General features: G+C 32.3%; 4 protein-coding genes and 2 pseudogenes across 6 annotated transcripts; 4 read left to right on the forward strand and 2 right to left on the reverse strand.

The window, feature by feature from the left end:
- Positions 1 to 3,205: 3,205 nt before the first annotated feature.
- LOC143579541 (ubiquitin-conjugating enzyme E2 20-like) lies at positions 3,206 to 5,091 on the reverse strand (annotated as a pseudogene). The gene is made up of 5 exons (XR_013143484.1): positions 4,981 to 5,091; positions 3,717 to 3,965; positions 3,563 to 3,626; positions 3,426 to 3,485; positions 3,206 to 3,321 (listed from the first exon to the last, which is right to left on the reverse strand). The product of XR_013143484.1 is annotated as a ubiquitin-conjugating enzyme E2 20-like (transcript).
- Positions 5,092 to 19,780: 14,689 nt separating this feature from the next.
- On the forward strand, positions 19,781 to 21,970 carry LOC143579535 (uncharacterized). The gene is made up of 2 exons (XM_077062812.1): positions 19,781 to 20,832; positions 20,953 to 21,970. Exons 1-2 carry the CDS (start codon positions 19,781 to 19,783, stop codon positions 21,758 to 21,760), a joined length of 1,860 nt encoding a protein of 619 aa, XP_076918927.1. The 3' UTR covers positions 21,761 to 21,970.
- A 5,000-nt stretch (positions 21,971 to 26,970) lies between these two features.
- On the forward strand, positions 26,971 to 29,912 carry LOC143579542 (uncharacterized). The gene is made up of 8 exons (XM_077062815.1): positions 26,971 to 26,985; positions 27,235 to 27,912; positions 27,998 to 28,100; positions 28,447 to 28,547; positions 28,627 to 28,801; positions 28,878 to 29,048; positions 29,527 to 29,627; positions 29,723 to 29,912. The coding sequence occupies exons 2-8, from the start codon at positions 27,253 to 27,255 to the stop codon at positions 29,780 to 29,782; spliced, it is 1,371 nt and encodes a 456-aa protein (XP_076918930.1). The 5' UTR covers positions 26,971 to 26,985; positions 27,235 to 27,252; the 3' UTR covers positions 29,783 to 29,912.
- A 1,622-nt stretch (positions 29,913 to 31,534) lies between these two features.
- LOC143579543 (putative protein phosphatase 2C 15) lies at positions 31,535 to 37,783 on the forward strand. Its single transcript, XM_077062817.1, has 8 exons — positions 31,535 to 32,119; positions 33,466 to 33,637; positions 33,721 to 33,874; positions 34,460 to 34,523; positions 34,607 to 34,714; positions 35,332 to 35,457; positions 36,066 to 36,307; positions 37,064 to 37,783. The coding sequence occupies exons 1-8, from the start codon at positions 31,916 to 31,918 to the stop codon at positions 37,281 to 37,283; spliced, it is 1,290 nt and encodes a 429-aa protein (XP_076918932.1). The 5' UTR covers positions 31,535 to 31,915; the 3' UTR covers positions 37,284 to 37,783.
- Positions 37,784 to 40,688: 2,905 nt separating this feature from the next.
- LOC143579534 (putative leucine-rich repeat receptor-like protein kinase At1g68400) lies at positions 40,689 to 44,522 on the forward strand (annotated as a pseudogene). The gene is made up of 2 exons (XR_013143483.1): positions 40,689 to 42,120; positions 43,766 to 44,522. The product of XR_013143483.1 is annotated as a putative leucine-rich repeat receptor-like protein kinase At1g68400 (transcript).
- A 2,917-nt stretch (positions 44,523 to 47,439) lies between these two features.
- Positions 47,440 to 49,941, reverse strand: LOC143579544 (glycosyltransferase BC10-like). Its single transcript, XM_077062818.1, has 2 exons — positions 49,271 to 49,941; positions 47,440 to 48,198 (listed from the first exon to the last, which is right to left on the reverse strand). The coding sequence occupies exons 1-2, from the start codon at positions 49,850 to 49,852 to the stop codon at positions 47,554 to 47,556; spliced, it is 1,227 nt and encodes a 408-aa protein (XP_076918933.1). The 5' UTR covers positions 49,853 to 49,941; the 3' UTR covers positions 47,440 to 47,553.
- Positions 49,942 to 65,731: the final 15,790 nt, after the last annotated feature.

Raw genomic sequence — 65,731 nt, forward strand, 5'->3', positions numbered from 1 at the left:
TTTGTCTGTGTCAGCCTTCTGTGTGTGCCTTCGCGCTCACGCACTCAGCTTTCTCGCGCTAAGTCTTGTGTCTTTTATCTTGATTTATCCAGCCGTTTACCTTTGGTGATATCTTATCTTTTGTGCTGTTGACCTAACTCGCTTTGTGTCTGAAAAGTTACTTTCGGCGCAGCATGCGCGTCAATCCTATTGGTTGACAGAAAAAGGTGACTGACAATATCTTTTGAGATCTTCTTTTCCTTATCTTGAACAGTGTTTGCCTGACATATCCCATGTGCTGTGAACAGTAACCTGACAGCTTTTTCCCCTTTTCCTGCTGCCATATCTTTTACTTAGATTTGGTGAGATATTTTCCCCTTTTTCCAGGATTGTGTTCCCTAGGGTTTGCCTATTTATACCCAGCCATTTTCTTTAACATTTCACACACCGACACTTAATCTCTTCTCCTTCTCCCTGCTGAAGATCCTCGCAGCGCAGCCGTCAACATAACTCCAGCTCTCCTTGCCTCTGTTTTCTTTCTCTTCTTCTCTGCCCAGATCTCGGTTAGTAAATGTTTATAATTTGTTTAAGTAAATCGATGCATATTACCTATGGTTAGTTATAATCAAGACACTAAAACCAATCGTTAAACCGATAATCTTATTTATAGGTTAACTTTGCTTGTTTGGTTCTTGCTTTATTTATCTTCATCGCACCGTTTATCATGTGAGTTATCTCGTACCTAATCCCTTTTTATTTTTAATGTTTTGGGATGTTCATGTGTTCATACAAACTTAGAGTCTTAAACTGTTTATGAACTTTAGTCGCGCAGTGTCCCATGTGTTGAGGATGTTTACTTGGCTGTTATTTGTATGTGTGTATCATTAACCGCTTTGTTCGGCCTATTCCGAAGTTTTCATGGATCCATTGGATGAACACGGGAGACCAATCGTTTACGGTTTTCTTTGTTTACACTTGCACAGTATGTTTTCTCGTTTTTGTGCTCAATTGGGAGCACGGATTGAACTATGAGCTATGATCTATCTTAGGCTTGGTCACAATCTGATTACACCCTTGCTAAACTCTAGACATACACGTGTTGCGCGCAGATTTACTGTATTGCATTAAACTTGATTTCTCACCAACACGCAAGTGTTTGACGTTTATTTTAACACATGTTCAGGTTTGCAGTAGCTGCTTCGAAGCTTGAGGACACATAGGATGTTTACTTTTGTTTTGGACCTAGATTTAAAATGTAACAAGACAAGTTTATGTTATTTGAATACTTTGCTTTATTATATAATGATTTTTTGTTGATTTATGTTATCTTGTGTTGCGCTGCGCGCGCGCGATAAATGTGTATTAATAAATATTGACACCCAATAGTGTCACGGGTAATGAAACAATATGTGGCACCCCGATGTATAATCCGCCTTTGGTCGGGGTGTGACATAGACCAAATTTACGATCCAGTGGTTCGACCCATCCTCAGTTTTTCCTCCGACTCGTGTACTTCCCCTTTTGGCAATACTGGCAAAATTTGGAACGGGCCACGAGATGGCATTATTATTGCTCCGATTCTTTCTTAGGGTCATAAAATATTGTATGGGAGTCTCCACGACCGAATTTATGATCTGATTCAATGGTTCGTCTCATACTCAGTTTTTCTTCCGGCTCGTGTCTACCCCCTTTGGCAATACTGGAAAAATTTCCACGGGCCACGGGGTGGCGTGAGGGCCTAATTATTGATCCGATTCTTTCTTTTGGTCATAAAATATTGTATGGCAGTCTCCTAGACCGAATTTATGATCCGATTCAGTGGTTCGTCCCATCCTCAGTTTTTCCTCCGGCTCGTGTACTACCCCTTTGGCAATACGACCAAAATTTTGATCGGGCCACGTGGTGGCGTGAGGGCATAATTATTGATCCGATTATTTCTTAGGGTCATAAAATATTGTATGGGAGTCTTCGTGACCGAATTTATGATCTGATTTTGTGGTTCGTGTAATACTCAGTTTTTCCTCCGGCACAGGGTGGCCTGAGGGCTTAATTATTGATCCGATTCTTTCTTAGGGTCATAAAATATTGTATGGCAGTCTCATAGACCGAATTTATGATCCGATTCCGTGGTTCGTCCCATCCCTTTTGGCAATACGACCAAAATTTCGAACGGCCACGGGGTGACGTGAGGGCATAATTAATGATCCGATTCTTTCTTAGGATTATAAAATATTGTATGGCAGTCTTTTAGACCGAATTTATGATCCGATTTAGTGGTTCGACTCATACGACAAGACTCAAGAGCGACTTTGATGCAGCGGTATAAACAAAACGAAGATCGAATCACGTTGATTCAGTGAATACCCGTGATGAACTTCAAAACTCCCAAATCCCACCCAAAGGTTTAGGGAAAATGAAGAGAAAAACGAAATTTATTAATATTCAAGTATGATTGTTCATCTTACATCACCAACATATAAATAAGAGTTCTAATACGAAATGGGCCTAAAACGGGCCATGGGCCAAACACAAACCCAAAAATAAAAACATAAAAAGTGCTGAAAAAACAATAAAAGACCCATAACTTTATTTAGGAGTCGTTTTTGGGCTTCAGACAGGGGCCAAACCGCCGTCGGCCGTTTGCCACAATGTGCTCCTCGTCTCAAGCTTCGATTCGACTAGTAATGGGCCTGAAACAGAGCTTCGTGGGCCAAGTTATGGCCGTTTTCGTGGGCCACCCTTTGTTGCGCGATCTTGGGCCTCCAGAAACATAATAGCTTCAATACTTGGGCCCACATCAGGCTCGCTAAGTAAATATGCGCATAGAGCTAACATGTTTTTGTTTTATAACAGAAAACTGAGAAGCAAATTATCTTTCGACTGTTATATCTTTGGATCGAAAACAATGTCTTTTAAACAGGGATTCAAAGGATTAAAAACATGGAACACAAACAAGAACTCGTGAGTTTATTCGAGCATAGACAAGTTTTTCTTCCAAACTAGTTATGATACAATAAAAACTGAACAATACATGACACATTTAATATAAATTTAGATTTACCATTTTAACAATGGAACATCTGAACTTTATATATGCAGACAAATCTTTCCACATCAATAATCTCTTTAAAAGAACTTTAAACCAGATATTCAGAAACAATGATTAACAAATTACTTTAATCATTTAAACCAACCACATAAAAAAGATAGATTTTTTATATTAAAGTTTAATGCAGACTTTTACACAAAAGAATAACAAAAAAAAGCAATAGAATTCTCAATGTCACACATTCATGTTTTATTCAACTGGTTTGTACAGCTTCTCCACCATCTTCCTGTACTCTGCAAAACATCATAATAATAATGTATTCAATAATAACACAAATGCAATAATAATAATAATAAAACTTTCAATCAATGATGTTATATAATATTAATACACCGACCTTCTTGATTACTCCAAAGCGCTGCTGCTTGCGTGTTCAGTGGCGAACTTGTGTTCGGTTCTGCAATTACAAAATAATTAATAAATAACAAATTTAATATCAACTTTCAATTCGGTTTGTTTAATTATTAATCATACCTCCAAGAAGACTTTGAATAGAAATCAAAACACTTCTCACATCATAAGCAGATGACCATTTGTCCTGTAATTTAACGTCATCGGTTTAAAATACATTTTCAAAATGAAAAAAAAAAAAGAAAACTATCACAAGCGTGTGAAAACCGATGCATACCTGAAGAATATCCAAGCATATGTTTCCGAAAACATCGACATTAGGATGGAAGCAACCCGTCTCGAACTTGATCTTTGGAGGCTTGAAGGGGTAATCGTTTGGGAATACGAGTGAGAGTTTGTATTCGGTTCCTTCAAAGACGGTGTCTTTGCTCCCGGAAATCGTTCCTCTCCACGAAAAGATGTTGTCGTCTACGCAGATATCCCTGATTCACCACTCATCATTAGATCCATCAGTTCAGACTGCAATCTGTTGAATGAAACATAACAACAAATAATAAATATTAATACCAAGAACCAACTTGCATGGTGCGGTTTTTGGCTAAAACTGAACCAAACACCAGATTTTCAGTTTTTTGATTTTTCAAAACCGATCGGTTTCAGTTTTTTTCGGGTTTCGGTTTTCGGGTTTGATTCGGGTTTTTCGCTTTTGCATAGGTAGGGTCAGTTTTAATAGTTAAGGTCTAATTAGATTCAGTTATCATGTTTTGCAGTTCGTTCTGTTTTTTCGGTTCTTCAAAACCGAACCAAAACCACCGAACCATCGGTTTCTAATTCAGTTTGGTTTTTCGATTTTGGTTCGGTTTTTCGGTTTCGTGCACACCCTTAAAACTCACACAGTATTTTCATTTTGAAATTAGTTCAGGCTGATTTCAACAAGAACAATCAATTAAGATTATACACAATTTGAAGCAACTAAACAGAAAAACCTAAATATTAGAAACCCTAAATTCAAATACTCCAAAATCAATCATCTTTCGGCGAATCAAATTGATCAAATTAAAACATAAATTAGAAACAAAAACCCCAAATTCAAACACCCAATTCAACAAAAACAATCAAAAGCTTATACAATTTGAAGCAATTTAACAGAAAAACCCAAAAATAAAAAACCCTAAATTTTATTTATATACCCTAAATTCAGAACCCCCAAAATCAATGAAATTGATCAAATTAAAACAAACTTTAAAAACAAAAACCACAAATTCAGACACCCAACTCCATAAAATAATCAGACGTATATACAATTTGAATAAAATTAAACATAAACCCTAAATTCAATAAACCCTAAATTTTATAAACCCTAAATTCAGATCCCCAAAATCAATGAAATTGATCGAATTAAAACAAAAAAAACCAAATTCAGACACCCAATTAAACAAAAACAATCAAAAGTATAACAATTTGAGGTAATTAAACAAAAAAAACCCTAAAATCAATCAATTCAGATCGAACTAAAACAGAAAGTAGGAAGAAAAACGAACCTTTTAAGGACCCTGAGTATCGACAGTCTTCGCAATGGGAACCGGTTGTTTAGATGCGTTAGCGGATGCGGTTTGTCGGGTATTGGTACTGTGATTGTTCATCGTTGCCATTAGAAGAAGAGAGTTTGTTTGATTGATTGATTATTGTAATCTTCTTCTTCTAATAATAATAATATTGAGTTGTTTGTTAGGGTTTTGAGTTTTGAGTTTAAATAGTAAAAATGGTTATGAGAATTTGAACGTTGAGATTTGTAGTTGGCTCTAACGGCTACTTTTTTATTATTAATTACGTAACTCGTCTGACCTATATGACCCGTATAGGGTCTATATGACTCGTATATGCAGCATGTCAGCATGTACTTTGACCAGATATTTTTAACTCGTCTGACCTATATGACCCGCATAGGGTCTATACGACTCGTATATGCAGCATGTCAGCATGTACTTTGACCAGATATTTTTAACTACTTTTCTGGTCTACACGACTCGTATAGGTGGATAGACCAGGTATCAGATTTTTTTTTTTCAAACCATGTAAGATTTGTGTGTTGCTTTGTAAGATAATACCAACATCTACACCAACAAATGAAACTAAAAAGTCGTTACCCCGAAACGCTTATGTTGTACGTAGGTTGTTATGTATATTTTTATTTTGTAACCAACTCGGGTGTTATTTTTAATATTTTGTAATTTTAAAATTGAAAAAAAAAACTATACGAGTCAAATAGACCCAATACGAGTCATATAGCCCTATACGAGCCGTATAGGGGCTATACGATATAAAAGAATAAAACCTGACACTTCTGCTTGAAAATGACTTGACTATGCACCTATACCGCTATACGAGCTGTATAGAGCCTATATGACTCGTATAGGCTACCCTGGTGTGTGAATAACCAACATGGTGTATGGATAACCCAAGCCTTTGAGTTTATGGTTAGGGAGCTCGGGAAGGTAATGGTACTGACCGGCACTAGAATCTCGATCTCGAAATTTGAAAATATTTAGTATCGGGGCGACCGGACGGCACTGATTCTGAAAATCTTGATCCTGAAATTTGGAAATATTTGGTATCGGTACGGTATTGTTATTTCGTGTAAAATTCTGAAAATACCGGTACCATAACGAATTGTACATGTACTCATACGTTATTTCGTGTAAAATTCTGAAAATACCGGTACCATAACGAATTGTACATGTACTCATACGCTCATCCCTAGGTGGTAACTCATATAATCATGCGTGCTTGAAACACGTACGAAGAGAACATAATGAGTTAATGACAACCTTGTGTACTCTATACGAGTCGTATGTGGCTTAACAGCTCATGTAAAACCTGGACATGAGACCTATAAGATTTGTATAGTCCATAATTCAAGGACTTGGCAAAATTTCAATACCAAGGCATCAAAATTATTAGACGGCATATATGGTTGCATATATTATTATTTACGTAGTATTATTGATGTGTATCTTTAATCTTTTTATAATATTTTGTTTCCTGATAAAAAGTTGTTCAGAATTCTATTTTAATATGTTATTTCGTTGATTTCGGTTAGCATCATTGCTAATTATAACCTTAAGGACAAGGGTAACCTCACCCACACCATGATCACACTCAAAATTAAACAATCATGCGAACTTATATTTTTAATTATGCACCCACATAAAACATAATTATACAACTTATATATATAATTACAAATGAGAGCAACATGGTCTGATTTAACGTATAAAAATAATACATGTATTTTCCAAATTGTCCTCATATGAGAGGCACATGGTCAAAGTCAGTCAAAAATTAACAGAGTTATAGCTAATAGATATAACATGTCATAAAATGGTAACGTAGACTCGTAAAGGATACTGACACTAACAGTAATTTCTTTAGAGGTGTTTTTGAGAAGACAGGGAATGACGTGGATGAAAGGAAGTGAAATGAAATAGAGATGGTGTGGATTAGTTTTTCCACAAAAACACCTAAAAACTACTTTGTGAATGTGATTAGTCGAGATGAGAGAATTTGTGTTTTTAGAAGGTTATGAGTACTTGAGTAGGTTATGAGAGAGAAAGATGATGATTGATTGGGCATATGCCAACTTGGCACATAAAAACACCTTATAAAAATGTCTTATTATAGATGCTCTTAGTTAAAAAAACACGGTATGCGATTTGGTATAAACATAAAAAACAAAAGGTACAATTTCCTCATGTTAGAATATCATATTTGAAAGTAATAAGTAATGGGTTATTGTATTAGAGCATTCACTTCCCATCTCCTATAATTATGTGTGGGGAGTTTACAAATTATAAGGTGGGGTTGTGAGTGATTGTGAGTGTAAATTATAGTGTGGAGAGATAAATGTAGTGATTTTTTGTAAATTTAGGGAAACATTTGAAGAACATTGTTTGCCCCTATTTATTTTTTAATATTTGTTGGATTGGTTGTGAGTAGAGAGAAAAAAAACTGTAATAATAAATGTATAAAAAATATTATTTAATTAAACAAGCATGTTTTTGTTGATCGGTAGTGCTGCTTACCGACATTTTCTTGTGGGCCCTTAGCTGGAAAAAAAAAGGTCTCCATTTAACTCCACCGTGTTCCTAGGTTTTATATATTTTAGAAGCATCTGGCCAGGTGATATCTAAATATTCAAATTTTAATGGCGAAGTTGACTGCTTTCCAAGATATTATACTTATGTTATCCATTCTACTATTTATCATATCCAAAAAGTTGTTTGAATCATTGTTGTTTAGTATCCATCAAAGGTGAAAAATCTGGATATAAAAAAAGAATAAGAATATTTGGGTTTAGTACGGTGTTGTAAAAATCGTTAGTTGCTAGTCGGGCAGTAAGGTGGAGACTAACGATTAATCGAGATTAATCGGATCGGACTTTAATGAATAATTTTGTAGTTTTGCTTACCCATATTTTTATATGTAATTTTTAGTTTTATACATACACACACACATTTTGGCCGGAAATTGGTTGGAATCTCGCTGGAAACTGCTGATTTTTGTTTGGAATCTCGTCGGAACCCGCTAATTTTGGTCGGAATCTCGCCGCGACGCGTCGATTTTGGCCAAAAACTCGTCAGAAAATGCCAATCATGTCCGATTAATCCTGATTTTGGCCGGATTTGACCGTTAACCAATTAAATTGGCCGACTAGCCCAAAATAATCAGTGAAGTGGGGACTAGCGATTAATCGGGGATTAATCGGCGCCTAGTCGGGATTTTTGCAACACTAACTTGAGACTGATATAATTTATATTGAACTAGGTTGACACGGCTAACTTTTTAAATTTTGGGTTGCGACTGATTGAAATGTTATCTCATTTTTGCATTTGGAGGACGTAATCTAGAATTCACTTATGATTAAGTTAAGTATGAATATTCGAGAGGTACACAGGGTGAATTGATTAAAGAGTTTGAAAACTGAAGAAGGTAACGCTTTGAGATTAAATTAATTAATTTAGTGTTAATAGATAATTGTTAGAGTTAAAAATAGAATATAAAGTTTATTTTGTTGTGTTTGAATATAATTAGGAATTAGAGCCGTACTAAAATGCAAGTCATAGTTAGTAAAATAAAGATAAGAGTATTGTATTTTTTGTGGCTTTGATTTTGAATGATAACAACAAAAAACTCAAATAAGTTTTTTCATATTGCGCGTATGTACGTGTTTGATTACTGAGGCTGATTTCCAAAACCAACTTATTGGACATAAAAAACACAGTTATTAATCGTGTAGATGGTGATAAAAAAATGTTGATATTCCGTACCAAGTTTTTAGTTTTCGGTATCGGTATCTGTATTAGTATGGTACCGGTATCAGAACGGTACCGGTACCAACCCGAGCTCATCCCTATATTTAATTACCAAAAAGATAATTTGTAAAGTGCTCAAATTTTATTATTTTTATTTATTTATTTATATTTTTAAGGGAAATAAAGAGACATAGAGAGGGGCCGACCCTAGAAGAAAGACCCCACTAAAACTTAACCCATTAACTGAAAACTAAAACCCATCCCATCACAATCCGTAATGGGCCCTTGACCCATCATATTGTAGAGTTGTTGAAATTGTTGAATGCTTGCATTGATGATTGATTCATCAACTGGCCATGCACCAAATCGACTTCGATCCATACTTACATCACTAATTTAGCCTATATTTTTCTAGACATTTTCTTTCTAGTTCGTTTAGAGCGCGCCATGTTAGACAAGTAGGTTAAGCCGTAGCCTACGGATTTTGGCACTGACAAACATAAAATGTATTGTGTGACCCACAACATGTGTCACTCGCAGCCTAAATTTAGTGTGCCAAATAACATGCAGGCTTAGCCTACTGGTTAAATTTAGCCTATGTTTTCAAATTCTAGCCTAAACTTTGAAATTTAGCCGACGTTTTCAAAATTTAGAAAGACGTACTTAAATTTAGATGTCTATTTTGAAAACAAAAAAAAAAGTTTTAACCTTACATATGCACGATTTTCAATAATACACAAAATAAAATTGAATGATAAGTTTTGTTAATGTGGTTTTTTTTTCTTCGGGAACCACACATCTTGTAAACTTGTGAAGCTTGGCGTAATATCCAATTCCTCGTGATGCTTGGTAATTAAGTTCGTCATAGCCTATGTGCAAGTAATGTGACGCTTTAACTAATAAAACTACAACACAGTCTTATTACATTTATGAATGGCTTGTGGTATTATTCAGAATTAGATATTTGTAGGTTCATAATAATATATGGATGGATTTAGGTTGCAAAGTTTTCAAATATGGATGATTAAGGTTGGGTATTGTTGATTTGTTTGTTTTATTTGTCATCTACTTGTCAATATGGCTGATTTATTATTGTATTGTTATAATCTAAATCCTAAGCAACTAGGGACAAATATGTGGGGATGCTTCAAAGTTATCGGTCGAGTATAGTAGAAGTTCAACTTATTTTATGAAAATAAAAAAGTCCATTTTATACTTCTATCACATTAAATATACTTTGAATAGTTGTATTGTTATTGACATTTGAAATATCCATTACTATAATATCAAATTTGAATTTGTCTTGTTATCACTTATCATTGTGTAATAATTGATATACTTCATTTGAATTTATTTTCGTTCCATCAAGATAATGATATTTTAGGCATTTGATAAAAGTATTAAAAAATTAGCCAAAGTAAGTTATATCAAGCTTAAAAGGTTAAAATATAACATGTTTATTTCATAGATTTTACTTGATAAGTCTTTCTAAAACTCTGATTTTTGGGTCGTGAAATAACAACACATTATCTCTTGATCTAGTGCTAAAGTGCGATATATATATGCATAGAAAATGTCGTGGCAACTGGCAAAGGCTAGTTGGCTACGATATTTGCTATTGGAGTTATACGTTCCCATTTGCAAATACATGATTGTCTATTGAGCATACATGATATAAAATCCCTTTCAGCAACAACGAACAAAACATGCAAAGACTGATAGTTCGCAAAGAAGGTCCAAACCGGATACATTATGGTCCTTCACATACTAGTTGCTCATTAGTCGATACTTTCACAAAAAGGCTTCCACAACTGTTATTTCAAGAGTTCAGATACAATTTCAGATACAATTTAATCGTTTGTTTTACCACCACTCTAACTGATGAGGACTATTTGCATATATATATTAGGCGCATATTCTTTATGTATAAATGTTTATTGCATGCCTTGATCATTGGCTCGTTCATCATATTTCCCCCTATACTTAGGTCCCTTGTTTAATGATAGATCAAAACATTGAAACCATATACACCATTACCTCTCTTTATTAAGATCTATAGTGAATCGTACCAAAATAACCATTATTATTATTATTATTATTATAACTACCCGTTTTGACATAAACCCATTCTAACTCGTGATCCTGTTTGTTTTTACATGTTTTACTCAAATACGCAAATTATCTTATTTTTAAAAAAAGTTTGAAGTGGTTCAATACTTTGATATTAAGCATTGTGATAGTCGTGACCATTGTAGAAGTGCTAGGCCGGTTTGGTGATTAAAAAGCAACATAATATTTCACATTTGCTAGTAAATTAAATTATTATACACACTAAATCCCTTGCCACTATATGCATTTGAATCATTTCAATTTGAACAAGATCACAATCTCCTATTAATTATTATGCATGCTAATTCTACATTCAACTAATTTGTTAAACTACAGTTAGATAATCATGATTGAAAATTTGAAATTAATAGTAAATACATCCACTAAGCAAAGATTTTCTGCTCATATAAGGTTAAAAAAATCATCATTATATCTCACAAAGTTTCTTACTTTATTACTTAGAAGTCATAATAGTAAAAAGAAAATAAATTTTGTTTGGTTCAAGGCATATACCTTGAATTCATTAATGGAATCTTAAACTTATTCAGAAAAACATATTACAAAAATAAAACCTTTATAATAAAATAATAACAAATTGATTTTAATAAATTAAACTAAGAGCACGACACATGGGCGAAGCTTCTTTAGGGCCCGCCCGCTCTATTTTTTGCGCAGTAGTATAAATTGACCATTTTTCGACCGAAAATTTTGTATACATAGTCTAAATTTACCCGTTTTCCCTATAATTTGAGCCCAACCCCGCTCGTTTATGGTTTTTTTAAATACATTTTGAGTCCCCCATCCCGACGAACTCGTCCAAGCTCGACCACTGGTAAGAGATATCATAACTGTATTTTCTTTAATATAACTTTGTTTTTCTCTAATAAACAATTGATTTTTTTTTTCTAATGAAAATATTGTAAGTTATTTTGAAACATGTAAAAGTATAAAACTTAGAAGATGGTTACTATTATTATTTTTATGGATGGGATATTTACCTTAATAACCCATATTACCCAAATTAGTTTTAACTTTTGTCAATCTTTTAGTGCAAGGTTTCATAATATTAAAAGTAACTATCACCAAACAAATTAAACAATAATTTCTCTTATACTATTAAACTTACAATATTCTCAATTATTATTTGAAATTTTGAATACATACCTATCTTATCCTTATGATAACATATTATCTCCAAGAACACATTATTATTTTTATCTAAGCAAACAACAATGCTATCATAAGAACCTTCGTGTTGAACAAATTATATACTAATATACTAATATGATAATTTTATAAGAATCTACCTTTAATTGCTACATGCATGACTATTGAAAACATGAACCAAACAAGAAGCAACACATACCGAATATGAAAAAGATGAATAAAATCACATACATGCATATTATGAATAAAAAGAATAAATGTTAAGAAGATACTAATTCGACTATATTAAATCTCTTTCTAGCAAATCCAATCCATAGTATTTTAATTTTTTAAGGATAATATATCAAACACTATCCTATGACCTATATTGTCAAATGACATCAATTATAAGTTTGGCAACATATTTTGGCATCGTATGCCTTTTTTTTATTTTGGTGATATCACATCATATATTATTTACAAGTCATTAATTAGTCGGTATATATTCCATCCTTGTGTTTAGGGATCACAATAAACAACCTTTAATTTGCTAAACTCGTGTCTAAATAAAATCAAATTGAAACGAATCGAATTACATGTTCATTTTAGTGTTCTGTTCAGTTTTTAATCGGGTAGTTTTAAGAAATTCAATTCATTTAAACTGATGAAGCCGAATCGCTATACATTTGGCGCCGAACCAAGGATCTTGAATAACCTGAACCTTGAACCGATGAATAACGATCATGTTAAAAAATCATTTGCCGGTTTGGAATCTGCTTGATGACGTTAATTTTTATTCACTACTTTTATTTTATTTAGTTAATTGCATTTTAATTATTTGATAATAATAATAATATATATATATATATATATATATATATATATATATATATATATATAAACGAAAACATAAAAATCCTACGTTTCGCGATGTGGTCGCTCCCTCCTTTCTTGGAGTCACCAGATTTGCTTAATTTTTAAATGAAAGCTTCTCATGCATTTGACCTGAATTCATGGATACGGGTCTAACCAAACCCAGATATTCCTTAAACGGGTTATAACATCTCATTAAATAAAAAATTATTCTCACCAAATTATTGATGTAAAAATCCTATAAAATAGGATATATTAACAATTAATATCTTATTTATTTTAAAAAAGATATATATATATTATTTAAATTAAAAAACCAATTTTATAGTAAAAAAAATAAAATAAACGGGTCTTGGGTCTCATCAAACCATAAGTATATTATTAACTTTCATAAATATTATTTATAATTAAAAAACCAATTTTATAGTAAAAAGATAAACGAGTCTTGGTTCTCATCAAAACCATATAGCTTTTAAACCGGGTTTTAACATCTCATTTATTTGTAAAATAATTTATCATCAAACCATAAGTTTATAATTAACTTTCATACAATAAAAAAATATAAATTCAAAAAATAAATAAATATTAGAACAAACAATATAAACAACCCCCGTAATACGGGGGATAAAAACTAGTAATATATATAAATGAAAACATAAAAATTCTACGTGTCGCGATGTGGTCTTGTAACATCCTAATTTCGGTTTTATAAATAGAATAAATATCGTCTATTTTATAGTGGGTCGTTATCGGTTTAGATAAATAGAATACGAGTTGGGCTAGTGTTGGGTTAAATGGATATGGATTATGGACTTGGATTATGAAAGAAAGAGGAAAGGACCATGGGCTTAAGCCCATGATCCAAAATTATATAAACCATTAATCCCTCATTTAATTCATTCTCACCCATTCCATACACCACCCAAAACACACACTTAAGATTTCTCTCTAGTTCTTCCCTATCTACACCGAAACCAAGAAGGAAACCGAGCACCGACCCGAGGTAATATAGTATGATGTTTTATTAGCTTAAACCCGTTAGATATAGTCACGAAACGACGAGCCGACACCGTTAAACCGTTTAAGTCACGAGATCCGGATGGAATCGGGTATAAACCGAACCTATGATGAGCTTAGGGGTCACCCTAGCTCAGATCTGGATCGAACGGGACGAAAAACGGTGAAAAACGAGCTAAAACCCGTTTTTCCGGCGAAATCGCGTTTTTCCGGCGGCTTTCCGGCAATGACGGCGCCGGAAAGTGGTACGAGGTTAAGGGGGGAATGTCAGGGAATGTTCTGACATTCCTGACCTAACCCTAGTTCGCTACAGGAATATAGCGAATTAAAGGTGATTCGCTAGCTAGTTCGTCCATGGGAACATAGCGAACCGATTACAGTTCGTGTTCAATTCGTTAAGGGAAAGGGATGACGAATCACTTTGATTCGTTATAGCCAGTTCGTTAGAAGAGAGAACGAATTAGATGGACTAATTCGTTATATGGACTAATTCGTTATGTGGACTGATTCGCTAAGAGTTCAATTCGTCATAGGGTTCAATTCGCTAACCAGATCAAACAAATAAGGTCTGATTCGTAATAAGGTAACGAATTGGTTCATTCGTTATAAACCCCATTCGTTAAAGGACTGGGACGAATTATAAGTTTAACATAATGACAGAATGGTCCCTGGAGTTAGAAAAGAATGATTTAATTACAAATAAGCCCTTGAACTTTTAAGTAACATATTATTCAATGATTCAAAATGCTAATGGAAAATGTGTTAAGACAGTTAATGGAAATGAAATTTTTCCAAGCTGACCTAGCAGCTCGACCCCAGCCAGGGGCTCTGCCCCTTGGACCCTGCTAGGGGCTGCCGCCCTTAGACCCCGTTGCCAGGGGCGCTGCCCCCGGACCCCCGTTCGTTGTGGGTAGTAGCTAAGACTAGAAAGATGATAAGAGTAGTGATAGTTAATTGATACATGTAAATATTATACAGTTAGCTGTGCGCAGCTCAAGAAGGGAATAACGATTAACGGAGAGCGTAACAGGATCCAGGTGAGTTTCTAGCCCCATTTGTGTGTTATGTTTTCGGGGCTGTGTGCATACTCAATATGTTTGTTAATACGCTTATCCTAAGAGATAAGTGTATGCCTTACGTGAATAATGTGAAATGTATGAATGATTGCTTGAAGGTACGTGAACGATCTTCGGATATTGCACGTACTGTCAGGTTGTAACGCTATATATAAGGTATGTATGATATGTATGCTTATGTGTATGAACGTGATAAAGTTAATAAAAGAAGGAAAAGATGGTTGTATGGTTACGAAAAGGGTACCGAGCCCTAATAATACCCAAGGTATGATGTATGGTTGTATGGTAACGAAGAGGGAATCGAACCCTACTAATATTCGAGAACTAGGGAACCGAACCCTACTAATATTCGAGGAAAGAGAGTACCGAGCCCTAATAATACTCGAGGAAAGAGGGTACCGAGCCCTAATAATACTCGAGGAAGGAGGGTACCGAGCCCTAATAATACTCGAGGAATGTAGGGCGTAATGCTCTTTATAACGTAAGATATGAAAGCAAGTTAGCACAAAAGAAAGTACGAAAGTATGAAAGTATGATTGAAAGAATATAAGTTTATGTGTATTGTATAATGTATGATTAACTAGAACTCACTCAGCGTAGCTGACTTTTAGTATGTACGCAGGTGAGTAGGATGAGGCAGCTCGCTTGAGGAGACACGTGGCATTGAATAAGAGGCTGGCATCAGAAGGCTCAAGACGTGATATGTTTTAATCACTTTGTTTTTGAAAGACAAGTTGTTTGTTTAAGACAAGTTTTGGATTGTTAAGAAATGTTTTATGAAAGTTTTTAATGTTCCGCGAATGTTTTAATTAACTCTGATATTTAGAACTGCGTTTATGAGTAATCCAACACGAAAGTAGGGCTACCGGTAACGGGGCCTTACAGGTCGATCCCCCTTTTTTTGAGTCAATAGATTTGCTTGATTTTTAAATGAAGGTTTCTCATGCATTTGACCCGAATTCATGGTATGGGTCTTACCAAACCCAGATATTCCTTAAACGGGTTATAACATCTCCTTAAGTTAAAAATTATTCTCACCAAATTATTGATGTAAAAATCATATAAAATAGAATATATTAAAAATTAATATCTTATTTATTTAAAAAAAGATATATATATTATTTAAATTAAAAAACCAATTTTATAGTAAAAAAAATAAATGGGTCTTGGTTCTCATCAAACCATAAATATATTATTAACTTTCATAAATATTATTTATAATTAAAAAACCAATTGTATAGTAAAAAAATAAACGGGTCTTGGGTCTTATCAAAACCATATAGCTTTTAAACCGGGTTATAACATCTCATTTATTTGTGAAACAATTTATCATCAAACTATAGGTTTATAATTAACTTTAATACAATAAAAAATATAAATTAAAAAAATAAATAAATATTAGAACAAACAATATAAAACAACCTCGTAATACGGGGGATAAAAGCTAGTAATAAATAAATAAATAAGTACCTAAATATTGTAGGCCGTGTATTTAAATAAATAACGAAATAGATCATCTACGTGTTTTTGTTACACAGATATATATTTTTGTTAATAATTATAAAGCATTCTACTCGGACATGAGTCACATGACTAATGTGTCGAGTTTTAAAACAAACTAATAATATACATATACTCGATTATGTATAAAAATTTAAAGATTTAACTTTTCTATTTTAAAAGTTATGAGGATTAGTTTTTTTTAATCTCATAACACAATTAGTTTTTAGTTTTCTTTTTTTATAATTTGTTTGAGTCTTACACAATTAGTTTTTTATATATATCTGAATCTTATAGTACAAGTTGTCTTGTGCTTAGATCTTTCAAATGATCATGTGCCCTACGGGGGTATATTCGTACCAAATTTTTTTATACACTCTGATTAAAAAAATCCCTTTATAATTATAATTTTATTTATTATATGTGTGCTTGTATAGGTAATTTTGTTCACATTCAAGTAGTTTCATTATTAGTTTATTTATATGTATGAGTAGAACATCACTTTATAAATATTTGATTCTTCATATTTCATTCTATTTATAGATTAACATTTAATATATCTATAAACAAGTTTTTAAGTTTTGCAAGTTTCTTTTATAATTATATTGTGTTTGTTTGGTATAAACTAAGAGCGGTAAAAAAGTCATTTTCATTTATTGTAATAATAATAAATTCATACGCAAACGATAGAAGGATTGATGTTACACAATTAGAGTGAATGGAATGCAAGCGGGAACGGAGGTGGGATTGTCATTCCACGTAGTCAAAGGACTCAAGAACGCGGGGAGTACTTCATGATAAGAGATAAAAATCAAGAAAGGTTGAGGTGAAGATCTAAAGTCATATGACCTGCCCCATCGGGTAGTAACTTATAATAATACGATTTGCAAAAAGATGTTTAGATTTAGTCACACGTTTAGTCCCTGTTGTTATTCATATCACGTATTTGATGTAAAAAAAGTTGTTCTAAAAATTACTTTTTAGTTTTGTGGTTTTCAAGCGAGCAACATCAATGGTTCTCGACTTCCCACCATTGGATGAAGTTATATTTTCTGTTAGGTGATGTTAAATAACCAAACTACCCTGTAAAATCACAAAGTTTGTTTAAGCATCCAACTTTGAGAATTTGGCTGCAATACTGCAATGCTAGACATACCGTTAAAAGTTAACAATTTAGATGTACTGTGTAATTGAGCAACTCAGATATATTGTTGTAATTCGTTTAGACCACATAATTACAATCAATTTGTTTTTTTTTTATTTTCGATAAAAAGTAACGTTTTTGAAAATAATAATATAAAAAAAAAAACAATACTTGAGTTAAGTGGAATCAATTATGTTTTATCCTATAATTTTAATATAAAATGTATAATAGTTATTTGAGTGGTGCAAAATCGATGAGACTTGATTTAAAAGAACATCTATAATGAAGTCTCGTTCATTTTTTTTTACCATTCATTGTAAACTTTGAAAGAGAAATATCAACGACTCTATTTGTAACATGACCTGTATTTTTTTAGGTTAACTATTTCATGAAAATCCGTATTTCCTAAATTAGTTGAAGTTTTCTTTTTCCTCCAATATCTTATATATTTGTGTACGTGATAAAATTTGTAACTTACTAATTTTGTGGTTTGCTATAAGTTTAATAATAGCTAAATTTAGTAATCAATCATAACGAATATATCATTTAACAAACATATAATATCTTTGTTAAATGTCAATGAATTATTGAGACAGGTTATATGCCTATAAATATATAGCATCTTTGGTTTTAGATTAAACCTTTTGTTTACCGTAATATTTAATTAGTGGTCCAAAAAGTTTATGTTTAATTAACTCCACAAGCTTTTAGTACGAGCTTAACGACCAACGGTATTTGTTTTCTGATTATTATATGATTAAATAGCACTTTAGATTTGTAATTATCTTATTATCTATAGTTTTGTGTTGTTCTTTGGCTCTATTTCTTATCATCCTGCCGTTTTTCATTAGAGTTGCCACTCTAAAGAAAAAAGAAAATTAAAAGAATATTTAATGCTATACGTTCACTGTCACATCATATACTAAACTTCCTTAAAAAATACTTATTTCTTCCACCACCAAATATTTACAAACCTCATTAAAATAATATATACAAATACATGTATGTGAAAGTGATGTGAGAGTGGTGGTCCGCCCCCTCTATCCACCTGACCGAACTTGAGCTCCCCAACATCGCCTCGTCCTTGACCTCCAAAACGTCTATCAGACCATGGATGTAGACAAGCCGAGCCCGAGCAAGACTTGTGAGTTGCTTATTCAGGCTCGAGCACAACTCGTTTTTTTATTCATTAACTGATTTATAGACGTTTTTAATAATATTTATATACTTTAAGAAAAAACCATAAACGAACCTAAGCTCAGTTCGACATCGTGTACTACCTTAAACGAGTCAAAGCTCCTCTCGAGCTCGAGTGCTAAACCAATCAATAGGAAATCCGAAACATGTAAGTTTTTAAAAATACGCAAAGCACGTTAAAGCTTGACAAACGTCCAAAACAAGGTTCGATCCTAGGCTCGTTAACTAAACCAGCTTTATCTAAGGATCAGACTTGACTACTTTCAAACCTTTCATCAACCCACACTCAAGCAACTTAGATCATGTATAGTGGATGAAGCCTCTTTAAATCATTATCTTATTATTATTATATATTATATAAAACAAAACAAATAAACCAACAACCAATCAACTTCCACCATTCTCACCTTCTAGCGCTATGTGGTAAGCGCCAACTAATGCCGAGCCGAAGGCAGTTTTCCCAGCACTATAGGGACTCCATGAAATAGGGTAACGCCCTACCGCGCATGACCATAGGGTGCCCATAGTGGGCGAGAAAACAGGCCAAAATGGGGTGAAATTTTTTTTGAACACCGCCCCCCGACGATAAAGGGGTGAAATGTGGGGGGTGGGGGGGTTGACGATTTCTTGTCACCTATATATGTGTGTATGTTTATTATTATTATAAATGTGTGTATGTATAGAGAGAGTTACAACACCATTATATCTCTAAAACAAAAACCTATAATTTACTGACTAGACACTACATGAGGTAAGTCCAATTTTATAGCACCTTTAATACACATGGTCTTAGAAGCTACTTGACTCATTTACACCTTTTAACGTATGATATGTTGTATAAGTTTTAATAAATATATTTCACACATAAAGTTAAAGTAAAGGTGTTGTATCCAGCTGGAAGGCTATAAGAGCCTCCACCTTCCAACTAGACCCACTCCCCCACTCTTCCCTTCAAATCCTCCACCTCATGGACCCATCCACCACCCCTCCTCCGCCGCCAGATTCCGACGACACCACCACCTCTCCGTCATCCAAACTCCGCCTTATGTGCAGCCACGGCGGCCACATCGTCCCACGCCCACACGACAAGTGCTTATGCTACGTCGGCGGTGACACTCGCATCGTTGTCGTCGACCGCCACGTCACGTTGTTGGACCTCACTAAACGCCTCATCAAAACACTTAATAATAATAATATTATTAATAATAATATTATTATTAAGTATCAGTTACCGTCTGAAGATCTTGACTCTTTAATATCAATAGCAACTGATGAAGACTTGGAGAACATGATTGACGAATACGACCGGCTGAATAACAACTGCTCATCCTCATCCGCTCGGCTCCGGCTTTTTTTGTTCCCGGTTAAACCGGAGTCCGTTACATCGATCGGATCGCTTCTTGAAAGCTCGCTTAAGTCAGAAGACTGGTTTTTAAACGCGTTTAACGGAACGACGTCGTCAGGGTTTTCTGACACGTCTTCTGTTAATTGTTTGTTAGGACTTGAAGATGACGTGGCGGCGGTTGTTAGAGAGGAGAATAAGAAGAGTTTGGTTACGGTTACGGCTTCGGCTGCGGTTAGCGAATTTAGATCGTGTTTGGTGAATAATCCGATTGTGCAGGATGTGCAGTCAGTTCCGGATAGTCCGATGCTGGAGACGAGTTCGTCGTTTGGGTCGGCTTCGTCTTCGCCGCCTGTTAGAGGTGGTGGTAATAGTAGTAATGGTAATAATGTTAATAATGGTGATGATCAATTGAAAATTGAAGAGCGGTTTAATCAGATGAGTGTTAAGCATTCGGAGGATGTGAATTATGTGGCTGCACCGGTTGTGGCCACCTCGGTTGTGAATAAAGTTGTGGAGATAAATTCGAATCCGAATGGATTGAATCGTGTGGTATCGGAAGACGAGAGATTGGAGACGGTACAAATTGCTCATCTTAAACAACAGCAGCAACTACAACCACATCATCAGCAGAAGACATCTGGTTTTGATATGATTTCGCCTGATTCGGTCTCGAGGTACTTAAAACTTAAAAGTTAAAATTGTCTAGTTATTTTTAGTTATGTTTAATGCATACCAAATGTTTGATAAAATGCCTAAGTGAATTGTTACGAATTATGAATTGTTATGAATTGCAGTGATGGTAGTGTAATGAATCCGTTATCTAGACGAAAACCGCCGGTGATTTATCAAGATCCGAATACTTTCAATGATCAAAACACTAGGATTCAGATACAACAACCGGGGCAACAAGTTGATCTACAACATACTCAACTTAACTCTCAGCCTCAACCTCAGTTTATTCACACTGCAGTTCTACCGCCACAATACCTCCACCATCAACACCACCCGTCAGGGGCGGTACCGATGGCGGCGGCTTATTACCAAAAGTACCCGTCCCAATCCCACCAAACCCATATTCGTGCTCCACACGCGCCAACAGATCAACATAATTTCGTTTACTATATGCCTGCTAGACAACCGCCACAAGGTTATAATTTACAACCAATACAGACCGATCCTGCTGCTTCCGTGCCACCTAGCAGCCAAGTCCCACCGCCTTCCGGTTTGTTCACCGCACCCCGAGCAGTCCAAACCGCTACTAAAACCGACCCGCCAGCGGGTATGTATAGAACCACCGCGACTTCTGGTGCACTCCTGCCTCAACTGGTTCAAGTTCCGTCTAGTCAACATCCGATTCAGCCTCAGTTCGTGGGATACTCTCATATCCAACCGCCTTCACATCCCGTTTCGTCTGGCGGGAGTGGTGGTAATTATGTATATGAATTCGCTGATCCATCACAACAAGGACAACATATATACTACGCGGCTCAACCTCTGCCGCCTCAATCCGTTGCGCAGTGTCAAACCATGACATCAACTTTGCCTGTTGAATCTCAAGCAGATAATAATATGAAACAACAAGTGAGAACATCACAGCCTTAACAGGGGAGTTTCAATTGAAAATTTTGCAGGGAAGTGTGTCATTTTCCATTATTATTATCATTATTATTATTATTTGGTCTTTATTTGGTATTGGTTTGTGGTATGTGTTTGTGCTTGAAAATAAGAACATGGGTTTGATTTTTATTATATTCTAGTATATGTGTATGCTATATAATTTACAGTTGTTCAAAGATTCTGGTTCAAAACTAATGGAAGTCATAGAAGATATAAAGGGTTTTAGTTTGGTGTCATGATACTTTTTACCTACATAATTGTACTTGGTGCCCATGTGATGAATGAAACATTCATGTAATGAGTTCTTAAATTGTACCCATGATTTAGGCGGCCGGCAATGGCAATGGCAATTGCAATTCCTAACCTGTTTAAAACACGATCAAACTTGTTTAATACGGTACAATGTGAAATTTTAACTTGTATAAAACACGATCAAACTTGTTTAATACTGTACAACATGTAATTTTATATACATTTTTTAAGCAGTTAAAATTAGTAGGAATTGTGTTATAGACATGAGGCATAAACTATAAAGTAGTTAATTGCGACTTCTCTCTAACCTGTTTGACATGATAAGACCTGGTTTGCCGGCAATTAGGTTGTTAGGGTAGTTTGTAAAGTTCACACTGATGAATCTTGGAGATATGATGAATGGAACATACATGCAAATGAGTTCTTAAATGGTACCCATGATTTAGGCGGTTGGCAACGGCAATTCGTAACCTGTCTAAAACATGATCAAACCTGTTTATTATAGTACACCGTGTAATTTTATATATTTTATTAAATTGTTAAACTTAGTATAACCTGCGTTACAGACATGAGGTATAAAGTAGCTGATTGTTTCGTCTCTATGACCTGTTTAATACGATAAAACATGGTTTGCCAGCGAATTAGGCAATCGAACGTAAAGTGCATTTTGGATCTTGCCAATGCTTTATTACATGTGTGTCTGGTTGCGAGATTAGTTTGTAAAGTTGAGACGAGAATCACACTGATGAATCTTGGAGATAAGATGAATGGAGCATACATGCAAATGAGTTCTTAAATGTTACCCATGATTTAGGAGGTTGGCAATGGCAATTCCTAACCTGTCTAAAACACGATCAAACATGTTTAATATAGTACATCGTGTAATTTTATATATTTTATTAAATAGTTAAACTTAGTATGAACTGTGTTATAGACATGAGGTATAAGTAGTTAATCGCGTCGTCTCTCTGACCTGTTTAACACGATAAGACCTGGCTTGCCAGCAAATTAGGCAATCGAACGTAAAGTACATTTTGGATCTAGCCAATGCTTTATTACATGTGTGTCTAGTTGTGAGGTTAGTTTGTAAAGTTGAGATGAAAATCACACTGATGAATCTTGTAGATATGATGGTGGCATGTGCTGGAAATAATTGGAAATCCAAAGGGATGAAACATGGTACATGACCCCACAAAAGAGTGGTATCTACAATACCCACTCTTGTAACTTTCTTTTTAAGATTCTAAGAGAGTGCAAACAAGCTGAAGATGATTTGGGATAGTTGATGATGTTCAAACAAAAATGTCACTTTACATGGTTGCATTACATGTGTATATGATTCTAAGAGAGTGTAAGAAGATGACTTGGGATGGTTGATCTTCAAACAAAAACGTCGCTTTACATGTACATTACATGTGTATACATACGTTTAACGCTATGTAGTTTGCATACAAACATAAACATGCATACGAAACGATATGAGGAAAAGCACAACCAATTTCTATGTAAATTTCAAATAAGAACTAGTAAAGAGATTAATGTATACAAATGAGAATGTTTATAGATGTTAAGAAAACACCAATTTGAAATACACAACTAAAGCTAGCCTCTTGACTTTACACTTGCACCTATTGAAATACAAGTTACTTAAACCGTCTTTTGATTTTGATCTAACCACTTTATGGTTATACAGCCATATAGTTTTAAAATAGAAGTCAAAAGTTCATTTATTAGATTATTGTACCATATTGGTTTATATAAAAAATTGGGAAATTTATTAGTGGACGCAAGTGTGAAGTGAAAGGCTAGCTCTAAATTTGTGTTTTTTTAATAGCTTTTGGAATTACCCCTAGTACTCGAGTGAATGTGACATTACTGAGACGTGATGTTAACTATCTAAACTGATTTTGACCTCTCAGACATGACTCACCTAGAAACATCATCAAGAAGGAAATCCACCGTTATAAGAAAACCTTTTGAGTCTGGTTTTAAATAGAGACCATGAATGTCCTAAATCTCAACCATCACTCCATGCCAGTGGATCAAAAGACCCATAAACACCATCAATGAAGAAACTAATCATTATGAAAAACCATATTAAGTCAGGTTTTGAACTTTGACCTTGAATATCCTAAGCCTAAGCCATCATCCCATCTCATTGGACCGGAAGATCAACCGACTAAATTGTATTTCAATTGGTGTTTTTCTTTGGTAAGTTGTAGACATGTTTGGGGTAACCCACTTGAAAATATCTTTAGAAACCTGCCGTGTTTTGTGACTTGTAGCATAGTAGAACCTTAAAAAGTCCAAAGACAAAAAGGACATGTCACTTAATAATTTTCCTATAATTGAACCAACGATAAGACTTAATTTCAGAACATTATTGCGTATAAGTGAGTGGGTCAAGTTGCAACTCACCGTCTATTTTATGTCATTTTCGTTCCAAACCATTTACACAATACAATGCACAATCATGTAAACGGTATATAGTGATCTTTCATGTAGGAGTGTGCACGGTTTAGTTCGGTTATTAGTCTCAACCGAATTAATCAATTGGTTTTTGGTTTATTGGTTCGGTTTATTTTGTAGTGTTTTGGTTCCCGGCTTGGTTAACTTCGGTTAATAACAAAAATCAATTTTGGGACAAAATTTTTGCTTAGAAATACATGAAACGAAGGCTCAAAAGCTAGAAATATGCATGAATATATGAATGGTTTGGTTGTTTGGTGAATTTCATTTAATTTTCATTCGGTTTCGTCGGTTTTCAGTTTAGTTTTGACTACAATTCGGTTATTGCTCACCACCTAGTTTCAAGCCTGGATCTTCATTTGAATGACAACTTTACCCTTCATAAAAGTGTGTGCCAATTTCTTATGAGCCATAAACTGAGCATAAAAGTTTTGTATTTTTAGGAACTTATCGTTGGTTTCGGTTAACACAGTTTTCATTAAACCAGACTAACAACCATACAAGATTATGATCTAGTTGAGCTTCGATTAACTTTGGTTAGTGATTGAATATTTAGGTGTTTTTAAGTACCCAATTGCAATTGGCATTTCGGTCCAATGACATGGAGGAGATAGACTAATGGTTAATACTTGAGATCTCAAGTCTGAAACTTAAGTTAATGGCAATGCTTTAAAAACCGGTATTTTACTTGTATCGGATTGGACTAAGAAACGGTACAACTGGTTGAACCGGGAGGTTCAAGTAGTTTACCTTATAATTGCCTATAGATGTAACTTTAATCCAAAATTAACCAAAAACTAAATGATTTCTATAACAAATAATAATTCAAAAGTTAATCCATATTAAAAAATAATGCAAAAGCACTCAATATTAAAAAAATAGTCCTAAAGTTTACACTTTTGAATGTTAATTGTTAGGTTAAAAGTAATTTTGAAAGATTATGGACCACAAATATCACAAATTTCTCGGGTTCCGGTTTGCCGGTAAAAACTGGTATTTTAGACAAAAACCGCCGGTACGATTTTTTAGCAAACCGGTCAAAAATACTGGACTCAAAATACCGGCCTACTGTGCGAAATCAGGTTTAACTGGTTCAACTTACCGGTTTGAACCAGCTTTTAAAACACTGGTTAATGGTTTCTTGTTGGTGTTCTTGGTTTAGTCAAGCTTGAAACGTCAAAGTCAATATGTACGGTTGATATTCCGTCTTAGAAAAACTCACTCGATTGTTAGCGTTGGTTCCAAACGGTTTTAAAAAATAATAAACAATATCCAATTCTATGTCAATTAAAAAAAATAATTAACTAAAAAACCAAAATACTAGTCAAACTCTGGTTCTACCGCCACAACAACCCCTTGTCTTAACGCCACGTAATCCTTAAACTCTTTCATCTTCAACACATGTTGATGACGATGAAAATCCAACATATCAAATGGCATCTTTAACTTTAACTTACACCACCATCCGCCGCCTCAGCCGGCTTCCAACGTTGTTGTTGTTTCCAACACGGTTAACATCCGTTAAGGCTTTCTCAACCGAAAAGACACCAATCAATGGCGAAAAAGTTATTAATAAACCATCAATATGTACAGCGGATGAGTTACACTACGTGTTTGTTAAAAATTCTGACTGGAAACTTGCCTTATGGCGGTACCATCCGTCTCCACAGGCGAGTTGTTAATTGATATGATTTATTAGGGCCGGCTCCGAGAATTTAAATACCTCGGACGAGCCAAAATAAAAATTAGCCTGCATGCCTTAACGAAAAATTTTTATTCGCTAAGTTACATGAATATAACTTTTATCGACAGAGTTATTATAAGCAGAAACCATTCTGAGCATGTAATTATCTCATAAATTATTGTAAATAACCTTATTTTTTACAACAAAAAAGTGAAAAACACACACACACATATATATATATGTAATATGTATAAAAAGTTTGTGCCCCCGAAACTTATGTGCACCGGTCGATGGTGCATCTCGCACACCCTCCGAGCCACCCTGTGATTTATTACAAGGCTGTAAGCGAACTGAACCGGACCGGGCAAACGGACGGTTCACGAACACCCCACCGAACGAAAATTCGTATACTTGTCCGTTCATTAAGGATTTGAATTTTTTCGTGTCCGTTTGTGTCTTTTCGTTATATTGTAAATAGACACTCATGGACAACCGGACACTAACGGACTTGTCCGGACACCGATGAACATTAATGTACGTTGATGGGCAAACAAACGTAAGCATATCAAAATACTTAACATAAACACGAATGAACATTTGATATATAAATGATATCTAAGAATACATAAAAGTTAGTACAGCATAGTAACCAAACACAAATTATATCAAAATAATGTTTTTGTTTTCAAAATCCACAAACTTCTTCTAGTGTTTCACGAGAAACAAGCTTCAAATTTTTCATGGAATTTCAACATACACAACACTATTAAATGGATGTTACCAGGCGTACGATCTCTCACCGGAGGTTAGTAAGTTCATGTGTATCTTCTTCTTCCGAGCATTTACAGAACGATCAGTTTATATTATTTTTAGCTTAAACGAGTATTATGTGCGTTGGTTTGTATAGAATTCATGTCGTGTCCACATTCAGCAAATTCGTTAAAGAACTTAAATCAAAGCAAAGACAAATACATTATTGTAAATCAAGTAATAGTAGCATTATGTGAAATAATGAGTCTTTGATAATTTATATAGAATAAATTGTTTGTTTCAGTCTTCATTTGCTCGTTACATGAGCGAACACGGATTCGACACGTGGATTCTCGAGGTTCGAGGATCTGGCTTAAGCATGGAAGCCAAAAATTCTAAACATATTGAGAAATCAGCTCACGAAATATCTGATCAAATGGAAGCTTCATCCGCATCAGGAGCACAAAATGCGCAATTCACCGAACAACCTTCTAACAGTAACGTAACCGCCCCAACAGAATCAGTTACGGTTATAACTAACCACCAACCGCCTGCATTACCAACTGTATTTCCAGAATCGGTTACCGTCACCAAGTTAACCGAAATCTTAACAACCTTATCACATAAAGCATCTGACTTTGTTAGTCAAAGTCAACCAAGACTAGTTTCTAGTCAACTGTTTGACCAAATGTCGAAATTGGTACAACATTCTTCTCTAGCCGAGCGGTTCAATGAGATAACAAAAGGGCTTTCGAGTTTACTGCAAGTGAAACATGATTCTAGTGTTGCGAGTCAAATAACGGATTTGAGTCAAAAGGTGGTTGATATTGTCGATGAAGGTCAACGGTCGGTTTCATCGCCATTGTTTGACCTGCAAGAACATTTGACCATGATCATGGAAGATATACAAAAACAAATCGACATGGCTGGGAAATTCGATTGGGATTTTGATCATCACCTTGAAGAAGACGTTCCTGCTGCGGTGATGTAACATGAATTTATATATTAGAATATATAGAATATATGTTGATAATACTAAAATTACCATACTGGCATACTAAACGCAGATAGCATATATAAAGGCGTATACTCAACCCGAAGATGGCAAACTGGTTGCAGTTGGACACTCCATGGGTGGCGTTTTACTATATTCGATGTTATCACGATACGGTAAAATTATATATTCATCTTATTATTATTATTATTATATAATTAAAAAAGGCTTAGGATCTTATACGCCATCATGGATCTTGAAACACCACTTTTCGCCTATACGGGCCGTATAGAACCTGAGTTGTGTCAGTTTGTATCAGGCTCTACACGAGTAGTTGAAGACCTATACGGCTTGTATAGGGCTATACTGGCCGTATAGGCTGAAAAAGCTGTTTTTTTTGTCCCCCCTCTGTACACTTGTCAGTCATGCATGCCTATATGGCCTGTACATTCAGCATGGGGGTGGTGTATGAAGATCATGTCCCTTAAAAAAGTTGATTTTTTTTCCGGTTATGTGATAAAGGTTATGAAGGAAAGGATCCGGGGTTGGCTGCAATTGTTACTTTGGCGTCTTCACTCGACTACGCGTCCTCTAACTCAAAACTGAAATTATTACTACCACTTGTAAGAAAATATTTTTATGCTGTGAATAAAATAAAATTTGATTATTATTTATTTATTGTTTTATTTATATCATACACAGGTTGATCCTGCACAAGCTTTAAATTTGCCAATTATTCCTTTAGGGACAATGCTAACAGCTTCTTATCCTCTTACAACATACCCTCCTTATGTTTTATCATGGCTTAATTATATGATATCCGCTCGAGACATGATGCATCCGGATTTATTAAAGAAACTCATTTTAAATAGCTTTTGTAAGTGCATAATTTCTTTATTTGATAAAAATTTAAATCCATCTATTTATGATTTTTTTGTTTAAATTTGTTGTAGGTACCATACCTACTAAATTATTGTTACAACTTGCATCCGCGCTTAGAGAACACGGTTTATCAGACAGAAGTGGGACATTCTTTTACAAAGACCATATTCACAAAATTAATGTACCGGTTCTAGCGGTTGCAGGTGATCGGGATGCAATTTGTCCTCCTGAAGCTGTGCGCGGTACATATCGTGTTAATATCATCTTAGACCGTATATTCTTCAGTATAGAAGTATTAGTTTTTATGAATTCAGTGTTGCAGAAATCCTGACTGGGCGTCGATTAATCGCTAGTCTCCACTTCACTGATTAATTTTGGCTAATCAGCTAATTAATCGGTCAATGGTAAAATCCGGCCAAAATCAGAATTAATCGGCTCTTTTGATGAGGTTTTGGCCAATATCGGCGGTTTATGGCGAGATTCTAGCAAAAATAACGGTTTCCAGCAATATTCCAGCCAATTTCTGGCCAAAATGTGTTTGTATATGTATAAAACTGAAAATTACATATAAAAATGTGTGTGTATATAAAACTGAAAATTATACATTAAAGTCCGATCCGATTAATCCCAATTAATCGCTAGTCCTCACTTCACTATCAGACTAGTGATTTTTACAACACTGCTTTTTGATAATATGTTTATGTTTGATTGAATGAACAGAAACAGTGAAAGTGATTCCTGAGAAGTTGGTTACCTATAAACTTTTTGGTGAAGCAGATGGCCCACATTATGCACATTATGATTTGGTTGGGGGTAGATTGGTATTTCCTCTTGAACTCATCTTTCATAGTTTCATACTATAAGTAATTTGTTTTTTTTTTTTAAATAATCTGAATAGTCAAGTGTGACAATGCAGGCGGTGGAGGAAGTGTATCCATGTGTGGTACAGTTTTTAAGTGGTCATGACCAAAAGTAATTGTTAACTGATAATGTAGAAATCATGTGAAAATGTTATTGTAATGTTTGTTGTAGTAAATATTTTCTGGTGAATCGTGTAAATATAAATAGATGAGGGATGGATTTCAGTATTTATAGAATTTTGTAACTAGTTAGTTAAATAATGTACTCAGTAAATCCCACATATAACAATGTTGTAGTAGGGTCTGAGGACAGTAAGATGTAGACAACCTTAACTCTACCCGTAGGATTAAAGTTGTTGCTTCCGACGAGACCTTCAGCTTGATAACTTTGTCGTTAAATATGAAGTTAAATGGGATTTGTAAAGAGGGGTGTTATCTGTAATTGAATGGACTTGATTACCGTTATTTAATCAGTCACGTCATTTCTCTAATTTCGCTTGTTTCATTGATAGACATGTTTATTGTATACGAGGTATGTTTAGCCTCACATTTAGTTAAATAAAATAAGGATGTAATACTGACAAAAATGAGTAAGAAACTGGACGAAAATGAGATCTTATATTTTCAGTGGGAAAGACCGTCGCATTCTGAATCCGCCAAATGATCCACCACGCAAAAAGGATGGTGACGTGAATTAATTTCCTCTTATTACAAGTAACCGATACCGTGTTTAGCCATATTTATCAAGATACCCAAAATAGAAAAAACTTGCATATGAGGCAAGTCTAGCATCCCACGCGCTAAAAAATAAACGATCAAAAGTTCCCTTGAATTCTAACAAGAACGACAAGATACCAAAGAGACATCAATACTCCTATTCACTCAATCGGTACGTAAAGAAAGCCGGTTATGAGAAACTCACCAACCCAAAGTGTTTTCTATTACAGAAACCAAATTATTCAAATGAGTGGCATAACCCCAATAAGGCATCATCGATATGCTTCCAAATAGATTTAACTAGAAAACGAGCCATCAATATCAAAATCTCAAACCCAGGAATCCCAATTATCGTTTAGCACGGTTTGAGAAATTATCCGTCAACAAAAAAAAATGAGAAAATAAAAGTAAATTAATGAGAGATAAAAAATTTAATAAATTTTTAAAATAAATTGTAATCTTTTTATTATGGTATATTGGTTTTATTAATCCTAACTATCCTCTTGGTTGTTGTCGGTCTCAACTAACGAATTGACTGCTGACGATCCCAACTTTTAACGTACTTTTTCCCAACGGTCCGCATTAACAGAATCATAACGCCGTTAATTGCAGGTAGTTAGAAAAACGTTTATTTGTTGGAAAAATCACATTTTTTTTCTAAAGAAACACCATCTGAACACCCCGACCACCACCAACTGTCTCACCACTTGAGCACCACCACCCGATTCCGACGATGGTTCTAGGGTTCCGACGACTTAAAAAAATGGGGCTTTTACTAGAAAAATGTTTCTAAAGGTCCAATACAAAGTTAGAAAGATGCTTGGGACGAAAATGTTGAGTTTCCCGGCCAAAAACGTTTTTCCGGCGACCTGCTATTAACGGCGTTAGAATTCTGTTAGTTGCGGACTGTTGGAAACAAATACGTTAAAAGTTGGGACCGTCAGAAGCTAATTCATAGCTAAGACCGACAACTACTAAAATAATAGTTTGAATTAATAAAAATTGATACACCTTTTTTTATTATTATTATTATTATTATTATTATTATTATAGACTTTTTCTTTTTCTTTTTAGTTATTTAAATTGGAAAGAAATTTACTTCCTCATATAACGAGATTCTTCCTTTATTTATCCAATCATTATCACCTCACATAAAAATAAATAAACAAACAAATAAATATTAATAAAGAAAGAATATCTTAGCAATCTCTTAAATATATCTTTCCATTGTTGGCTTATGGGTCTCAAATTCTATCTGTCTCCAATACAAATACAGCTTATATATTACATATACATACATAAAAATATATATTTTCAACAATAATTATAGCCATTGATTCCGGTATTCATAGCTGTCACTTGTCACTCAATCCGCGTTAACTTTAACTTAACTCCGCGTTGTTATACTTTCTTCTGTTCATATTCATATATACATATATATTGTCAATATAACCATATTAACAACTTTCCTGCATCATATATACATTATACATGAAACCCAGTTCTTGATTATTATTATTCTTATTATTAAGATGGAGAAGCATTCACATCATGATCCTGGTTATGTGTCATTAGCTGCATTAATGAGTAGGGAGTTGAGGAATGAGAATACGGAGAACCCGAATGTGAAATACGGGTCTGCGGCTCAGTCGAGGAAAGGCGAAGATTGTTTCATGGTGAAGACGGATTGTTATAGAGTGCATGGGGATGGATCTTCATGTTTTTCGGTTTTTGGGGTGAGTTGTTCTTTATTGGAGTGTGCATGACTGCATGGATTGGTTTGTGTTGGTTTTGGGCTAAAACTGAACCAAAAACCAAAACTTCTGTTTTTTTTAAATATTGAAAACTGTCCGGTTTTGGTTTTCTTGGGTTGTGCTTTTCTGTTTGGTTCCGGTTTAAAAATTTTGGGCCGAAAAATAAAAGTTTGGCACAAATAGTTATTCATTATTATTTGACTGCATTAGTGTTTTGTAGATTACATAAAACAAAAAAACAATCAATTAGAAACTGAAAAAAATAGAAAAACCAAACAGAAATAGGCGACGGTTTGGTTGTATGTTTTTGTAAATGTAAAAATTAAAAACCGAACCGTACTTGCATGATTTCATTTTTTACATAAAGTAAATTGCGTAACCAAATATTTTAGTCTAAATGTATAATAATGAAATAGTTATTAATTAACAAAAAGATAATGAAATTTTTATTAGTTAACAAAAAGATTTAGGCTAAAATCCATTATATTTTGACAAACTTTTACACGCCACCAAATTGTATGCTTTAATGGCAAAACTGTGAAAACCGAAACAAAAATTGACAAATGGTTTTCAAAAACTCGGAAACCGAATTTCGGTTTTGTTTTAGCAAAAAACCGACTCATGTATCCCCAATTTCCATGTTTCATTATTATGGTTTAGGATTGTGTTTAGGTATATGTAAACGAACCGAATGACCATAAACATGAACATGAACACCACTTGATCGTGCTCTTTCATTTCATTATAGCCGAACAGACGAATGACATGAATGTTTAAATGAATGGATTTTTGTGTTCATTCGTTAATTTCCAAAACGAAACGAACACGAATTCTAATAAATATAGAAAAATGAATACAAATGAACATAAATGAACAGACATAAACCAACACAAGTTGAAAGTTTACGTGAATATCCAAATTAAAGTCTAAACTAACATTATCGTTACATCTAACATTTTAAATGAATGAACACGACATTAATTAAATAAAATATTGTGTACATGTTCGTTTGTTTATCAAATGTATGAACATGAACAAAGTTTTTGGCAAACGGCTCAATGAACGTTTTGTTCGTTTACATTTGTCTGATTATTTTGTTTACAAAGAATACATAATTGGTCTTGAGTGTTTTTATATAGGAAAAGATGATTACTTTGCCCATTGATCATTACATAAAACACTGCTATTAATGAATCAACTAGATCACTTAAGGGTAGTTTGGTCATTTAATTAACACTTAATCAAAACTTTAATAAACTGAAGAAATTATCTTTATATCAGCTAGAATATGTGATATCTTTAATCTTTACATGACAATAAAATTTCAGATTTTTGATGGTCACAATGGCGATGCAGCAGCAATATATTCGCGCGACAATCTTTTAAACCATGTTTTGGATGCGATACCTCACGGTCTTAACCATGGCGAGTGGCTTCAAGCGTTACCTAGAGCTTTAGTGTCTGGTTTTGTCAAGACTGATAAACAGTTCCAAAACAAAGGTATTATTATTATTACACAAAATAAATAAATTTGTCTAATGACTAAAATCTATAGACTAAACTTTTGTTTGACTTTTGACCAGGATTAACTTCAGGAACAACTGCAACATTTGTAATTGTCGATAAATGGACCGTGACAGTTGCTTCAGTTGGGGACTCTCGCTGCATTCTCGATACACCAGAAGGAGTTGTGTCCGTGTTGACCGTTGACCATCGGCTTGAAGAAAACACCGAAGAGTGAGTACAAATTTGTCTTTTTTAAATTTCCCGGGTTTTGAAACTGTTCCAATCAGGTCACTTATAAAAAGTTTTGTTCCAATCAAATCACTAAAGTTTTATTTTTGTTATAATCCTAGATATTTTACCTGGATATCAGGTTATGTTGTTTTTTTTTTAATTTCTAAATAGTTTGACATTGCAAAATATTTTTTTAAAAATTGAATTTTTAAATTGAGAAAATCTGCAAAAAAATGGGAAAAAGAAAACTGAAATATTGCAAAAAAAAACTTATATTTTTTTACAATTTTTTAAATTTTATTTTTTTACTTTTTTTTTGCAATTTTTCGCAATTAATTTTTTTCCCTCAACTTTTACTAATTTTGTAAATTTAAAAAAAAAATATTTTGCAATGTCAAACTATTTAGAAATAAAAAAAACTTACATAACCTGCTATCCATGTAAAATATCTAGGATTAGAACAAAAATGAAACTTTAGTGACCTGATTGGAACAGTTTCAAAACTTGGTTACTATTCTACAGGGTAACCCCTTTTATTTATTTAAAATGTGGGTTTGATTTTAAAATTTAAAATGATGTTTTTAGGCGGGAACGAGTAACGGCTAGTGGAGGTGAAGTTGGGAGGCTTAGTGTTGTTGGTGGCCCTGAGGTTTGACTTTTTTAAAGTCAAAGTAAGATTGTTTTGTGAATGATTAGTTTGATTTGTGATGGATTTTGTTGAAAATGCGACAGATTGGACCGCTTCGATGTTGGCCTGGTGGATTATGTCTTTCTAGATCCATTGGTGACATGGACGTCGGCGAATTTATTGTTCCAATACCGTACGTGAAGCAAGTGAAGGTAAGACGACTTGTTGAATGAGTCGATTTGAGTTGTTATTTGGATCTCATACGGGCCTATAAAGCCGTTTTATCCAAAGATTTAGATTATTATTTATTATTTAAAAAGTGGACAAAAGTGTTTACGAGTCAACCCAACCTGACCTCACGCATTTTTTACACATACTAATATTAATTATTTCTATAATGGACAAAAGCGTTTATAATGGAGGAAACGTTCGTTCATTCATTTAAGTTCGTTTATGTTTGTTTGTTTACATTCATTTATGTTCATTAGTTTACATTTGTTTTAAGTTCGTCACTTCACGTTCTTTAATATATTCATTAAAAAATTTTGGCTTACAATTTAATCTTTTTTTTTCCATTTTTTTTTTGCCTTTTAGTCCAAACACATTATTTTAACTTGTTTTAGCTCAGTTATATTCGTTCATTTACATCCATGAACCCTTCTTTTTTATTGTTAACGAATGAACATAAACAAACACAAACATCTGCATTTTATTACGAACAAACACATACAAGAGAACCCCGTTCGTTTGTTTGTCTAAATGTTAAACACAACTAAACCTTAATAACAACTGGTAAATAATTATAATTAACATTTTGTGACATTTTTAGCTTTCAAATGGTGGTGGAAGGCTTATAATTGCTTCTGATGGCATTTGGGATTCTTTATCAACTGAAACCGCTGCTCAATGTTGTCGCGGTTTGCCTTCCGAACTTGCAGCTAGACAAGTAGTCAAGGTAACTAAATTTCGTCCCTGTGGGTTGTCCATATATGCAGTTATAGTCCAATAATTTTAAATTTACGATTTTCGTCATTGTGATTTTATTTCACTTGCAATTAAACCCGACCCCACTAACCCCGTTAAGTCTAGTCGTTAAACCCATCAGCGTGTGTCGTTAAACCCATCAGCGTGTCCCTCACGTGAATGGCAGTTTTGTCCTTTTTCTCCCCAAATAAACCCAACAATAATTCACGTGAGGGGGCAGTTTTGTCCTTTTTTTCCCACATACACAACATCACCTCACTTGAGGGGGCTTGTGAATTATTGTTGGGTTTATTTGGGGAGAAAAAGGACAAAACTGCCATTCACGTGAGGGACACGCTGATGGGTTTAACGACACACGCTGATAGGTTTAACGACCAGACTTAACGGGGTTAGTGGGCATGGTTTAATTGCAAGTGAAATGAAACCAAAGGGACGAAAATCGCAAATTTTAAACTATTGGACTAAAACTGCAGATTTGGACAAACCATTGGGACGAAAACCGCAGTTCACTCTAGTTTTATTAATAAAAATGTTATGTGCACAATGCAACAATTTCTAATAATATTATTATTACTTCAGGAAGCCTTAAGAACAAGGGGACTGAAAGATGATACAACATGCATAGTTGTGGATATTGTCCCGTCCGAAAACTCATTGCCGCCACCATCTCCTCCCCGAAAAACGCAGAGCAAGCTCCGGTCATTGTTGTTGTTGAGAACCAAGTTCCGTGGTGGTTCGGCTAGTAAACTGTCAAAGAAACTGTCAGTTGTATGTAATGTTGAGGAACTGTTTGAAGAAGGTTCAGCAATGCTTGCTGAAAGGTTAGTTTAGTCTTTTTTTTTTTTTATTTAATACATTTCACATATGGGTTATACAATGTCACACGGTCCCTTACGATAGGGTGAAAAATATCCATACGGTCCACATGACTTTGTCAGGGGTCGTATCAGTCAATGTATGCGTCAATCAAACATGTTATATGGGCCGTATGATTTGCATAAAATAAGACCATTTTTCGGCTTTCATGAGACCCATATAACCTACTTGCATGTCATACAGGCTGTATGACATGTCGAGTTTAGCGTGTTGATACAAGTATTCTGTTTTTGATTCATTTTTTACAGCATGTAACAATATATTTTTTTTCACGTCTTTAATATATTTATTTTATATTAAATATTCATTTACATCAAAATAGAAGACAAACGTGCAACAAGCATGCTAGCCTTTTGGATAAAAAACCAGGTTTTTTATTAAACTATATTGATTGGAATAAAGGGTATCTTTTAACATGATTAAATCCTTAAATAGTCATTTTTCTATAATAAACTCCCCATCTTTATTTAACAAGTTTTTTTTAAAAAAAAAATTATAAATAATTTAACAGTATAAAAATAAAGTGGAGAGACTTATGTACCAATTATAGAAGGCATATACTTTTCTTTGTACAATTTTCTTGAATTAAATTTAATTTGAGAGAATTTTACTCTTATTAAAACATCAAAATGTCAAAATGTTTGTTTTTAGACATTTTTTAGACCCTAGAGTTAATTTTCATTTTGTTTAAAAACATGTAGACTGGGTAACGATGAGACATGCGCTTCGACTACATCAGGACTGTTTACATGTGCGGTGTGTCAAGTTGATCTAGCCGCAACTGAAGGTATATCGGTTCATGCTGGTTTAATATTCTCAACGAGCTCAACCCCGTGGCAAGGTCCATTTCTATGTGTTGGTTGTCGTGATAAAAAAGATGCGATGGAAGGAAAACGACCAAGTGGAATTAAAGTAGTTTAATCCTTTGATTAGTAGTAACGATTTTGAATCCGAAAATTCTTCGGTTTTTTTGTTGATCAATGATTAATAGGTAGTGATATTCTTTTGATATTCATGTACAATGAATATCTATATCTATAGTATACTATAATGTGACCTTTATTATGTAAATACATAACGTTTGATTTGCTTGTTTTGTCTCTAATTGTAAAAATGTACCCCATACCCGATGTCGTTGATATCATGTCCTAAGTTACTCTATTAGCCATTAGGTTTTGCGGGTTTTCGAGGATTAGGTGGTTAGATTTACCTGTTAGGATTTCAGTAAGCTGAAACCTGATATCAAACTGTTCCTAAAAACAACTTGAAATATCTTTAAGATGCAAGTACAATTCTATGAGTTTTATATTGTTTTGAATGATTTCAATTTTCCAATGAATTAAAAGTAACACAAACTTCATAAACCGGTATCTAAGTAAATGAGTAAATTACTCAAATCAAATACTTACGCACTTTTACATATAAAAGGAACAAAAATAAATTTTGCTTTAAACAGGAAAAAAAACCCTTCAAAATCATCGCTATAAGTGACGCATTCCATTTTTTTTGAGACCTCCTCTCCGTTGCACGTAGCTCAAGGCCTAAAGCTATGCCCTTTGTAAGTTGAGTCATTTTCTATTCCGTTTAAAGTTTGTCAAATTGTTGAGTCTGCAAGCTCAATAGCTCATCAATCAACGAAGCATCTCAATAGCTCCTCAATCAACGAAGCATTGCTCCCCGACTAATTTAAGGTTTTGTATCCACTATACTAAGAAATGAATTTGTAAATTGATCAAAATGTTACCTTTTTACGAGGAATTGCAACTTTTCACAAATTTTTACATCTTTAAACGCGTTTCCTATATTATATACACTACAATAATCTACTCGAAGAGAGATACGTCACTATTGATAATTGGTGCCAAACATTGCCACTAGAACTCCCATACTTGGATTTAGATTCGGGTAAAAGCGTGACATCAAAAGTTACCCGATAATCTTGCTTTGAGCTATCAACATCAAAATCGAAAGTTAGGGGGTCATGAGACCGGCGCCTATATGATCAAGTCATCATCGTCATCATGGATCTAAACTTGTGTATTAAAAGAATATCCTAAGGTTAAAACAATGTTTTCAAAACCAGACCGGATAACAAGTTAAAACGATAATATGACATTTCAATATGGTTCATGAAGCAAACCAAACAGAACCGAAGACTTTAATTCATGCTATAACTAAAAACCAAACCTTGATAGTTGATACAATTACTGACTCAATTAATATTCTAGCTTCTCCACAACATGAAGCATATTATTATTTGTAACGAAAATGACCACTATGTGGTTAAATTAAATATATAAAAATAAATACACATGGTCTTTTTTTGTAATTTACTCGTAGAAATTAGGTAACAAATGTATAAATGATCTTTGAAAGCACATGGGTGAGATACACACAATATTAATTCTAGTTGTAATGTAACCCCACATAGGAAGAGTAAACATGAAAGCTGCCCATCATCAAAAAACCAAACATCATAAATTGGGCTGCTACGTAGTATTGCTATTCATGTGGCTGTTGGTTGGTTTGTGTCTTTAGGATGCCAGCTCGATATGTCCCTCTCACTCCAATAAGAAATGTTAAAAATATTGTATATATTTACAAATTTAGAAATAAAATTGAAGATGGTTTTTTGTTTAATGCAATTGTAGTTTAGATGATATAAGTTAAATCATGTATTTGTTGTGTATTTTAATTTATATTATAAGGCGTGTTTGCGTCATCCATGATAGGATTTGTATGGTAAACCGTGAATGTGAATGTGAATGGTGTAGTGTAACTTGATTAGTTTTATGATGTAATTTCTTTGTATTTCGATGTAAATAGTACTTTTTAAAGAATGAAATCGATATTTGGATTTTGGTTTTTTAGTAATTTAATTAAACGGCAAATTTTGACCCACGTATGTTTTTCTCACACGTTCATATTGCCATCTCTATTATCTCATGCACAATAGGGAATTTTTTTATATCTCCACCCATTGATCATCACTGCAACGCTTAATTTAGCTGGTATAAAATTAAGTTTATTTACTGAATCGTGTTATTACTTTTAGGTAGTGTCATTAGACTCAAACTTCACCTTGACTAAACTTACACTCAAACACGGTTTGATTCGTTTCATGATTTTGACTTGTAGCGACTTTTATTTTATTTTATGAACGGCAATATATTTTGCTCCTAAACTACATCTTATAAATATTTTACACTTACCCATGATAAAACCTAGGGACCTCTCAATAGGCTTTGTCTCTGCGACTGAGCCATCAACCCGGTGGTACTTATAGTCGCTTTTAATTTGGATTTTCAAAAACTAACATAAACCTAACAACTTACAAGTTACAAAACGTAGAGCTTTTGGAATAAGTTTAATGAATTGTCAAAAAGCTCTAGGGTAAACCCTAATTTCAAAATTTCAATTCATGCAACAAACCCAATATATGCCAAAAGCAAAAAAATATGGTTGAAAGCTTAGTAACGAAGAAGAGTCATATACAAGTTTGTTTTTATTTTCATATGACTTATACTTTGCTGATTTCAAGAAAGGTATTTGGACACGGGACAAGATATTATTCATGAAATGGAAAAGAAAAAGGTAAAAGAAAAAAGGAAGATTGTTCAAAGATACAATATAACATATATCTAAATGGATATAATATATGCTTAATTTTAATGTGTTATATGTATGTTATCTTAATAAAAAATTCTAACACTTAAAACAATAATAAGTGTAGTAAAAATTTTGGGTGAAAGATGCATGAACTCATATATTAGCTATCAATAATCATATTGTGATATTACTAACAAGTTAAAAAATAAAAAGATCATATTACTAATGGAGTCATGTAGGATATACTTATTTTAAGACATTAATTGGTTGATTTTAGAGGTGAGTAATAATCGAATCGTTAATTAAAATTGAAACGTAAACCAATAAAACTGAATCAAAATTAACCGAACCGAACGGTTCATATTTTCAAATATTTTTAGCTTTTATACCTTCATGTACTTTAACATCTATTTTATGTATGTATATATATCCTTTCATTTCATGTACTTTTATATCCTTTTCATCTGGTTTTGATAGCTTAAAATTTCAAACGCGTAAACATATATCTTCTTACCTATTTTTTTGTTGAAAAAGTAGTCAAGTGTATTTTAGAAAGTCAATACGATTTAAGAGGTATATTTCTTATATATAAAGTATAATATCAATTTGTAAATATGAAAATCAGATTAAATAAATGATGAATTGGTTATATTTTCTCCACAATCAAATTACAGAACATATAAAAAACAACAAATCAGATATTCCTCATATTATTATTATTATTATTTATAAGGTATATATTTATATGTACTCGAAAACATTTGTGAACCAATTAAAAGGAACACAAAACCCTCCAATGCAACAAGATAAGACAACAATGCACCATCACCTTATAATATAACACAACCACTTCAATTCACCTTCCACCATAACAATGTCATCACCACCGCCACGTCACCCACACTCCACCATCCTCCTCCTCTTCCTCCACCTCTCCGTCCTCCACGCCGCCCACCCGGACCTCCTTGCATTACTCACTTTTAAATCGTCGTCAGATATCTCCAACAAACTCCTATCCTGGACCAATACCAACTCAGCAAACCCATGCCAACACTTCTTAGGCGTGTCATGTCTACATAACCGAGAACGGGACTTGTACTCGAAAACCTTAACCTACAAGGTGCATTCGACTCACTCGTTTCGCTAGTTAAACTTCGTGTCTTGTCATTAAAACATAACCAACTTAATGGTCATGTCCCCAACTTATCCAATCTTACTAACTTAAGACTTCTTTTCTTGTCCCATAACCATCTCTCAGGCGAGTTCCCGCCCATGTTACCGTCTTTATTTCGTCTTGATCTTTCCTATAATAACATATCCGGAAAAATTCCGGATACTGTTAACCGTTTGACTCTTCTGTTGACTTTACGCCTCGAGGGGAATCGCATTTCAGGTTCTATTGAATTTTTAAAGTTGCCAAATTTAAGGGATTTTAATATTTCGATGAATAATGTTTCTTGGAAAATTCCAGACAGTCTGTCAGGGTTTCCTGAATCAGTGTTCAGGGATAATTTTGTTTTATGTGGGTTGCCAATTATGGAATGTGCGCAACCCAAGATGCCTTATCCAGCATCTCCAGTTGTGTCAGCAACCCCTAGTGCTTTACCTTCCACCGCATATGTTCCTGGTAAAAAGCCTGGGAACAGCCACGGTGGTGGTAAAATCAGCACTCTGGCTATTGTTGGAATGATAATTGGAGATGTTTTGGTATTGGCGTTGGTTTCGTTACTTTTATATTGTTATTTCTCGGGTGAATCGAGTGATGAGAAAAATAATGGTCAAAAGTCGGAGAAGTTGGTGTATCCGAGTTCGACGGGGAGTTCATTTGAGAAGGGTAGAATGGTCTTTTTTGATGGGACGAGGCGGTTTGAGTTGGAGGATTTGTTGAGGGCGTCTGCGGAGATGTTGGGTAAAGGGGGGTTAGGGACCGCTTACAAGGCGTTGTTGGATGATGGTAATGTGGTGGCGGTGAAGTGGTTGAAGGAGGTGGCGGTTGGCGGTAAGCGCGAGTTTGAACAACTTATGGAGGTTCTAGGGAGGTTAAGGCATCCTAATATTGTTAGTTTGAAGGCTTATTATTTTGCTAAAGATGAGAAATTGCTTGTGTATGAGTACATGACTAATGGCAATCTGTTTTGGCTTCTTCATGGTATGTTAACTCTCACCTTTAAAATATTATCCTTAGTATAAATTGGTATCAAATTCATATAACATCATAATATAATTATAAAATGCATTTATACATACTAGTTTCTAAATATAATATGAGTTACAAAAAGAGTGATAAAAGTGATCAAAAAATCATACTATAACTCTATTTATTTATTTATTTATTTAATATGACAAAAAAATAGTCAAGTTTAACACATATTTTTTAAAACCATGCAATTTTTATTACATAGAAATGAAAGGAATCTAAGATATATTTTTTGGTATTGAAAGTGACTGGTTATTGTCCTTGATAATTAGTTGTACATGATGGTGATTTTTATGTTCTTGCTATTAAACAATTTGTAATATTTTCTTAAATAATAAAATGATATAGATTCTTGCGTTGAATTGAAGCTTACGACCAAAAACAGGAAAACATGTTAGGTCAATTAAAGTAAAAGAACGTAAGTCAGAAGTTGGTTGTGAAATTAATGTTCATTATTAAGTGAAATTAATTGTTTTCAATTAAATATTTTAAAAATATTTAACTAACTTTAACATTTAATGCATAACTTATCTTTCTTTTTTTCTTTTAATATTTATACTACTAAATGACTCCGTGCGTTGCAATGGGAGTGCTGATATGCATTAGTTAATGCCTTGCAATGAGGACATTGATAAAACACATAATTTTTTTTAATATTGAAATGCATATCCAAATAAGGTTGTTTTTGTAAAAAAATAAGTGGTTGCGTAGAAAACCAAAATATATTATATTTAACATACATATACATGTTTTGGTCATGCATTGCATGAGCTTAGTATTAAATCAAATTTATATTGAAGCGTACGTAAAAAAATTGTCGTTTGCATTCAAACTTAGAGTAATATTAAGTTGCAAATAAAAAAAAGAAAGTTAAAAGGATATAATGTTTGACATACGTTGGTTTTGAACGAAACATATATTAGAATGTAAATAAAAATAAGTAGTCGCGATGTTACATATAGAATCGAAACTTATCTATTAACCATAAATATACATAATATATTATGCATGATAAAAATAAAATATGTCAAGATCAAAAGTTAGTTATTAAAATAAAAAAAGTAAATGACATATCAAAAAGTAAGTGGTTAATATATTATACTATTTCATGAATAGCAACTAGTGTGAGATAACTATCATATACCTTTTAATATACATAATTTATCACAAGTTAGGTTCATTTATCGTTAATATATATAAATTCTCAAATTAAATTGTAGATTTCGAACATATTCGAGGGACCAGACAGCAAACAAACTTGTTTTATTGTTTGTTCTATGATCAAGTCATTCTTTTTGTACTATAATCCCTCATCTAATTCTTTTTACTTTATATGACCCCACCCTACTCTTTTGTATTAGCAACGTCGTATCTCGTTTACTTTATACTTTACACTAATTTTGTTAAATGACGTCTAGCACTTGATTTAGATTTTCGGTCCGAGCCAGGTCAGGTCACATTTTTTAATACAATGAGTCGCACGCTATTAAAATCACGCATATAATAAATAAGCATGTCTAATTTATTCCGGTTATTTTGTAACACATAGACATCTACTTAAGTACTTAACATGGATATTTTGTTTCCTATGTTACAGGAAATAGAGGACCAGGAAGAACACCGTTGGATTGGTCGACACGACTAAAGATCGTTGCCGGAGCAGCAAGAGGCTTAGCATTTATTCACACGTCGAACACTTCCCTCAAACTAACACACAGCAATATCAAATCCACAAATATACTCCTTGACAAGTCCGGTAATGCATGCATATCCGACGTAGGCCACTCCACTATTACCCCACCAACTGCTGCCCCACGATCCGTAGGATATCGTGCACCAGAACTATTATCGACAAACAACCGCAAATCCACTCAGAAATCTGATGTTTATTCTTTTGGAGTCCTTTTGATGGAAGTTTTAACAGGAAAATGTCCAGCTTTGGACAATAGTGGGGTTCTAGACCTACCTAGGTGGGTCCGGTCGGTCGTGAGAGAAGATTGGACCGCGGAGCTATTTGATTTGGAGCTAATGAGGTACAAAGATATCGAAGAAGAAATGGTGGCCTTGTTGAACATTGCTTTAGCGTGTACCTCAAATGCACCTGATCAACGTCCTACTATGGACGATGTGGTGAAGATGATTCACGACATAGAGGGAGTTGAGGTGCCATTGAGTGGTGAACCTGTTGATTCGGCCTCTAATTCACCTTAGGTTATCAAGGTATAGTGAGTCAATGAAAGAAATTGTTTTATTAATTTGTTGTTTCAACACTATAGAAATTTAAACATGTATTATGTATTCTTATATTGACTCATTGTAAATCATACGTAAATTGCCTTAATTTACGTATAAGATTGTGTGATAATGATTTTATAAACTATTTCTTTTAAAAAGGTCTGCATATTTCTTATATTTCTTTTAAAGGTTTGCATATTGTTTCTTTTATCTCTTCACGTTAAAATTTATGGTTCTATGGCTTTATTTGTGGTGTGAAAATAAGATTATAACAAATGTTCCAATACCAAAGAGCTTTTCTAGAAGTAAATTTGATGCGCTTTTCTATACTCGACTCAAGTACGAATCTTGTTAGTAGTGTTTTTGTCTAATTTTCCGTTCTTTCTCAAACCTGGCAATTGTAGGTTAGCTTAACGTATTGAACAAACACGTTTGTGTGGTTGGTTGGTTGATACACCGCATCTTCATAAGACCTTATACATGTTTGAATTTCGTTACTAACATTTTATCTATATATGTTTTTTCCCTTTTTTTTTCTTCTCTCAGTCCTCCTATAGTAAACCAAGAAATTCCATTAAGTTAGTGTGTGTAATTATAAATTTGGTCAATTTTTTCCTTAATTTTCTCAATCACCCAAGTCCAACATTAGACCAAGAATTAACTTATAAATTTCTCAATCCTTATTAACACTTGCATGCTGGTTTGTTGTATTGAACCAAGAGTTCTCATCTCAAGTTAGTATTCACATTTACTTGAAAACAGGTTTGTAAGTAACAATATTTAGACTGACTCTTAATGAAAAGACGATTATTGTAATTCTCTTAAGACCTATTACATGCTGGATTTTATTAATCTATTATAAAACATTTTAAAAATTGGGCCTTTGAGGTAGACGCATAGTTGGGCCTTATAGTTTCACAATCTCCATAAAATAACATGTTTTGGGCTTTTGGGCCTCTTAGTTCTGGCTCACAACTTCTAGTGAAAACTAGTATTAACGGTTAAGGAATATGTCAAAAAAACAAAACCCGAACCCGAAACCGGACCCAAGAAAAAAACCCAGAACCGATCTTTTTTATACCCGGGTTTTTAATACCCGAACCCGTACCCGACCCTACCCGTAGGGTACGGATAAGGTATGAATTTTAGTACCAAAACCCGTACCCGAACCGGACCCGATTTGTACCCGGTAATACCCGAAAACCCGAACCGGTTCCATACCCGGAAATGGGTTTTTCCCATACCCGAAACCGGGTTTTTCAAATATCCGATCTATACCCGAAATTACCCGAAAGAATAATTGGAAAATACCCGAAAATACCTCTATAAAGTGCAACCCCTAAAAAGTTTCAATCTGTACCTGAAAAATACCCCAGAAAAAAACTGAAAAAACATGAAAATATGGTTTTTTCAATATCCGGATATATGGTATTCAAATACCCGGTTCTATACTCGACCCGAACCAGATACATAGGGTATGGTTTTTAGAGGCAATACCCGAGCCCGAACCCGACTTGGTTATTGCTAATACCCGATTTTCCAATACTCGATCATACCCGAAACCGGGTTTTTCTAATATTCGATTTGTGCACCTCTACATATGGATGTCACTTTTACCTGAAACCCATCTTGAAAAAACCCATACCCGAACTCAAACTAACCTAACCTAACCTAAATCTGAGAAAAGACTAACCCAAACCCGAACCAAAGTAATTCGGGTTGGTTCTTGGGCCCGATTTACATGTTTTGTGTCAACTCGAATAAACTTTTAGTTTTAAAACCACATATATTTTTAAGTATAATAGGCTAAACAATAGCAACTAAAGTTACAGAATATGGCACTAGTCGACTGTTGTTATTCCACCTATTATGGATCAATTGTTTATTATTAATTTATGTTTTCTGTTAATGACTAATAGCAGTCGTAATCGAACAACCAAAGCATGCCTGATTGAAGATGGTTATGGTTGGAGTTTGTTATATACTTCAAGTTTTTTTGTTGTCTAGGATACTCGAAACTCAATTAACCAAACCCGAAGAACACCTCTATATGTAGACGCATCACACATGTTCAGCTATATACGCGTGAAGCCTTTCTAGATGTTACTCTCATGCGAGAATAATTATCTAAACACGTCTTGAGAAGGGCCAAGATACGTGGGAATATTAACCCCTAGAAAAGAATATATCAATGTCTAACCTTACAAAACTATATATCAAAATATAGTTAAAAATCTAATATATAAAAATATAGTTAAGAATTTAACAGCGGCTAACCTTACTGGTCAGGACTAACTCAACGTGTTCAAAAACCTAAAATTTACTAAAATGTTAAGGCCTTTTGCTATAGAGAGTGTCCATAAATCATGGAATATGGATGATATGCAGCAGTGATAATGGTATGTGTCATCCTCCTTAACTAGTGGCATATCACTAAGTTATTAATTATAAAATAAACAACCAACTTTCAAAAATCCATAATACAAACCTCTATTTTAGATTGAGACCCTATAAAACTAAAGGTTATGAGCCATTCCAATCGAATCCACGTCGGGTTCGGTTCGGCTCCAATCCAACTGTTTGGCCACGTTTTGAAAACCATGAATTTCTATTTTTACCCTTTCAACTTGTATTTTAAAAACTATAGTTTGTAGCTTTACCTTTTCAACATATACTTTAGAAACCATACATCTTTGTGACATGTAAACCCTTGCTTTACACGCACTCAAAACAATGGGAAACAAAAGTTTAATACCTCAACATTCAAAAGCTTTTCTCTCTTTTTTTTTAACGACCAACAAACAGATAATTGTTTAGATACTTTTTACAGAGTGATACAATAGCAAAAGATCATCACCAGCTGACCCAATTCATTGAAAAACTCATGCTTCTTACCACTGTACTACATTGGAAAGGACATTCAAAAGCTTATCTCAAGCAGTTTATCTAAGCTCCACAAGACTTGTTACACAAAATAAGTTTATTATTATCACAACTAGTCCAAATTCATCAATTCTCAAAATATATCCCAAAATTTTAAAGATAACAACATTTCCTATATATAAGTCTATTTTTCAATATGTATATAAGAATGAAATAATTTGAAGAAATTAAAATAAATATTTTCAAAAATGAAGAAAAAAAAGAATGTTATAAGTTGAATTGCATAAGCTTAGGTGCAATTCTTAACAGTCTATCCAAAGCATGAGAGGTGAACTTCCTCGCAAACAAGTGACATATTTGATTTTTCATTCCGTTATATTCACAACTCCGATCATTTCTTAACTTCTCTAGAAACTCTTCAGTCACATCGTTTCTCGTGTACCTTGTTGGGTGGGGCCCACCTTTCGCCCAGTCCACAAAATGCAAAGTCCTATTGGAATTTGTTTCCGGAAATAACTTAGTGACAAATGTTGGCAAATAATGCTCATCTGCGTAACACTGACCATCACAAAAGTCATGAAAGACCGAAAAATACATTTTGTCAGATATCACCTCAATGGCTAGGTCACGGTCCATCTCAAACCATTGTGACCCTTTTCTCCATTCCTCAATGTCAACAGTAGGGGCCATTTTGGGGCTATAGCGACCACGACCAACGGGCCCCGCTAGATCATATGATTCCACAAAGCTATGTTTTGAGTTAATTAGGTACGTGTAAACGGTAGAGAAATTGAACAAAGGAATACATGCTTCAGAAAGAAGGACAAAACGTTGGTTCGAGAAATCTAGAAGCGCGTTTGCGAGTAACCGACGTTCGGCTTCAATCATGTTGACTTTTCCCCATTCAACATCCTACAAATCAAATTCAATAGAAGTCAAAATAAAACGCGTAATATATGAATATATCTTTATCATTTATTGTGGAAATTTTCTTAATGTTTAAAAATTAATATAATTTAAACCACAAGAATCTGTGTCTCCAATATCTTATTATTTAACTTAAGAAATGTTAATAAATAAAAAATAACTTATGACGTAATGTATTCCAGCAAGCTCAAAAGAAAGCCAGCACTTGCTACAAGTTGATCCAGCTTGGATTCTCATCATACACGTTTTACCTTTTGTTTTTTTCTTTAAAAAAAAATAAAAAAATAAAAATTATTCCCAGTTAAACATTATTTCAAAATAAAAATAAAATAAATTCTTTGATATTAGGGTTATTTGAACAATGAAATTCTTACAGTTGTCATGATAATTATTATTATATCAAGACATTTATATATTTATTTTATTTTTTAATTATAACTAACTATATATATTACAAACACATTAAAATTATTGCTTAAAATGTAAGGAAAACACTAAAATGATTTTGGACAAAATCAAAGTAAGTTGCAATAATTAAAACAGATTTTCTTAATCTTTGTAATAAATCTACCTTCTAATCAATGCATTGGCAATATTTAATTTTAATAAGTTTATAAGTGCATATAATTTATTCATTATATTTAAGAAAATTATTTTTACATAATAAAATTGTTTTATTAACAAATATACAACCGACAGAGACACGTTTTATTGTGTATGAAATATGAATGATTTGCTTTTATTTTAAGGATAAATTTATATCATTATTGCATTCTAGAAAAAAAGATTATGTTGAGATCTATGTCCTAATTATTATTCTTACCTTGTACCCATTACCAAAATTATTCAAAGTTTCGAATTTTCACCTCTTTATGCATGTGGTACAACCCAAAGCAAGATTCCTAGTTTAATATTGTCTAAACTTTATTTACACATAATACAACATCAAATCAACATATTAATTGACTTAATTTGTATTAATGTATCGTTATGTAATATTTTTTGCTAGATTGTTTTTATAATATAGTTATCGTTCAAAAAAGGAGATGTAATTTACCTTGCTAGGAATTCTTCGGCCGTAAAACACCGAATCCTCCAGCTCGGTCACATTCGCGGACAAATCTGAGCTATGAACATAAATGCTATAAAGACCCTCATTCCCTTTAAAAAACTTCTCCCACAACGGCGCCAAAACTACTGGACCTCTGGTCAGAAACATGAACGCCACCTTCGGCATTCTCTCAAACGGATAATCTCTAACTTTCGGAACCATCGAGGCTCTCCAAATCAACTCTACATCACTCATATCATGCATCGGCTCCGGAGGAGTCAAGTATTGATCCAATCCCACTTTCTCGGGCGGTGGTGGTGGTGGCATTACTTGTAATTCTGTTACAGGTACCGAATCGGGTACTTTGATAGTGGTTGTGGTGTTGGAATGAGAGAATTTGGTGAATTGGAGATTAAATGAAACATTTTTTAAGTGGAAAGTTAGAATAATACCGAAACATAACCCGAAAAAGAAAAAGAGCATGAGCGATACGAGGTTTGATAAGTGTAACGACGCGTTGAAGAGTTTAACGAGCGAGGCGAGTGACGGGTTTTGGTTATTGTGATTATTGTTGTTGTTGCTCTTCATTGTTGGTTTTGTGATTTTGGTGTAATGGAAAAGATGCAAGAGTTTGATGTGTTGTAAAATGGTTTTAAGGGGTTATAAAGGATTTATGTAATGGGAGGTGTGTGAATGGTTCAAATAAGTGGGAGTCAACACAATTGCAATGTCGTGAAAGAAAGAAATTTCAAAATAATAAAAAGCTTCCAACTCGGCACACTAGCAGCCGGTTTTGACAGGTTATTGTAGGTTAAAGTATATTAAATAATTAATAATAATAATAATTTTCACAAAATAAAATCCATATTTAATAAAAATCAGTGATATGTAATGATTTTAATAAATATTTATGCGGCTATATATGTAAATCATAATTATCTATGATCAATTAGAGGCAAATAAACTGATTAACTGAACCGACCCGAAAATTAAACTGAAACCTAACCCGTTTGAAACCGGTTATGTAGGAGCCCGTTTGGAACTTGTTTGTAATTTTCTCCACTGAAAGCAGTTCCAAACCGGTTGTAAGAATCGAAACCGGCCAAAACCCTAATCGAAACCGATCAAAAGCTGAACCGAAACATATCGCAACATAGTCAAGAAATCGATTTCAATTAGAAATGAAACCAGTCAAAAACTGATTTGTGACTTTTATTGACCAAACCGAACCGATTTTAACTCATACAAGTTTTGAGTTGGAAACAGTTTTGTGCACCTCTAGTGCTTGTCATTCAAAAAGTGAGGCGGTGGGTTCAACACCTTGTAGGTCCAGGATTTGGATGATTTTAGATGGAAAATAAATGTTGTTAAAAAAACCGTCAATGAATGTGTAAGGATTAACGTCTAGTCGGTATTTTTACAACCATGCATAGTAGATGTGAAATGAAAGCGTACTTATAAGTTATTAGAGTGGTAGTTGACTAGTTATAAGCAATGACTGACATTATTGATGCATACTTTTTACCGGGTCATCTTTGGGTTACTATATCCGTCATCTTTGCTTGCGTTTTAATGTTACATTTAATAGTCTAGACTAACCATGTCACACTTATATCTTAAACTTTGTCATATTGTATATTCGGCGTTGGTTCGCTGTGTCTGGATGATACCAGTATTTGCTAGTTAGAAATGGTTATTATGCGTTGTTTGGATGTCTTTGGCTACATGAATTTAAACGTTTTGTCAAACTTGTCATGTAACGTTGTTTGATTACCGAACTTACATTTCATTTGGACATATATACACTATCAATATAATATAATATAATGGAAAACTAATATATATTATTTAATTATACAAACATATTTTGTGTATTGTGAAATTCTACATAAGTCGTTTACCTTTTCTTAGTCATATATTGACTGTAAAAAAACGACGTCAAAAACGATAATACATAAGTAAAATAATGTTATAAATAACATTAAAAAAATGCAAATGGTTACTTTCTATGTCACGTATTGATGGGAAGCATCAAGATTATGGGCAAACGTGATGGATTATTAAAAGAATAATATGTAAATAATTAATATGCATCAGCTACTTTATCGTATCATATTGACGAGAAGCATCTTGATTATGGGCAAATTACAAAAGAACCAATTACAAATAAAGATTACTCCAAATTGGAAAGTTATATTAAATAATAAAAATATATGTAAATATTTTAATAAAACAAAGCCGTTGCTTTTTTAAAAGTATTATTATTTTCCTACAACTCTTTCCTAAATCCTAACGATATCAAATATATATGTATCATGTAGGGCCATCGTAAAGTGGTCTTTTGAATTATTTATGTTTGTAAAGATATTAAATTAAAGCAATATATTCTTACAAATTAATCGATTAAAAAAACAAAAAGAATAATGAATTAGTCAGAAAATTAACACTTGAAAATTATAAATTAATAATTCTCGGTATATTTAGGTCGTTTAGGTGGTCCTCCTTCCTAACCTCAGCCCCAAGAACCAAATGTTGATCATGATTTAACATAATTTGTTTATTTATTATTTTATTTATGATTTTCTAATTTACGTAATAAGTCGAGTATAAGACGAGTTTTAATAATTCCACTCGGTTATCAAACTTGTTTCATACATTATGAATGTTCTCATTCGGTGTCTGTTGCTCATTACTACTGGGTTCGCTTCAGGCCCGGCTTCAAAAACCATTAAAAAAATTTGGGCCAAAGGCGAGTATAAATTCGGACCTTAAGACTTAAGTAAAATATAAAATTCGATAACTCAAATAAGAGTAAATCATACGATTATAATTGCAATTTCAATACAAAAAACATAAATATTGTAGCAAAAATAATCTAATTACATACCTAAACGAAACGTGATGCTCTCATAGCATTTTTTTGAAGCAAAACCCTCGATCAAGTCTTGATAATTTATGCTTTCCAATACATCGCTCTCAATAGATATCAACGCCAAGCCATTAAGTCTTTCTGAAAAATATATATACATATATATTAGTAAAAACTGTAAAATATATAATCATATAATAATATAATATAATCTAAACGAAACTGCTAGAGTGTACTGTGCTAGATATAATTTACTAAAATATATTAAATCTATTATTGCTACTGTCATACACTGTATACACATACTGTACTAGATATATTATGTATAATATATATTGCTAGATATATTATATATACTAGTAAAATAATAATTGTGAAAATTACTATTAAAATATAATTAATGAGTACTGGTAAATTAGTAATGACAACATGTTAGACAGATTCTGAAACTTGGCCTGACGTGATCATTAATAGTAATACACAATGAATATTTTTATACCTTTTTGAATGTTAAATCGAAGCAAACTGTTTATATTTAGTTTTTATTCCTGTCGGTTAAGACGAGATGCGTAATCATACTTCAATAGTACAAAAATATAGTTTATTACTTTCACATATAGAAAATTATGTCAACATTTAGATAGAAGTAAGCAATTTGTAGCGGTATTTATGTAATTTAAAAAATATTATATTTCCCGCATGTAAGTTTTGAATAAACTTTATATCTAAATGCAGATAAAAAATGGTACTTATGTTCGAAAAGTTTTAACAAAATAGGTTATAGGTAAATATAATATGAACATAATAGTAGTTTTCAAGAGTTGTGAAGTGGGTAGATGGGTCAGGTTTTAAAGAAACTTATTGAAGCGAAGATAAATATAAGCTTTATTTGGTTACTCACACACCTTTTGATATATTCAAAAACCCATCATATGAGTTGTATGAGGAGGCTTATACGACTCGTATGATAAATGTATTGTAGCATGAAAAATGATGATGTCACACACACATAAAAGGAAGGGTGTATGAATATAATGTTCCTAAATATAAGGAGGTCACAACAATGTATATGGAATTTTATAAAATGTTATATTCTAAAAGTTTAAAAGAAAAACAAAAGATGATAAATTTAGTAATTATAATATTAAAATAATATTATCCTTATTACATTGCATTTTCAAGAGCTTGTAAATCACTATATGATATGTAAATGTAATTAATACAATATTTGTTTGTTTTTCTTTAAGATGATTTTAATATCTTAAATGTAATGATTTTAAAATGTTCCTCATCTTCTTCCTAAATCAAATTATTTGAGGCAAAGCTTGCGTCCAAGGGAGGCATTGCATAACTATTGCTCACTACATCCCCATCCTTTTCTTGACACTCAAAAGTGTTGTATTTTAGTCATCAACATTTTAAGTTTTAACCATGTTTTGAAAAGTAATCGTTCTAAAAAAATAGACACAGTTTAATTATTATTAATCGAAGGGTTTCAACTTTATGATATCAAGACGTGTTTAAAAGATGCCTCTCTATATAAATTATAAGCAAACTATACATCTAAAACCATATTTGGCAAACACAAAATGAAACATGTCCAAATTATTTATTCGATAACCAATTTTAAGAAATTACATATTTGATTTTAACCATTTATGGCGGTGTAAAAGCCACAACTACATCGGTGGCGATTTGAAACGCCTTGTAGGTTACAAGGATGATCATGAGATTTCAAACCCGATTGATGACATATATTATGTAGGTTCTGAGTGAAAGCATTGTTATATTTATCAATAATATACATTACATTGTGCAGAGTTTATGTTCCTTAGAATATTATAAGGCTCTCACATCATTTCACCACTACATTGATGAAAAATTACGCCATTGATGCTTGATAAGGATGATTCATAAGCGGAGAGTGATCTTGCTGAAACACTCAAGCTACAATTTTTGTTGACATGCTAAATGTTACATTATACATGGATTAACTATTGACATTAAATTATATATTTTAACCACCTTATCACTCTACCAAAGTGGAAATAACATTTAAGTTTCAATGATTGTTTAATTTATCAATTAAATCATTATTTTATATCATGTGTATTTTGGTAATAATGGTAAAACGAACATCTCAATCGACTTGACAAGCATTTTAGTTATCGTTGGTGTTAGATACCAAACTCGTTACAATATGATAAAGAGTCGATACCAAACCATAATTTCTTAAGAATAATAACTAAATATATAAATTAAACATAACACATGTACCATCAGTTGCTTAACTGTTAATGCTAATAATATGTACTTAAACATCTTTCTTAAGAAACAATAACTAAATATATAAATTAAACATAACACATGTACCATCAGTTGCTTAATTCTTAATGCTAATAATATGTACTTAAAGTCTTAAACATCTTTCAAATCAAATTTGTTAAAGGAAGAAACATGTCATGTTGACTAATTAGGTAAACATGTGACACATATCCATTTACCGACTCTAAGGCATCCATGTAACCATGTTTCTTATCAAATTGGTTTAATATCGATAAAAATGTGAGCGTTTTACACTTCATGTGTTGTTCTTCAACTTTTGATCAAATTCATCACGACAAAGGATATTGTGTTCTTATCTAGTCCTAATAGTGACACAAAAAAGAGTGTTATTATTTAATAAAACAATGAACGTATTTTAATTATTACACTCGTTTATTATACATATGAAAAATAATAGTTGAAAATATCAAAATAATTATCTAATGTCCAGTATACGTTAACGGAAAAAGTTAATCTTCATCCAACTCGATGACAAAATTTGTTATAGCTAGCAACAAGTCGAACTAGTGGTGCAATTTCCTAGAATTAGAAACCAAAAATGAAATCCGAACAAATCACATTATTCTAAAAAATGGACGGTATATTTTTTACATCTCTAATCGGTGGCCGAGCCACATGCACTTCACCGGGTTCAGCCGAACCCGGTTAATTTTCGGTTTCAGATATATCCTATAGGTACGATTAAACGGACGAACTCATTTTTTAGATGAGCAAACCCAATATCAATTTTAGAAAATATTCATTGACCATGATAATTTTAGTTAAAAAATATTTAGCAATGAATATGTTTTTATAAAATATAAAAGTTTTAAAAACACTATAAAAATTATTACCAAAACCAAACATTATATGGGCCAAATCTCTCTCTCTCTCTCTCTAATGATGAAGTGAAATGATATAACATTACTATATTCTTAACAAATTTTCATTGGTTTATTTTTAATAATGTGTCAAAATTAGATAAAGTTGGTAACTTTTTACTTTATTTTACAATAAACAAGCCTAATGTATATATTTTCTTTTTATGTTTTTACTCTTTTGGACTTTTATGTATCAACTAGTATTATTTACACCCTTGCGTTGCGTGGACATTGTGGAGGACGGGGTGTGAAATCGTTTATTTACAAATTCACTTTACTCGAAAACATGGAGTCGCCACCATCAACACCTTTCGTGAAGGAAAACAAATGAAAAGTAGATGTACAGTGGTTCATGTTGATGAAAGACATCAATAAAAAAAATAAGTACAACATAACGTTCTTTACCGACAACACAATAAAATAGAAAATTCGAAAATAACATAAAGGAAAACAAAATAATAAATTTATTACAGTTTATAGACTCCTAACTTTTACAAAAATTTGATTAAAATTTAAAACTTACATGTGTGTATATATATATTGAATAACTGTGTTGAAACACAAAAAAGAATAATAACAAATAAAATCAAAGTTAGTGGATGACATTTGATTTGAACATCTAAATTTTTAAATGTACAACACTTGATGCAGGTTCTGCAACCCTCCAAGCCAAGCATCTCCCAAAATTGTATATATATAAATAAGCAATCATGAGCAATTTGGTAGTTTAATATAAAGTTTTAGATAAATAAAGGTTATTTATTACCAAGGAAGTGGACTTTTGATGAAACTCATGTTGCCCTTTAGGAAAAGCCAAAGTGCTTACAATCTTTTATGTTCTTTAAAGATGGTATTACAATATAAATAAAGTATATTTAACATACTTTTACAATCATATAACTATATATTATTTTTATTTTTCTTAAACTATGAGACACGGTTACTAGCAAATTACAGATCTCACTAATAGCAAATGGTTAAACACAAATTATGATACGTGTGAAAGCTAAATTCAGATTCAAGACCTCTATCAGTGCCAAAGAAGCCTAGTCGATAATCTTATCGTTCTTAACCCCTTAAAAGTTATATAAATGCTAGCTAATGTGATTATAATAAGAGAAAATTCCCAAAATAAACGTTTATGAAATCGTTTTTTCAGGTTTTAGGTGTCATTTGCAAGAAATTCCCAAAATATGTATTATAATCTAGTCATGACGAGTAGTTTGTATAACCAATAAAAACTTGACACGTGTCTTTAAACTAACCGTAACGAGCATATTTACTAATCATTTACTCGTCACGACTAAATAAGTTTTATGCCTCGTAATCAACGCCCACGAGTAATCCATAAGTTCTTTAGTTGCGACGAGTAGATTGTAAGGTTAAACTAGTCGTAGGGAGTTAACTACCAATAAACTACTCGTGTAAGGAATGTAAACCAGGTAAACTAGTCGTCGTGACTAAAAGACGTATGAATTACTCGTGGGCGTTGATTACGAGACATGAAACTTATTTAGTCGTGACGGGTAAATGATTAGTGAACATGCTCGTTACAATTAGTTTAAGGGCACATGGCAAGTTTTAACTGGTTCTACAAACTACTCGTGTGTAATCATAAACTACTCGTCACGACTAGTTTATAATATCTATTTTAGAATTTTCTTGCAAATTACACTTAAAACCTGAAAAACGTTTTCATAAACGCTTATTTTATAAACTTTTATTATTATAATAACTACAGTACAACTTTATGATCCATCATCCATATATGTTTTGTTTCAATCATATACTCAAGGAATCTTCATATCATATCATTCTCACTTTCACGATTCAATTGAATCTCATTTTATATTTCATCCACTTATTTCATCCACTTATTTCATCCAACCCCCCCCCCCCCTTCCACTTATTCCCCTTCAATTATCTTTCTTATGTAACTATACTTTAGTGGCACTCCATAATGAACCATCTTTCATATAATTTAATATTATTTTAATACTATTTATATCAATATAAACTTAGTATTTTTGTAACATCCCAAAACTATCTTTTTTCTTTTTAGAATATAAAATTTCATTATATGGGACATATACTAATATTATTTTGCAATGCCATAAGGGATGGTACACTTGTTACAATGTTACAACTAAACAAATAACACATTGCTCCGTGGGCTAGACACAAACAACCTTGGAGCTATCGTCAACAAAGGAATTAAAGTGCGTCCTCAGATGAAACGTCATTGAAAATTTGAAGCAAATCGAGCTATTACCACCATTATATGTACAACTGAACGCATGTCTAATGTGAAATAGAAACATTAATGATATAACATTTTTTTATGGGCGTCAGTAACGAGGTCAACAATGGTTACGAAGCACACGAAAAAGCATTTATCGAAGATTTTTCAACTATCAATCTTACATAACATTTTTTATGTCGATCTCACCCACACGTTGTCGTGGGACCCATTCACTTGCTACATCACCTACAACCTATGTTTCTTGGACCATCATATGAACCAACGAAAGTTGGGTTTGGGTTCCTAAGGTTATAGATGGTTGTTAAATTCATGATTAGATAGTGATATGCTCAAAGTCTTCTGTTCATTGATCATGGCTGGTCCATACCCCCACGCCTAAATCAATTGGTGTATTGGTTTTATTAATCAAAACTATAATATTTTGGTCGTTGCCGCTTCCAACTAAAGAATTGGCTAATAACGGTCTCACATTTTATCATATTTGTTCCCAACAGTCGGCGACTAACAGAGTTATAACGTCGTTAGTTGCAAGTCGCCGGAAAAACGTTTTTGACTGGAAACCTCACATTTTTTCTAGAAACCTCAACATTTTCGTCTCAAACATCTTTGTAATCATGGATCGTTAGAAACTTTTTTTCAAGTAAAAGCCCTAATTATTAAGGTCGCCGGAACCCTAGAACCATAATCGGAATCAGTTTGTGGTGCTCAAGTTGTGGTGGTTGGTTGGTGGTGAGTCAGTTGGTGGTGGTGCTGTTCAGACAGTGTTCAGGTTGAGTTTTGTGGCAAAAATATGACTTTTTCGGCCAAAAGCATTTTTCTGACAACGTGCAAGTAATGGCATTAGGATTCCGTTAGTCGCAGACTGTTGGGAATATATACATTAAAAGATAGGACCGCTAGTAACAAATTTGTTAGTTGAGACCGGCAGCGACCAAAAGATGATAGTTGAGACTAATAAAAATCAATATACCAAAACAAATTTATTAACTTGTTTCTTTAAATAATAAAGGTATATTGATTTTGAGACACTGAATGGAATCTTTGTAGATAATACCCTGATGATGGTTACCTGACCGGCTGACCTCGACATGGATCAAGTCTAATGGGTTGGATAAGTTTTTAAGCCCATGGCATGCTATATAAAAATGAATGGAAAACATATTCATTTTGAAATCTATTGTATCCTATATTAAAACTTTATTAAAAGTTACATAAATAAATTGTTTCACTATTGTTAGCTACAAATAATCTTCTCATCTAAGATGGAAATTAGTAGCGGTTGCGGTTGAGGTGTCTCGAGTTTAAAAGTGGTCTCAGAGGTGACGTGGTGTCATTCTCACCTTATCGAGCTTGGACAAGAGCTGTTAAACCATGAACGACTCGTTAGAAGATCCGTATGACTGAAGTATCAAGGACACTTTAATGGTTAAGTAAATCGTATACAAATGGACCAAATGGTGAACAAACATCACGTGTATTAAAACAACACAAGTGTCTAAATAACTTTGTGAGAATTATGCAGTTGAGATGTCAATGGAACTAGTGAAGAAAGAAAGACCCCTTTTAGATGGGCCTGTGCCTAACCGTAATGGGCTTATTAGGGTAGGCTGAGCCCACTTGTTTGGACCAAGGATATACTACAATCTATACATATTATTAAAGCAATGAACAATTTCCACATGTCACCATTCTAGGATGTCTACATAGGATGTCACATTAACTCCATGTCACCTATTTCCTTTCTTAAGCATGCCAACTCAGCAATTAAACTACATTTAACCCATTAACCCATTTAAGCTTATTTTCTCGCGGGTCTTGGATATCCATTCAACATTTCAACCCACTAACATATATTTAAACAATAACATTTCTTAATTTTTTTACCATATTCAACATTTTATCTCTTCCACCTATTAATATATTCCGGCGAATATCATTCAACATTTGTATCAATTTTCCGGTAAGTTTGTATTTTATAATAAACTTCATACTGTTTATCTATTTTTTCCGGCAACCTTTTTTTTCCGGTTATTGTTTCTGCTAACTTTTTTATGTTTATTCTCATTGTTAACTGATTTTATTAAAATCAGTTTAGGTTGTAAATCATAAACGGCCATGAAGGTGATATGTGGATGTTTTACGTTTTTCCGGTAAGTGTTTCCGGTAAGATTTTCCGTTAAATTTTTTCCGTCTATGTTTTATACCTATAACAATGGTTATTTTACATTATTTCAGGTTATTTACCCGTTTAATTTGCTGAGGATTTCATTTTAGTTTGTTAATCAAAATCTTATATTCCATTGTTACGTTTTTTCGGTAAGTATTTCCGGTAAGTTTTTTCGGTAACATTTTCCGTATATCAATATTAATATTCTTTTTATTATTTCAGGTAACATTTTCCGGTGAGTGTCACAGCTTATATAATCTTTTTTCCGGTAACATCTTTAAATTTCGTTTTTCCATTAACACCTTTAAAATTTTCCTGTTATTAGTTATAATTAAAATAATCCATAATATCAATATTAATATTCTTTTTTATTATTTCAGGTAATTGCCGACTTATATAATTTAATTTCACTGAATGATTATGAGTTTATAGTATGTATAGATTTTAATTTTAATGTTGATGTATATTTTATTTTGTTAATATTCATGTATATTCATCTTATTGTATTTACAAAAAATAAAATATCATTGTATATCGGATATCCGAGATAAGTTTGATCTATATTTTTTTCCGGCGTGTTGTAATCTATTCGATATGAATTATCTCATTAATTCCATTTATTTTGTTTGACTTTCCTTATTGTTTTAAATAACTTCATTAACATAAATATTGTAATTTAATTATCCAATTAAAACATTTTATATTCTTTGACTTTCCTTAATTTATAAACAAACCGATTTAAAGTTAATTTGAATTATTTCAAATTAATTATTTTATAGTCAACGTTAATATTAATTAATTATTTTTATAATAACAATAAATTTGTTAAAATGTTTTATTGTTAGTTCAAATATTATATGAATTATCTCATTAATACCATTTATTTTGTTTGACTTTCCTTATTGTTTTAAATAACTTCATTAACATAAATATTGTAATTTAATTATCCCATTAAAACATTTTATATTCTTTGACTTGCTTTAATTTATAAACAAACCGATTTTAAAGTATATTTGAATTATTTCAAATTAATTATTTTATAGTCAACTTGAATATTAATTAATTATTTTTATAATAACAATAAATTAATTAAAATGTTATATTCTTAGTTCAAATATTAAAGTGTAAACGTTAATATTAAAGAATAATTAAATAAGGAAATATGTAACTCATTATACGAATTAAGGTAATTCGTTTGAATATTAAATTTAAATACATTAAATTAATTACTTCTTGGTAATTAAGGTAATCCATATATTTTGAATAATAAATTTAAATTCGTTTGAATTAAGGTAATCCATATATAATTTTGGTATATAACCATACTTCTTGGTACAGATTACAAATTAGTTACTTTATAGTCAAAGTAAATATTAATTAATTATTTTTATAATAACAATACATTTTTTGGTATATAATCATACTTCGTGGTACAATTACCAATTACAAGTTGATTACTTTATACTTAACGTTAATATTAATTAATTATTTTTATTATAACAATAATTTTTTTTGGTATATAATCATACTTCGTGGTACAAATTATAAATTACAAATTTTTTGTTACAAATGTTATACCGTCACTTCAAATATTAATTTTAAAACGTTATTATTAAAGTAAATAAGTAAATTTAGATAAGTCATTTGAAAAAAAGTAAATATGTAAATATTTAGTCGAATTATGGTAAGTTGTTTGAAAATATTAAATTTAATTCGAAAAATAAGTATCCATATATTTTTGGTATATGTTGACTAAAATAATTTAAAAACTATTATTCTTATATTTATTTTTGGTATAAGTTAATTTGAAAATTTTTATCATAAATTTAGATAATAATAAATATATCAAAAATTACTTAAAAAATATTAATATTAATATTAACGAAAGGTTTCACTTGTCGAGTCTCATTAACACATTTTATATACTTTGACTTTCCATAATTTATAAACAAACCAATTTTAAAGTTAATTTGAATTATTTGAAATTAATTACTTGATAGTCAACGTGAATATCTTAATTTGGTATTCGAAAATTTAAAATTAAAGGAGATTGAAGAGTGTTAATTTGGTATTTGAAAATTTTCCTAAAAATATTACCTTGATTTGCAATAACAAATTTATTATCTAAAAAAATTATACTTTATAAAGCTGTTATTATTTATATGTATCTTATAGAATTACAAGTTAGCGTTCATACTATTACAAATTCAAATTTACTTCTAAATATTTATAAAGTACTATTTCCTAAAAGAAATTCACGAAACAGATTGAGGTTTCAGCATCAATTATTCTATTTATATATAAGTAAAAGTTTGTTATCATTTCTATTTATATTATATTTTACATAAATAAGTAAAATATTGAATAAGATAATGTAGTTTGATATTCACCAGTTATGCAAAATCGAACATTAATGAATTTAACCATTTCATAATTGAGGCTGATAAACTTTTAAATTTGTGTAATACTATCCATAATTATAAATCATTTAATAATTTATCAAAATTCATTCCTTAATTAAAAAGGATTTTTTTTAATAAGCATTTCTAAATATTTAAAGTTATTATGATTTTAATATCACCTTCAACTAAACCTATTAATATATTTATTCCTAAATTTCAAAAACAAAAAATATATATATATACATATATATATATACATACATATATATATATATACATATATATATATATATACATATATATATATATAACTGAATATAAAAATCCGATTTTTACTATTTATATGAAATTTACAAAAATATATTATACAGTTTGACTTTCAGCATTTGCTAAAAAACCGAATTTAAATAAAGTAACGATTTGACTGAATTTTATCCTTTATATTAAATAGTTATAAATAATATTTACATATAGACAACCATAATTCACGTTCCTATTTTGACTAATTTTTTTCAACCATTTTTTTAATATTATTTATTATGATAAATCCATTTCATATTTTTTTCACTATTCATGCCTTAATTAAAAATTTTAGTTTTAATAACCATTTCTATATATTTTAAGTTATTATGAATTTAATGTCAATTTCAAATAAATCCCTTAATATATATTTATTCCTAAATGAGAATAATAAAAACTATTTATTTAAACCATTTTAAAATACGAATTTTTTACCACTTATATTAAATTTACAAAAATAGGTTATACAATTGGACTTTGACTAAACTTTCAGAAACCGAAATTTAATAGGTTAACAACTTGAATATTTTTATTAATATGAGTTGACTCTAATTTTGGTAAATGTGTACGTTATTATAATTTTAATAATAATTTAATTTCAAATAATGCACTTACCGTTTAATTAATATTCATGATGTAATATCTCATAATTTATCTAAAATAATATGTTCTTATAAATATAAAATTTACAATTCATTTAAATTCAGAACAAATATGTATATTACGTTTTCTATAATTCCCGCTCATGTATTACACGTGTCACTCTTTAATTCAAAAGTGGATTTTTTTTAAGATGAAAATTTACTAACTATATATATATATATTTTTTCCAATCTGACATTTGTTAGAAATAATTCAAATTTGCAGCAATCAAGCAAGTCTAAGAGACTTACAATACACAGTTGATCATTTATTTCAAATTTCATAGATAGTCATCAACCATTTCAAATTACATTATCTCTAAATGGGTAAAAAAATATAGATACAAAGGAAACAGATTAAATGGGTACATATGGAAAGAAACATAAAGCTAAAGAGCACAATCTATTAAAACAATATAAGATTATTATTATATGTATTCAATGATTATTTAACACAATTTATCTACAAAATAGTTTTAAAGAATTGAATGAGAAAGCTTTTTCATATTTCATGAATGATATATATTAAGAATTAACTATATGTCAACTACACTTGAATGAAACTTAATATGTTATTGAATATTGATTAAGACTTCATTTTAAAGATCAATTAATTATTGTATTATGAAAAACTAAATTTAGATTTTTGATTGTCATAACAATTTGTTTTGTAACATAATTTTATAATATACTTATAAAAAGAAATGTCTTAAATATTGTTCACCTTTTAACACATTTTAACATTGATGTGTAATAAATGTTTTAAATTGATGTGTAAATAAACACGTGTACTATTTTAGAGTAATAAATATTACGGTTATTGGTGTGTAATAAATGTCTTATAGAGAGTTCATCTTTTGAATCAACATTGAGATAGTAGTTTTGTTGAATCGACATTGTAAAATTGTTTTATTGATTTGGAGACTAATTTTCTTTTTTTGCTTATTATTGTACTAAAGGTATAAGTTATAAAATAATTTAACTTTTATTATCTTTGTTATTCTTTGTATGTTTTTATATATGATTAAATAAGTTATAATATCTTATAATTCATTTAAAATTATCATTTGTTTACAAGTACAACAATTATATTTAATTAAATTTATATGATGTTACATATGTATTATGATTTTAAATATGTTCCACCGTGTGTAACATGGGTACTAATCTAGTAAATTATTATTGAAAATGTTATGTTATATATCTTACTAGGCTAGAAACATGTTATTAAACAAGTTAAGTAAATATTTCTTAAAATATTTATTTTAATTCAAAGACCTTTTATGGAAAAACTAAAATATATGAATTATGATGCAATCATATTATTTATCAAATTTAAGAAATTTTTTAATAATATATAATATTAGATACATGCGGATGTGTTGTAAAACACACCAGAAAAATCATACAATTTCAATCGAAGTTTTATTATCACGAAATCAAGAAAACGAAACGATTACAATTGAATGAAAATAGAAATTACAATGAATTGAACTAAACTACGAAACCCTAATTCGCCTCTATTTATCCCCAATTTCAGTTGATAACTGCAATCAACAAACATACAGTAAAATTTACAGAACTAGTCCTCCAACATATGAGTACTAGTCACATTGTTACAAAGAAATAACTATGAAAACTTGACAGCTTCAGCCCCTGCAGTTATAAACTAACATAACCAGCAAGACTATGTGTAGTGGAGGGGCTACAAAATGGAATGTTTTGCGTCATGTGTCGTCCAGTCAGCAAATGATAGGTTTTTGTTTTTGGGTGTAATGGTGTTGTAGCCTAATATACACACACATATATATACAACACACAAACAATTATAATAATAATAATAAAAACAAAAGAAGCGAGGCGAAAAGAATCCCCCCCCCACCACACACACACACATTTTGCCCCCTTTATCGCCCGGGGTCGTTGTTTAAAAGCAAAATCGGCCTATTTAGCTCAATTTTCTCGCCCACTACGGGCAGTCTAAAAAAGACTCTCAACTATCATGATTTGACTTTAATTCTCCAACATGATGTCTATCAACGCGTTTCGTAGTTTCTATCCGAGTTCGGTAAGGTCGACTTTGACATTAAGATAATAAACAATTCGAATAAATAAAAACATGGGATCATTAAAAAGAAAAATAATACATTCAATAATTGTTCTGTACAAGTTTTTCTTTTTTTGAAAACAACTTTTTACATTCATTCAATAATTGATCTAAGTTACTAAAACAAAATTGATATACCACAGGCCTTCTATTTTTTAATTTCTATGGACATTTAAATTGGCTAGATTATTAATTAAAATTTTTGGCTAAACTTATATCTAACTGAATTTAATTTCCTAGAGCCGAAAATGTACTACGTAATTATTTTCAGGTATGTGATTATGTATATTATAGACCGCGGTAAATGTAAGTATGTAACCATGGTTACATTCCTCGGATTGTTTTGAAACCACACCACCATTAATCCCATCCGTTTAAACTCGATAGTTATACTAAAATGACTCGTATAAAACACAACTTGAGATTACTTATGCGGTTAGCAAGGTTTCCCATATCTTTGAATCTACTTATCGTCACTGGGTCGTTGTCAAGTGCATTGATGGTAGCTTATA

The sequence above is a fragment of the Bidens hawaiensis genome, unplaced genomic scaffold (assembly GCF_021521415.1).
Source record: "Bidens hawaiensis isolate Kalapana, Puna unplaced genomic scaffold, B.hawaiensis_p1.1 tig00029870_1, whole genome shotgun sequence".
Lineage (NCBI taxonomy): Eukaryota > Viridiplantae > Streptophyta > Magnoliopsida > Asterales > Asteraceae > Bidens > Bidens hawaiensis.

Bases quoted from the DNA above. Each gene is read 5' to 3' on its own strand.
- LOC143579535 (XM_077062812.1), top strand. From the start codon at position 19,781: ATGGACCCATCCACCACCCCTCCTCCGCCGCCAGATTCCGACGACACC. The intron at 20,833-20,952 runs GTACTTAAAACT...TATGAATTGCAG, and splicing joins TCGCCTGATTCGGTCTCGAG to TGATGGTAGTGTAATGAATC.
- LOC143579542 (XM_077062815.1), top strand. From the start codon at position 27,253: ATGAGCGAACACGGATTCGACACGTGGATTCTCGAGGTTCGAGGATCT. The intron at 27,913-27,997 runs GTGATGTAACAT...TACTAAACGCAG, and splicing joins AAGAAGACGTTCCTGCTGCG to ATAGCATATATAAAGGCGTA. The intron at 29,049-29,526 runs GTACATATCGTG...TTGAATGAACAG, and splicing joins TCCTCCTGAAGCTGTGCGCG to AAACAGTGAAAGTGATTCCT.
- LOC143579543 (XM_077062817.1), top strand. From the start codon at position 31,916: ATGGAGAAGCATTCACATCATGATCCTGGTTATGTGTCATTAGCTGCA. The intron at 32,120-33,465 runs GTGAGTTGTTCT...ATAAAATTTCAG, and splicing joins CATGTTTTTCGGTTTTTGGG to ATTTTTGATGGTCACAATGG. The intron at 34,715-35,331 runs GTAAGACGACTT...TGACATTTTTAG, and splicing joins CGTACGTGAAGCAAGTGAAG to CTTTCAAATGGTGGTGGAAG.
- LOC143579544 (XM_077062818.1), bottom strand. From the start codon at position 49,852: ATGAAGAGCAACAACAACAATAATCACAATAACCAAAACCCGTCACTC. The intron at 48,199-49,270 runs GTAAATTACATC...TTTGATTTGTAG, and splicing joins GCCGAAGAATTCCTAGCAAG to GATGTTGAATGGGGAAAAGT.